The 72,089-nt window shown below is 37.2% G+C and overlaps 3 protein-coding genes across 7 annotated transcripts in view; 1 reads left to right on the top strand and 2 right to left on the bottom strand.

The window, feature by feature from the left end:
• Positions 1–628, top strand: part of LOC140887388 (kinesin-like protein KIN-14R) — a 6,570-nt gene extending 5,942 nt beyond the window's left edge. Inside the window, exon 19 of the mRNA XM_073294608.1 lies at positions 1–628. This exon is cut by the window's left edge and continues 297 nt beyond it. Coding sequence (XP_073150709.1) covers positions 1–174 — 174 coding nt within the window. The 3' untranslated portion in view covers positions 175–628.
• Positions 629–1,525: 897 nt separating this feature from the next.
• Positions 1,526–6,418, bottom strand: LOC140887377 (telomere repeat-binding factor 4). The gene is made up of 6 exons (XM_073294597.1): positions 6,167–6,418; positions 4,944–5,155; positions 4,719–4,803; positions 3,156–3,239; positions 2,105–2,378; positions 1,526–1,930 (listed from the first exon to the last, which is right to left on the bottom strand). Exons 1-6 carry the CDS (start codon positions 6,314–6,316, stop codon positions 1,899–1,901), a joined length of 837 nt encoding a protein of 278 aa, XP_073150698.1. The 5' UTR covers positions 6,317–6,418; the 3' UTR covers positions 1,526–1,898.
• Positions 6,419–21,562: 15,144 nt separating this feature from the next.
• On the bottom strand, positions 21,563–24,680 carry LOC140892762 (membrane-anchored ubiquitin-fold protein 3-like). Of its 5 annotated transcripts, none has more exons than XM_073301746.1 (6): positions 24,460–24,680; positions 23,663–24,020; positions 23,239–23,464; positions 22,675–22,928; positions 22,204–22,371; positions 21,563–21,687 (listed from the first exon to the last, which is right to left on the bottom strand). In XM_073301746.1, exons 4-6 carry the CDS (start codon positions 22,844–22,846, stop codon positions 21,659–21,661), a joined length of 369 nt encoding a protein of 122 aa, XP_073157847.1. In that variant the 5' UTR covers positions 22,847–22,928; positions 23,239–23,464; positions 23,663–24,020; positions 24,460–24,680; the 3' UTR covers positions 21,563–21,658. The 5 variants fall into 5 exon arrangements, with proteins under 5 accessions (XP_073157847.1, XP_073157848.1, XP_073157849.1 ...); XM_073301747.1 differs by having other exon boundaries at positions 23,239–23,353; XM_073301748.1 differs by having other exon boundaries at positions 23,239–23,324.
• Positions 24,681–72,089: the final 47,409 nt, after the last annotated feature.

The raw sequence follows: 72,089 nt of genomic DNA, 5'->3' as shown, positions 1-72,089 counted from the left end.
GTTGTTGACAGCAAAGGGAGGCATTCGGATCCACCCAAACAATTTGCCAGGGTTTCAAGAATGAGCAAGCCAATTGCCCCTGCACAAAGGCCATTGGTTCGAAAGGTAACTAGCAGAGATCCAGTTCAAGAGATTAAGGAAAGGGATAGCAAGAAAAGGATGTGGTCTAGATGATATAAAATGAATGAAGAGACAACTGATATTTTAGCTACAATTGGCTTGAAACTTTAGGAATATCGTTGTGGTGTGGTTTTTAGTTCTCCCACTGTTTACGTATAGGATTTATTACATCATGCTTTGAAGAGGAGGTAGTGTGTTTTTGGAGGGCCCAAATTCAACATTTGTTGGGATTTTTCTTCATTGGGGCGTGTAATATGTGTTGGAGATTATTGGAAATACATTCTATTGTATTTTTTTCCCTTGGATAGAGTAGGATTTTATTAGATCAATTAGGAATTTCCATTACTAGTTTTCCTTAAATTTGTATTTGGACAAGCATGCATATATGTATTAAAGTTAATGAAAAATCAAGCTAGAAAGTTTGTGTGTTTCTTATTTAAGTTACCTGAGTTGGCTAGTGAAAATCCAAGCAAGAAAGTTTGTAGGTGTTTCTTATTTCAGTTAACTGAGTTGGCTAGTGGTGTTCACGTTGAGGCTTTTCAAAGAAGCTAGTCGCCTTCATATATTTCTGGTGCGTCAGTGAGAACAAAAGGGTCTGAAAATAAGTTGTGCAAATGAACTTTTTGTGCGTTCGTAAGAAGCTAAGGTCTAAGATACTTGCTCCTGTGGCTGTGAGTGATGATCAAGGAAGATACAAGGAGGATTCACTCGGAAAAATAAGCTAATTGGAAGGTCTCACACATTAATTTTATGAGACGAAACGAACCATAAAAAATATTATTTTTTATTGCTAATTATATTACTTTCCATTAAAATATGGACCGAACTCGTCTCACAAATATATCCATGACCATGAGATCTTCATGCATTCTATTTCACGGTTCATTTCAACCTACATATACAGGTATTAACCTCATGATAGATCTAAGAGTTTTCATTTATCAATACATGTGGGGTCCACTAAAAATAATGAATCCCACATTTATTGATAAATGTACACCGTTAAATCTACCTCAAGGCAGTGCCTGTATAGGTAGGATCTAACTTATCATATTTCACCTATTGGGAAATATATTCCCCGACATATATAAGTCAATATCTAATTCGACGCCATACTCATGGACCCATGGTTATCTTCCTTTTTCACAAGCAGAGATCGAGTAAATTTCAACCATGTTTTGGATGAGAAATGATTCGATAATTTAGATTTCAAATCCAAATCCACTTGTTCGAACTTCGAATCCTTAAATCTGAAATTCTTTTAAACAATTTTAAAATTGCTTTTAAAATCAAAACGAAATATTTTAAATTTATATTATTTCAGACCAATTCCTGATCCATCTTTTAAAATCTACTCTTAAAATGGAATGCTTCCATCCAAATGGGAACAATCTGGGTGTACACGTATAACAAGTTAAATGGAATGCTTCCATCCAAATGGCATAATTTACAATCCAAAATTATTTGATGATAAAGTTGTATCAAGTTAAAACTTAACCTTCTGTTCATGTAATGTCACTCACTTCAAATTTTTTTTTTTTACTTACAGTATTATTAACATATCTAAGAATCCAATTGAGTTATACAAAGTTGGTTCATTCTCTGAATCAGAACCAGCATTTTCTTACCTTTCAAGTTCACCTTACAATATGCTAACACCCTTGGCGAACTTAGCTCCTATTTACTCCAGCTCCAGAACATATCGCAGCTAAGTAACAGATCGATCTACAAATTTCTTCATAGAAGTATAGTTTCTTTGGTGAGATGCAATGCAGATGCTACGCAATCAGCAAAAGCTCACCATGCAAACCTGCCAAAGTGTAAAACACAAATCAATTCCAAATTTCTTTGATGATGTCTAGACTGTTGTGCGTATAAAATATTTCAATCGCGTCATCACCACCATATGTAATATTTGATACTGTCCAAGATAGATAATAGCAAGAAAGAGAAAGATAAAAGAAAGATGAGTTTGAAGGAATACATTGATCAAGACAATCTGTGGCAAACTGCAGGAGGGCTTCCATATCTTCAGCCATCATTGCTACCCTTTCTGCCTCCTTCGCGGCTTCAGCAGCTACAAATGATTTATTTTCAGCCTCTGCAATTCTGAAAGCAGTGGACCTCGCTGCATCTTCAACTGTATCCCCTAGTAATCCAATGCTCTGAATCTGTCTAGGGTGTGAGTCTTTCAGTCCCACGGTGGGTGTTCTCATGTCTGGTAGTGCATCTCTTTTCATTCTGTAACAATTCTGAACCTGCATTTGGAACATAGAAGATTAGACAGATGCAAGCATGATTTAATGTTTTTCACATAAAACTTGGGTTTTTGAAAGGAAAAAAAACACTCAGAATGCTTCCATGACATTCCTGGTTCTGGATATATCGATCTATTTTCAAATAGCAAGGCATGATGTTGAGTAATTAGATCTGTGGCATCATTTACAATTTAAGCGTTTAACAAAGAAAGTGGAAATCCAACCAAGAGCAAGGAAATCTAGCAATAATTTGAATAGTTAAGCCAGAATTGAGAATGGATTATCAGAAAAGAGAACAAGATATAAAACAGCTCGGCTTTATCATTTTTACCTCGGTTTCCTTTCAATAATTTTGCAAAGGTAATCAACATACTAAAGTACGGGTGTCTAAATGCTATATAATCGAGCGAGCCGTTTATTTAGCACAATTTTCCAAAGTAACAATTCAAGAACTATGTCCAAACCAGTTATGGAAACTGCAACCAAGTCAAATAATCTGATATATTAAAAATGACGTTTGCAGTCCTCATAGAGAAGAACATGGTATAAAATCTCGTTTAACCAGTAACTTAATCATTAAAACAAGCAATGAATCATTTAACCACCACCAATAATTAAAAGGCAGAATTCAATTCGAAACAATCTCCAGAAGAAATACATAAAAAATGTAGACCCAATCATGCATACAGAACACAAGTTCTATACAAGATAGGGATAAGTACGAAAAAGGAACGACTATGACCTGCATTGCATTGTAGAATCGAGAAAAAATTTCACCTTTTCAAGTTTGTCTTGAAGAACAAGCCTCCTTAATCTAGAACTCAGAACCCGTTTGAAATTTTGTGGAACCTCTTGCCTTTGCTGAATGAATCACTCAAAACAGAAAAATCTTAAGTCTTTTGGACACGAAATATAAGTAAGGAGTATAATAATGTTAAACACAATGCAAAAGACACTGTAGCATTTGACAATGAGTTGCTAAATATCAATATACCACCAATATACCACAACATATCTTGTTCATGCGCACAATCAGTATGATCAAGCTACCAAAAGTATCCAAATTAAAAAGCCTTTTTTCTTCTGATTCACAAATAAGCTATGAAACACCAAAAATTTTTAAATTCATACGGCCAGGCCAAGTCATCTTCCAGATATAATATAAAAACAGAGAGTGCAGTTGAGGTATGCTGCATCAGTTGAAAGACTTGAAATTCGAAAACACGTAAACTTTATGTCACAACACACAGTTTCATTATTATTTTATAAAGATTAGAAGCAGTCTTCCGAGTTCTAATCAGTTTAGAATCAAGGTTTTCCATCAAGACTGTTATAAATCACAAGTCATAAAAAAATGGAAAGTTATCCTATGTGAAATTTAATCTTATGAAAGACTTCTGCGGAGAGCATCACATATGGTTAGCTGGCAGACAAAAAAACATATCAGAGAAACTCCTACAAGATGCTATATTTAGATAGTTAGCATGGGGATCATGATAAAGTTTGCATCAAAAATAATCCACAGGGATTTAAAAGGAAGTGTAGGAAAAACACAGATACACTAGAGAAGAAATACGTGCAGCTGTTATGATTCCTGATGAAGCCACCAAAATCATAAATAATTCAAAATATAAACATCAAGAACACCATCCCTCAAAAGATGAAGCTAAAAACTACAGCTCAACTGCAACCTTATTTATGGTAAGGACATGTCATTATCAAGTAAATACTCGTGTTGTGGTGTATTATATGTGTTTTACTTCTAGAAATAACTGTGGCTGCCAATTCATTTGCATACTGCAGCTTTTAGCACCTTGGATCATCAATGAATGCCACTAATACATCTCTGGATATGTAAAACTATCTTGAGGATACCCTTTTCTTTCTCTAAAGTGATTAGTTCTCAAGAAGTGAGTTCATAATGAACTATTTGGTAGCTACTACCGGAGAGCCATACCTTCTCAATGAAATTCTGTGGCTGCCAATTCATTTGCATACTGCAGCTTCTAACACTTTGAATCATCAATGAATGCCACTAATACATCTCTAGATATGTAAAACTATATTGAGGATACCCTTTTCTTTCTCTAATGTGATAGTTCTCAAAATGCAAATTCATGATGAACTACTTGGTAACTAGTAAGGGAGAGCCATACCTCCTCAATGAAATTCAATTTTCACGTATATTTTTTTTCTAACATTCAACTTTCGTCTTCCCCACCCCGCCCCACCCCAACAAAAATAATAATAATAAACTGCATCACCCCTATCCCCTCTCCAAATTGTGTAAACATCCCTCGAACTTTACAACGACAAATCGCTGATAAGAAATAACCAGACCTCAATGAAATTAGCAATCGTGCTTGAATCTGATCCATTTGGCTCCTTGAGAGTAGACAATGCCTCATATATCATGGCATTGTACCTGAGAAGTGAGAACAAAGTAATAATGTCACATGCCTCAAATAAAAGGGAGGAGGAAGATAATAATATTTACAAATAACAGGCTCAACATGATTTTGATAATACAATATTTAGCATAGCAATATCTGACAAAACACTAACTTGGAGGCACTATTTCCTTCAGATAACGGCTTTGCAGAATCAACCATCGGTACATCCAGTGGTGCATCCTGTGATAATGGAGTGAAAGATGCAGGAGTCTGCGCAACGGGCAATGGAGTAGCCGGAGTGTCAGGATTTGCCTTCACTTTCGGTGTCTTCGATTTATCTCTTAGACCTTGGCCATTTGCAACGCTCAAATTCCTCCACTTATCCTGCATGAGAAAGCCAATATGATAGTCATAATTGTCTAATATTTGGTTTAAAAGTGTGAGGCTTCAAACAAATTATATGACCGGCAATAAAGTAAGCTTTGGCTTATAGTGTATAAATTAGCACGGGACATGTGTATCTTAGGCTACATGGAGTAATAGCAGCCGAAATTTGTAGGGACTACAAGAGGGAGAAGGGGAGGGAGAGAGAATTTATCAATCCAGAAAAACTGATAGACAGTGAGAACTGAGAAGATATTCTAATAAGAACGTCATTCTTATAGCTTCATCTGATGTTCTAGTTTAATATAATCACAAAGAAAATATAATGGTTCGCTGAGCAATACTCTCAAATGCAATTTACCCGTTTCTTTGCTAAAAAATTATAATAACCTTTTCATCATTACAATGGTGTCATAATTACCAACGTAAATCAGTGTAAAGTTCATGGAGCTACTCACTGAAACATACCCACAAAAAAAATTTCAACGTAAAAAGCGGGCCACATAACATATACTAATATAAATACAGTTTTTTCTTCCACTTCTTCAGATACATCACCATACAAATCCACAATAAACTACAATTTTGAGACTTTACTTAACAACCCCAATAAATTCATTACAAGAGTGTCATATTACCAATGTAATCAGTGTAAAGTAAATGGAGGTACTCACTGAAACATACCAACAAAAAAAATTTCAACATAATAAAGCGGGCCAAATATACTAATCTAAACTCAGTTTTTTTCTTTCACTTCTTCATATGCATCACCATACAAATTCACAATAAACTACAATTTTAGACTTTACTTAAGAACCCCTATAAGCTCATTAAAAAAAAAAAGCTACAAGAGTTCAAAATAACTACCATAAACTGGTAAAAAAATGTCCACACGAGCACAAAATACAATTTACAACAATAAATTCAATTGAAAACTTATACTGTTATACAATGGTGACGAATACTCGCACTACGGCGCCACATACATTAATTTAAGTAAATGCTGTGTACCTTGAGATCGATGTTGGAGCGAGCAAACAGGAGGTGGTTGAATTCAGGGTCTCTTTGAATATTCTTCCACTTTCCGGCGCCGTGCTTCGCCACTCCGGCTCGCAGCGCTTCCTCCTCTTCGGAGGTCCATTTCTGCTTGGGATTCCCCATCTCTTCCTGCCTCCGCCGCTCAAATTATATATGGAGTCTGTAATATAGATTCGGCCTGTTGTTCTTGAGGAGTTGCGGCGGCGGCAGTCGTAGATTGGGATATTATCATTATCATTAATAAATGGGTCCCAGGGAAATATTTTGGGGGTGCTTTACAAATATTGTAAAGTTTGGGGACCGCGTTCAGTCATTGTAGGAATAATTTGGGGTTTTTCGAGTCGAGTGAAATAATAGGTACTCATAGGATAATTTCATCCTATTTTTACAGCTACTATCTCAATTATGTATTTAAAGGTAAAAATTTATCAATATTTGTAGGGTTCACTGAAAATATAGTGAAACTCACATGTATTGATGATAGGTCTCAACTCTTAAATCTGCATTGAGACGGTGTCTTTATAGATAGGATCTCAATTAGCGTAATAAGGTACCCATTTCCAATTTTTTATCCGATCAGAATTGAGGTGGAAAATAAGGCGGTGTTGATTCGAGTGGGTCGGATGGGTTCGGGTCAGGTTGACGAAAATATTATTTAAAAATTTCTCAACTCGAATCTGACTCGAACCCGAATCAACCCAAAAATGACCAACCCGAACTCGCTTAAACCGACTATCACGATCACCCTGAACCAACCCGATTTTATTTTTTATTTTTTAACAAAATAATTAAATAAACATTCGAAACACACAATAATAATGTAATATTTAATTTAAACACATAATAGCAAAATCTAAACTTGCATATAATTTAAATTTGAAGTAGGGGTGGAATAGGGTCGGGACCCGTCCCGTAACCCTCCTACCCAACTTAAAACATATAATATTAAAATATTCCGGATATATTCCAAATAATGCTTCAAGGTTTTGGTAAGAAAAAGAAGTGCATCGCGTAATTATTAATAAAATATTCGGATACAATTAGCCAATAAATTTTGTTAAATAGATAGTCAAATTGATCTTTTGTTCTACATATTTGTTCTCATTAGATAATTATAAATATGAATTAATTAAATTATTAATTTATTTTTATTAAAAACACACAATAATAAAATTTCATTTCGTGATTTCACGATTCGATCGTTCCAACAATAAAAATTATGCGAATTAAATCCACATTTAATTGTTATATGGGTTGAAACTGTAGTAACTCAGAACCTATTTTAAGATAATAATAATATGATAAACATGATTAAGGGTTAGTAATTAACCAATTTCGGGGCTTAATTGGACTTCAGAAGCAAAATTTGGGCTTTTGTATTTGGGCCGGATCGGAGGCTCCGACCCGGTTCGGAGGCTCCGAACCCAGCCAGTTCGGGGGCTTTGAATCCCAGCCAGTTCGGAGGCTCCGAACGCCCTCAGCCAGCGATGTTAGATGACTAATCCGCGATTTTTGACAAGTGTCGGGCATGCAGGTTCGGAGGGTCCGAACTCCGGCATATTTTGCCTATAAATAGGGCCATTTGGACGAGAAATTAGATATAAATGAAGTATTCCGAGTGTTCAGTTTATAGTAAGCGTTATACAGAGGGCCCTATCGGTAATAGTGAGATTCTGGAATAACAAAGAAGTTGTTATAGTCATCCAGAGTCAGCGACATCAAAGAGCTTACTACGGACGAAGGTATGGTCCGGGAATCTATTTAAGTTTTGGGAGTACTTATTAGCTTAGTTAAGGCTTATAGAACTTGTGTAGTGATACGGTGAACTTTTGAATATAGGCTTGGAACCTAGGATTCTACTAGACTTGAACTAGCCTAGATGTACGTACACATTAACTGAGATTGTCAGCGAGTATACATGTTTATATGTTGCATTTATTTGGCATTATTATGTGGCATGATGTATGTTTTATCGCTTTATATATTCATATATCATGTGCACATACACGTTGAGTCTATACCTTGTTATACCTGATTATAGAGCCGCTCAGCTCTATATTCGATAGTCTGTCAATGAGAATACCGCGATGGCGGGGACATGTATGTCTGACTACTCTAGTGTACTAGACGAGTGTAGTTGCACCCAGAGGTTGATCCGTGCGGTGGCAGCACTCATGTGGCACCGGTACTGAGCATGACTTTTCAAATGACCATTTACCAGTCATCATGTTGCATGCATCATATATATACGTGTACTCATGTTTATGTACTGGGCGTTAGCGCTCACGTCCTAGTTGTTATCTTGGACACCCTATTCCACGGGGCAGGTCGCAGGATAGACGGAGCTGGTAGTTCGAGGAAGGACTAGGGAGCAGGAGTCTTGAGAAGTTATACAGCAGGATTCAATATAGCTGTATAATGTTTACTTTTAAGCTTTTCGATATGGTTGTATCACTACAATATTAAGTCTGGATTTGTTTTACTAAGCTGATATGTAAATTATGGATTATGTTTCCGCACGTTTTACTCTGTTAAGCATTCTTGCTTTATTAAATTTAATGCATGATATTAGTTGTCAGTTAGGAGGTGATTCATTGCAGGGTCACTACAGAAACATAATAATATTTATCTCCATATATTAATAAAATTATTAATAAAATATATTATTATATTATTTCGGGACGGGTCGGAAATCCCGTCGGGATAAGGTTTTTTTCCCGACTCCTCTTCCGATATTAATCGGGACGGGAAAAATCCCAAAAGTTCGGGTCGGAAAAATGTCAGGTAGGGATTTTTTCGGGACGAGAATGGGATGGGATTCGGGATTGTCGGGATTTCGGAAATTTTTGCCACCCGTAATTTGAAGCTGTAAAAAATTTAAAGTATAATTATTTCAAAAAATAAAAAATTATTTTAAAAAATCAAAATAATTCAAAATAAACATTAAATAACGAAATCTATTATATCAATTTACAATAATTTTTTTTTCAAATATACAACATATAAAAGTATAGCAAATCGTTCTTAATTTTATATAAAAATAATAATAATAATAATAATAAAAGTTTCGGGTCATCTCGGATCAACCCGGGTTGACCCGAACCCAACCCGAACTTGATTAATTTTTTACGGGTTTGCTTTTGGGTCAACCCAAACCCAAAAACCCCCAACCCTTACCCCAAAATTTTTCAGGTCGGCTCATATCATCTTGGTGCATTGGGTTCATTTTGACACCCTTGGCGGATTGGGCCCGAATTACCCTACCTTAATCTTACTAGATTATCATCATTTATGCAATTTATTAGCATGTGATGTGATAAGAGCTGTTAGACGAGTTAATCCATTGAAGGGCGGGTCGACTCATCAAAAATCCATCATTTGATAGGGTGAGGACGAGCTAATTAACTATCTCGACAACGCTGAAAATCTCCAACCCAACCCAAACCAAGGTGGATTTCGGATTAGGCGGACTGGCCCAAAAAAATAAATATTAAAAAACAATTATAATTACTTAAAATTTTCATTTCATAAATAACTATTTATAAAAAATATTAATAAAATTCTTAAATATTGATTTCACACTTATACATTTTATATAAAGTAATTGATACAAAAAATTCACAATTGTTACTAAAAAAAATGTATAATCACTATAAATTCATAATGTACAAATTGTTTTTAAAAAATTAATTTTCCAGACTCGTGGGCCAGTTCGCCTTGATCTACGGCCCGCACGAGCTGGTCCATTTAGGCTTGTCTTTTAAATAGATGGAAAAATTAAACACAACCCACTTAAAGTCTTAAATAATGGGTGTAAGAAGGCCTAACTCGATGAGTCTAACCTAAATTGATGGTTTTAGATGTGATCGCTAACTTTACACAATTTACATATCAGTACATTATATGTAGATACATGGGAAAAAAATTATAGTTACATAATATATTTACAAATTGTATATATTATATTAAAATAATATAAATTTTTCATATTTTTAAATTATTTAGAAATTTTTTATTTTTAAATGTATAATATGTGTATTAGGGATAATAGATTATTTAAAAATTCAAAAGTGTATATAAATATTAAAAAATATTTTCTCAATTCTAAAGTGTTTGGAAAATATATAACAGTATAAGGTATTATAGTTACTAGTGAAAAATGCACACACTTTGCATGTGTAAAATATTTTATATTAAAAAATATTTTTCTCGATTCTAAAGTGTATGGAAAATATAAAACAGTATAAGGTATTATAGTTATAGATGATTTTGAAGTTCTTATGCACGGATTCATTGTCCGCCCTAAAGGCAAACAGGGTGTTGTGCGGTTAATTGATATTAGTATATGGACATTGCACATGTGCTACATTCAACGGGTTTTTTTTTTTTTTGCGTGCAAAAAAAAAATAGTCGTTGGATCCTCCATTCAGATAGTGTTCGAATGGGGCGGCATTGACAAATCCGTGTTGTACATATAATTGGCGTTTAAGTCCAAGTTAATCAATTGATTACGTTCGAGCAAATTATATATAAGTATTGCCAATTGCATACAATCTCTGCGCGCTAAGTGTCAAGTTTTGTCCAACTAATCTGTTGGAAATGTTTGTTTGGGCCCAGTTAATATTTGATAGTTAATTTGAGTTATCTCGTCCAATAAAATGCGAAATTGACTTGAAATTATAATGTAAGTTTGAGTATATACTTTTAAATATTAATTTGTTCAAAATCAATTTAAGGTGAATGAGAAAATTAATTTCAATGTTAGGCAATTAAAGCACGTTAACATATAGTTCATAATGGTTATAAGATTAGTAGAGGGGCTTTCTTCCACATTACTTTGAAAACTCTTCGGTATATTACTTATATAAAGTTTTTTTTTCAAAGCTAGTTATATAAAGTTTTGTGTGGTGCATTATTAGTTGTGTTTAACTCAAGCCATATAAAGCCAACTAAAGGTGAGGCCGGTGTAACACACATCGACTGAAATGGGGTCCGTGCATCAGGCCCGAACCTTTAATGTAATAAATGAAGTGAGTGCCTCAAGCCCAACAAATTTTGGGGCACCAAAATCTTAAAAAAAATCATTAATATGATAGCTAGCCCATTTTAAATAAGCCCATAAATTTTATAAGCCTTCTTTCTTTCCAAAGTCCCAACGGGCCAACATCATGCAATTCTTTATTTTTCACCAAGAACACATCAGAATTCAGAAGCGAGAATAAAAAGCAAACACACACAGAAAATATGGACATTGATGTTGCTATTAGACAGTTGAAGAGTCTTATTTCTTTTCTCCAAGAGTTCAGAGAATCTGGATTTGATCAAGCCTTGGTTGAAGCCGAGCATATTGCAAGTGAAATGGGAATTGAACCAGTTTTCCGAGAAAAGTGCATCATTCGAAGAAAGAGACAATTTGATGAGATCAATAGTGAAGAGGTAGCTCAATCTCCTAAGGAATCTTTTCAAGTTATAATTACTTCTAATTTATAATTGATCAAGCTCTTTCTTCACTTCAAACTCGGTTTGAGAAATTTCAAAAATATGAAGAAACCTTTGGGTTTTTATTTAGTTTCCAGAAACAACAGTACGAGTACGTGAGCATAAAACGCTCAGTACGAGAGTATGAATATACTATATTATATGTGCATGTATGCAAATGTACTAATTACCAAGACTCTCAGGTCAAGAAACAAGCTCATAAACCGGGTCCAGGGTATATAGCATGTTGCGCCGTCGCATCAGGAGGTGTCTCCTATACCCAGTGGATAATGATGACCTGATACTAGTACAAGTGTCCAACCATAACGGTGACCTGACACAAGACATACGTATCCAACCATCCACTACTCGTAGGGTGAGCGCCCTACTACTACTGGATATCTCAAAGATAAAAGATCAATATGCTCATGTATAAAACATGCAGTCATGACAGGTATATGAAGATAAAATCATGTCATATAATCAAATAATCCATGCAAACACATAATATATACATACTCAGTCTGGGTATCTCGAACAGTACTTTCGTACCTCAATTCTACTAGGCAAGCTACACCAGCTCTATGTCCAAGTCTATAGTCTGCACTACAATGCAAAATACTCATGCATCATAATCTTATTCTAAAAGTCTTAACTAAGCTATAGCATACTCCCTATTTACTATAAGGGGCCTGAGCTATATCTTCGTACGTCATCAGCCCACTGATGACGACTGCCGCAGAACTTGGGCACCACTCTGCTGCGACTCCGGAGCACCTTGTCAACACCCCAAACCAGCCAATGAATGACCCAAAAGCCTCAAAACTAAGCTAAAACCGAGAGAAATGGTTTGGAAAGTTGTGAGAAATGAGACCCTCGGAACCCCTATTTATAGGCGGAGATCGGACGCTTCGATCGGGAGTTCGGACTCTTCGATCTCTGCATGCAGACCACGTAACTGCATGCACAGTTCGGATGCTCCGATCTCGACTTCGAAGTCTCCGAACTGCTGCGTGTCTGTTCAGCAATGACACCTCACCAGTTGCATGGCCTAACTGCGTTTGGACGCTCCAAACTCACCGTAGCCTCCGATCCTTAAACTGTGTCTCCGAAGGGTTCGGACCCTCCGATCATGGGTTCGGACCCTCCGAACTGTCCTTGGCCAAAAATCCAAAAATTGTCCAATTTAATCCAAATTAAGTCTCTAATCCATCTTTAACCATTTAATTATTTTAATCTTGTAAAAATAGAACCGGGACATTATAGCATCCATATGATCGCATGACAAGCTTATACATCCAGGAGATTGTGAGATTCCATGGTGTAACATTGAGTATCATTAGTGACTGGGATCCGTGATTTACCTCATGATTTTGGGTAGTTTTCAGCAAGCGTTAGGTACCACTCTGGGTATGAGTACAACATATCATCCTGAGACATATGGATAGTCAGAGAGGACGATACACACTCTCGAGGATATGCTGCGAGCTTCTGTCATGGACTTTGTTTTGTCTTGGCAGGATCATTTTTCGTTGATCGAATTTGCCTACAATAATATTTATCACCGAAGCATCGGTATGGCTCCCTTCAAAACATTGTATGGTCGTCGTTGCCGTACACCTCTTTTTTGGGATGAGGTTGGTGAACGAAAAGTGGAGGGACCAGAATTGGTGCAACAAGTTGTGGACAAGGTAGATTTGATCAAACGAAGGATTAAAGCTACCCAAGACAGACAAGCAAGTTATGTTAACACCCTTCGAAGACCATTGCACTTTGAGCCTGGAGAATATGTTTTTTCTTCAGGTATCACCATTTCTTAAGGTAATGCGTTTTGGCGTGAAAGACAAGTTTTCACCACGATATATTGGACCATTTGAGATACTGAAAATGGTAGGAGATGTGGCTTATCGATTAACTTTACCGCCATATCTATCTGGTATCCATGATATTTTCCACGTATCATTGCTTCGGCAATACATAGCTGACGAGCCACATGTGATACATCGGACTGACGTGCAACTTGAACCTGATTTGTCATACGTGGAATGACCCCTCAAGATTCTTGACAGGAAAGAGAAGGTCCTCAGAAATAAACGCATATCATTGGTAATGGTACAATGGAAACGTAGATGTGTTGAAGAAGCAACTTGGGAACTTGAGAGCCGAATCCGGATAGAACATCCTGAGTTATTTGCTGTGTATTTTGTTGATACGTATGACATGTACAATATATTTTAAGTATACGTATGACATGTACAATATGTTCTTATGAATAAATCTGGATGTTTAGTTCTTTGATTGTTACCCAAACTTAAATTTCGAGGGCGAAATTTCTTAAGTAGGAGAGAATGTAGTAACTCGTACCCTGTTTTAAGTTAATTAAATGATAAACATGATTAAGAGGTTACTAATCACGTGATCAAGATATTAAATGAGATTAAAATATGATTTCTGAACTTTGAAAATATTGGTGAGTTTGGACGGTCCAAACCAGAGATCGCACGATCCGAACTGCACCCAGTTCGGAGGCACTGAAGGTCTTCGGAAGCATGACAAGATCAGACGTTCCGAACCCCAGCAGCCAACTTGGGCTTGATGAGTCATAATGGATTGAAACGTAGCAAGACACATCGGACCATCCGGACGATCCGATGATATGGCACGATGATTGGATATGCGGATGATTGACACGTGGCAGATCGGACGATCCAAAGTTCCAGATCGGACGTTCCGATGATGTGGATCAGTAACTAAGCAAGGCAATTCAACGCGTGTAGATATAGGACAATCCGAACCCGAGTTCGGGTGGTCCAAACTCAATGCGCAGAGACGTGGCAGACATGCACAGTTCGGACGATCCAAACCCTGGATCGGACCATCCGAACTCCCTAGAATTTGGGTCTATAAATAGGGGTCCTCGGGTGATAATTTAGATCACAAATTCCGAGTTTCCCTTCTTTGATCAGTAGTATATTGAGGGCTCGATGATATAATTGAGGTACTGGACTAATAACATCCAGTTAAGAGTATAAATTAGGGTTTCGACATCAGCGGGCTAACGACGGGCGAAGGTATGGTCCGAGAATCCTATTTAATTTATAGGAGTATATGTTAACTTAGTTAAGGCTTGTAGAGCATGATTAATGATACGATATATATTTGACTGTAGGCTTGGAACCTAAACTCTGATAGACTTGATCTACTAATAGAGGTACGTAAGTACTGACTGAGAAATCCAACGAGTATACATGTTTATATGTTGCATTTACGTGGCATGATATATGTTTTAATGATTTTATATTCATATGTCATGTTCACATACACGTTGTGTTGGAACACGCGTTCTCTGATCACACGGATGTGATACCCGGAGCAGCGGAAGTTTAAAATTTTATTTTTTGATATGAAACGATTCCATATCGTGGGTATCAAATCCAAACGATTAAAATCTTGCAAGTAAAAATAAAAAATCACAATTAAATATTTTTACCTCTTCAAGCTAAGGCTTGATTATGGACTCCAACAGATTTAATCTGCTCTTGTTGTAAATCCCGGGAACCGATGACTCGCTCGATCAATATCCGAAATCAGGTCCACGAATAGAAAACAGAAACCCTCTGATTGATTGCACTAGAAATCAATCAGATGTTTATCGTAGAGAATAAACATATTTGATCTGTCAATTCAGAAAGTGACTTTTCAAAAAAATCACAGACTAAATTTTCTCAAAAGGGAGAGAGGATTTTCGAAAAAAACCTCCTTTTATTTTATGTGATTTTCGAAAATACCAAGTAGAAATTAATCTATGTGTTTTCGAAAATCCAAGATGAGAAAAAGTGATATTTTCGAACCCTGCACATGTATTTATATATAATTTCTAGACTGAATTAATTTATAATTGTATTAGGACACTAACTCCTTAGGGCCCACAATCCATAACTTAAGCCCAACAAGCCAAGCCCGTTATTATAGAAATTAATATAAAATTCATTATGACACCGATTGATAAACCGATTTCACCAATGTGCACAGAAACCATTTCTGCACCTTTTAAAGTCAAGATAATTTTTCTGAATCCGAATTCAGTGATTTCCAAAAATGTCCATCCCTATGTCATTTTAGGAAATTCCACTCCCTTTAGTTAAGAAGTCCAACTTCTCTTTCATTAAATTTAACTCTTTAAATTTAACTATCTCAACGGGGTTTAGTAATCCATTACTTGTGTGACCCTCAATGGTTAAGGGATACAGCTAGCCGTGGGATCACAACTCCTTATGACTCGGAACAACGATTTCCGACTTACCCAACGAATCATGGTAAGAGCGTCTAGCAACATCGCCCCATGATTCCCTAGGTATCACTGATAGTGCCTGCAAGAACCAGTAAGTTTTGGTTAGCGTACAGTACAGTCCCTTCATCCATATATCCCGATCGAATCAACAACCATTGGTACATCGAGAGTCGTTCGAGATTCGATAACTATGAAATGCATCTTGAAGATCAAATAGTGACATCGCATGTGCTACTAGGAAACCAAGTAACCTAAATCACATCGAGTACTCTGGCCAGAGATTTGTCACACTAATATCTCCTCAGATCGCATAGGATATCCACACTCGCAAGCGTGTGGTGAATCCTTGACAACAAAGCATCGACTCCTATATGTGTCGTAACTGTACCCAATCCCGACACCTGATGACCCCATAGAGTCGGTAAACGAGTCAAAGTACAGTACTAGCATATAGAGTCTCAATGATGTTTCAAGTAGTAAAGACTAATAGTGTACAACCAAAACCGCGGACTTATCCACTCAAATAATAATAACCACTTGGAAAGTCCGAATAGGATAGTTCGATCATTCATCATATGAATATCCATTTGCATGCTTTGAACATCTCCATGTCCATTACCAATGAAACGTGGTACTTGGCATCACAAATGCTAGTCTCAATCTCGAGCGATCCTTATCCTTATTAGCGGACGGCTCAATTGACTAGGAACTGTTTAGAATATACATTGACTATAAGATGTGTTTCATAATAGTGATCTCTCTTTATTCACTATCTCATCTTACTTACACTATAGTATATTCAAGGTCTTTATCAAAACAACAATAGTATATCACAATATTGAAAGAGTGGGTGCCCAGTGAGCCAACTTGTGGCTAAGGGTTTTGATGACTCTTTGTATAAACAATCTTTTGTTTAATATAATTTACACTTTTATTAATGGCAATGACTTTATCTTTCTTCATATTGTTATATTGTGATATACTATTGTTGTTTTGATAAAGACCTTGAATATACTATAGTGTATGTAAGATGTGGTAGAACATGGGGATGTCTATCATGAAACACATCTTATAGTCACTGTATATTCTAAACTGTTCCTAGTCGATTGAGCCGTCCGATAATAAGGATAAGGATCGCTCGAGTGTGAGACTAGCATTTGCGATGCAGAGTACCACGTTTCATTGGTAGGGAACATAGAGATGTTCGAAGCATGCAAATGGATATTCATATGATGAATGATCGAACTACCCTATCCGGACTTTCCAAGTGGTTATCACTTATCGAGTGGATATAGTCCGCGGTTTTGGTTGTACACCATTAGTCCTTACTACTTGAGACATCATTGAGACTTTATATGCTAGTACTGTGCTTTGACTCGTTTACCGACTCTATTGGGGTCATCAGGTGTCGGGATTGGGTACAGTTACAACACATATAGGAGTCGATGCTTTGTTGTCAAGGATTCACCACATACTTGCGAGTGTGGATATCCTATGCGATTTGAGGAGATATTAGTGTGACGAATCTCTGGCCAGAGTACATGATGTGATTTAAGAAATGGTTTCTTAGTAGCACATGCGATGTCACTATTTGATCTTCAAGATGTATTGCATAGTTATCGAATCTCGAGCGACTCTCGATATACCAATGGTTGTTGATTCGATCGGGATATTTGGATGAAGGGACCGTACTGTACGCTAACCAAAATCTACTGGTTCTTGTAGGAACTATCAGTGATACCTAGGGAATCATGGGGCGATGTTGCTAGGCGCTCATACCATGATTCGATGGGCAAGTCGGAAATTGTTGTTCCGAGTCACAAGGAGTTGTGAGCCCACGGCTAGCTGTATCCCTGAACCATTGAGGGTCACACAGTGTAATGGATTTTTAATCCCAGTTGAGATAGTTAAATTTAAAGAGTTAAATTTAATGAACGAAGAAGTTGGACTTCTTATTTAAGAGTAGAGGAGTAAGATTTCCTAAAATGACATAGGGATGGCCATTTTTGGAAATCACTGAATTCGGATTCAGAAAAATTTATCTTGACTTTAAAAGGTGCAGAAATGGTTTCTGTGCACATTGGTAAAATCGGTTTATCAATCGGAGTCACGATGAATTTTATATTAATTTTTGAACATGCGGGCTTTGCTTGTCGGGCCTGAACTTATGACTAATGGGCCCTAAGCTGTTAGTGGCCTACATTATAAATAAGTTATTGCAGTACAGAAATTACACACAATAGGTCACAATTTTCGAAAACCTAAGTAATTTTCTAACGTGTGTGGCCGCCCCCCTTCCCTCTCTCGGTCAGAAAAATCCAGCCTGTGATTTTGAATTACAGTCTGGTTTAACGAATCAAATTCGTTAATCTCTTCGTAGAAAACTTCTGATAGATTTTCTAGTGCAATCTATCAGAGGGATTAAATCTCTATTCGTGGACCTGATTGAAGAACAGTTCATCCATCGGTTCCAGGGAGATACAACAAGAGCAGAGAAATCTGTTGGTGTCCAAAATCTCGATACGAGATTAAAGGTAAAAATTTTATAATTGTTATTTAAATTTTTACACACACGTAATTTAATCGTAAAGATTTAATACCCAATATGGAATCGTTCCATATAATAAATATTTTTAAACTTCCGCTGCACCGGGTATCAATCTTGTTTGATCTGAAAGCCGCGCACTCCAAACAGTGGTATCAGAGCCAGGTTGCTCAGATCAAGCGATTAAATAAATCGATTGTACAAAAATTTTTTTTTAAGCCTCGGTTTTTGAAACAAAATAAATATTTTAAAATAAAAATATATTTTTTTTTCGGGCAAAAACCCGGGCAGCGATGGTCGCTGCCCCGGGCAGCGCACGGCGCTGCCCTGCGCAGCGCTGGGCGCTGCACAGGGCGGCGCACGACGCTGCCCAGGGCAGCGATCGTCGCTGCCCTAGGGGCAGCCGGGCTGCCCGGCCCGGGAACGTCCCGGGCGGCCCGCGGGAAAAATTATTTTTAATTTTTTAAATTAAATTTTAATATGTTAAAATTCTTTTTTTGGTTCGATCGAAAATTGTTTTGATTGGTCCACGAGGCGTCGAATCGAATTGTTCGAGTCCGAAAATTTTAAAATTGATTTTTGGATAAATTTGAATTTTTGGAAAATTTTAATATTTTATCCTTTAATTGAATTTTGAAATTAATTAATTTTTGGTACAATTGATGATAAGATATGATCTTATGGATATATTGAGTAAAATATGATTTTATGTATAAAATATGATTTTATGTATAAAATTGGATTTTATAGATAAAATATGATTTTATTTGATAAAAAGATAAAATATGATTTTATATGTAAAATAAGATTTTATGTATGAGATATGATTTTATCTTTTTAAATTTAAATTGCCATTGCATGTTATCCAATAAATTAATTTTGAATTAAATGTTATTGGATAAGGATGATCGATTGCCATGACCAATTTTGTAGGTGTATGTTAGGAATTTACATTTGTTTTATTGTTGTTGGTTTTATTAATGGGCCTGGTTTATGGCCCAATATGAATGTCATATGTAATAAAAGTGGGCTTGGTTTATGGCCCGTTCCCACCCCTTAAAAATGTATCCCCTACTTGTCATTGTTATTTATTGTAAATACATTAGATTTAGTGGAAGATCAAGATTTGAAGATGGAGGTGGGCCCAGCAGACAATAAAGACAGAAGAAATGTAAATTGGAAGCAAATGTAATAGGATTGCATTTCATACTGCATATTACCTAGGATTGGACTAAGACTCGTGATTGGCAACCACGGGTCGATTAGAAATGGAATCGATCATCCTATATAATATGTGATATTATAGTTGTATGCATGTTTTAGACAAAATTGTGTGAATCCGACAAGCATACAAAATTTTAAAAATGATGAGACAAATTTTTATAATTAAAAATCCCTCATTTTAAATATGATTTAAAATTGATATCAAGATAAATAAAGGAAATTTAAATTTGTTTAAATGTTCCTACCTTCCATCAACGATCAATGTATGAGATGCTACCCGCGGATACGGTCCGGCTCATATTATTGGGGGGGCCCGTTCGTCGGAAAGCTGTACATTGGATCGACACATGTTGTAAGTTGGGTGGAACTCCCATGGGATCGGCTCATATTATTGGGGGATCCACATGGCGACCGTCCATCACAACTTAATATTGATGGGTCATCTTGACATGTCACAATAATCGGCGTCATATTATTGGGCCCTTATTGGACATGAGGTAAAAACGTGGAGGTTGCTTTGGAAGCAATTGGGCTCTACCTTTTGAAAATTATGGTTGGCTGATATTATTCGGGACTATAAGTTTGTCAATTGGACTCCATGTTCTCACTAAGGAAAACAGTTTTCCGTTTTCACTAGAGGGTAGTGAAATCGTTAAAATAGTGGGAGTGAGATTCATAAAATAAATTTCGCCTATTTTATGTCTTAGTAAATTGCTTAAACAATCACTGATATTTGTCTGTTTCTTTTCAGTATTTCATACAATGAATTCGCGTAATCCACTTTTCTCGATCCTCGAACAAAATAAGTTGACTGGCGCAAACTATACGGAATGGTTCCGTAAGTTGAAGATTGTCTTGACTTCGGAGAAGATGCTCTACGTGTTAGAGAAATCTCCTCCGAAGGAAGCACCAGCTGACGTAAGTCCGGAAGAGTTAGCCAAACTTGATACATGGTGGGACCATGATATCAAGACCAAATGCTATATGCAAGCCTCGATGTCTGATGAACTCCAGAGGCGATTTGAGGACACCGTGAATGCTGCTGACATTCACGTTCAACTCAAGGAACTTTTTGGGGCTCAATCGAGGGCTGAAAGGTTCGCTACTGTAAAGGAGCTAATGACATGTCGCATGCGTGAAGGGACTTCGGTCCGTGATCATGGGGTACGAGTGATTTGGCTCATACAGAAGTTGGTAACCCTTGATTTGGTGTTGGAGCATGAACTCAACGTTGACTTACTACTTCTGTCTCTTCCTTCTTCGTTTGACGGATTTGTGGTAAATTTCAATATGAACAAGATAGAGGCCTCCCTTGAAGAGATGGTCAATATGCTTGTGACATATGAATCCACATTAAAGAAGGATAAACCGGCTTTCTTGGTGGGCTCCTCTTCTTCTGCTAAGAAGGGGCCAAGTACAAAGGGTAAGAAACCACTACAAAAAAAATGGCAAACGACAACGGATATTATCCGTTGTCGTAGGGGTCAAAAACCGTTGTAACTATGAGTGTTGTAAAAATTTTGATCTACGACAATGGTTTTAAAACCGTTGTCGTTTCCTTCAACGACAACGGTTTTACCTTCAACAACAACGGTTTTTATCCGTTGTTGTTTTCTTCAAAGACAACGGATTTTATCCGTTGTAACTATTTGTGTTGTAAGAATTTTGATCTACGACAACGGTTTAAAGAGAAAAGACAACGGATAAAATCCGTTGTCGTTTTTCAAATAAAAAACAAAAAAAAAATTAAAATACAAATTTTCGATATTATAAATAATTCAAAATTTAAAATTTCAAAAATAAAATTTAATATACAATTTCAATATTACAACACACTCAAAATTCTAATTCTAATTCAATGCACACTAGAAAATAGAAAATAAAGCTATATTGAACTAATTTTTATAAATAAACTGGAACTCTCGTTTCATCGTTGATTAACATCCACCGGTGAATCTGAAACAAAAAAAAAAGAGTTTATTATTTCTGTCTTCTATATATCCATAGGAGAAACATAGCCGAACAAACAAAGAATAACAGTAAATACGGAACGAACAAAGATGTCGCAAAGACAAGGGCAACCAGTACTGTGAGCGAGCGAGCAAGCAATGGAAACTTATATACACTTAAACAACACATATACATATCAACACAGTAAGGCGCAAGACAAGAAAAGTTGCATCCAACATTTATAATGCAACATGCTAATATGCTCAGATATAAATATACAAATTTATACAACATTTATAATATTTACGGATAAACACCAATTCAGCTACTAGAATAACATTTCATCGACCACCAAACCATGAAATTAAAAGATGAACATGGAAGATATATGTGTGTGTGCGTGTGTATATATATATATATATATATACATATATATATTAACATACATAGATGCAATAGTGACACAATTATATTTTTTGCATCACAACTTTTGTTATTTAATGGAGGGAACGAAGCACATACCACCAGTCCTCTGTCTGGCTTCAGGAGGTTGCACAATTGCAAGAATTGTAACAACTTGACCGGGAACGATACGTAATCTAGATTCACCAAGTGTCCTTCCGCCCACGAGATAACGCCCAGCATGCATCAATTTTATTTCGTCCACGGAAGTTGGTATGCTCGATTTACCTAAAAGAAACATAAATTTCGAACTTAGCTGGAGCAGTCAAATACAAGTGCCAAGCTCGAAAACAAACTGAAAGCCAAGAAAAGTTTTAGATATTGTTTAGCACAGTGCACACAACACAAGCCATATATCATATTTCCATGACACATCGATCTGTTACAAGTTCATTCACTTTCTTCGGCGTAAGAAATTTTATACGCCACGTAACACTGTTAGCACATAACTAGACACTACAGCATGAGTACTACGATTGTTTTTTGTTGCAAGAAAGAATTCACAGAAACTTAGAGCAGAAGAATCACAACCTTGAGGCCACTCTGCCAGAAGCCTTTCTTTTATAGTATCAATGGTAGTTGAAAGTGGGTAGACCCCATGACATATATCCGTTCCATCAAAAATTCTGAACCTAATTTGTTGAGTTTGCGGCGGTTGCGGTTCCGTTTGCGGTTGCGGTTGTGGTTTTGGTTTTCCAGCCATAGTAGCACTCCCTTGATATAATTTCCAAATGCCAATGCGACGACTGATCTTCCAGTAAAGAAATCGAACTTACAAAACGTACCTGCCAACAAGAACTTCAGATTGATGGCATTGTTTTATACAACACACACAGATATAAATATACAAATTTATACAACATTTATACAACATTTATAATGCAACATGCGAACAGCAACAAGAAAGTTACAAAGACATATATATTTTTTTTTTTCAAAACACAAAAACATATATTAAATTTGTTTACTAGATAAATCAAACGAATAAGCAATAAAGTTTCTTTAAACTGGATGAAGATCTAAGCTCTAAAAATAATGCAACATGCTAATATGCTCAGATACAGAGGAAACTATATAATAACTAGTTGCACTCACTGGACTCGGAAGACAAAGTTTAGCTGCTCAAAAAATGTTTGTAAGACCCTGTCCATTGCCCCGAGGAAATCCTGTGGTATATGTCTCTAAAGGAACGAGATAAAATACTAAGAAGCTGCAAAAGGTAATAAGAAAAATTATAATATACACAACATATTGAACATAGCCAGCATGGGTATGGATGCCACTGATGGCTACATTGTTCTCGTTATAGAGACCTTCGTACCTGGAATAGCAAAAATGAACATCTTTCACATCAAATAGCACAAAATTAACGAAACTACTATTACACCCCATAAAAAACTACATAGCAAGGTTATAACCCTTTTCAAAATATGCTAGTGATCTCATCTTCACCACGACTTGGGTTCCGCTATATATAGCAAACATAGAAGAGACCAGTTGTTTAAGAAGAAATAACTACCTCGTCTTCAATCTCTCGAGGACTTTTATTGTCACTAGTTGGGATTCCATACAAGCATCAAGATTTACAAAAGCAATCATGTTCCCCTGTGGCTCTGCCACAATAAAAGCACGAGCTCACAACCTGAAGTGAACACCAGATGCAGTCTTGTCCATGTTAGCATATCCCATCACGTTAACATCAGCTGCTGGTCTAGTTATGTCATAGCTTCCAAGCCTGAGTAAATAGCTAGAAACAGATTCTACGGATATCCCATTCTCTACCAAGAGTAAAAACAATACTGGCAACAAAATCAGTCCCGTCATGGTAAGTCAAACAAGAGCACTGATTCGCTTGCTCAATAGCTTCTCAGCATTTCCTGACCACAGACGAAACAATTGAAACATGAACATAAACACAGGCTAGAAGGTACCGAGGTGGCAAAATATTTGTATTCGCAGCACAACCTGGAACACAATATCAATAAACCAAGAAGAAAGAATAAGAGAACACAAAACCCAAATTTTACGGCATCTTTCCTAATCAGTATCGAAAATACTCAAATTAGTTCGTCAATAATCTATGCAGCAGAAAAGACAAAATTTATTCGGTTTCACCATCACGATTAAGCAAGCAGCAACCTGAAATTATCGGACAAAAACAATCATTTCGAGACGTGCACGCTCCACTTAAATGATTTTTAACCCTTTTCTCCACATTCATTGAAAGCCCAAACAACAATAAATCTAGACCTCAACATCTACTAAAATACCACGAAGCTTGAGAACGAAGCAAGAGAAGAAAGCAACGAAACTTACACAGTGATAGTTGCGACACTGAAGTTCCGATCCAAGCATTAAACTCATGATTAAAGTCACGATTGGCATTGCTAAGGCTTGGGCTAGATGCAAGGAGGTCGGACGACCATTTTCCAACGACCAATTGGCGCCGGAGGTGAGCTGGGTTGAAGGGGGCGACGGGAGGTGAGCTGGGTTGAAGGGGGAGACGGGTTTGGCTAGGGATTGGGGGTTTATTTCGTTTCTTCACTTAAGCCTGAATTCGTGTGGTATATAGGTTATTATATGTATTATATTGTGTATAATTTTTAAAATAATAAAAATAAATAAAAAAATAACAACCACAACGGATTATAAAACGTGTTGTCTTAAACCTCAAAAAAAACGCACATAGACAACGGTTTTTAAAAACCGTTGTTGTTTTTCATTAAAAAAAGGGCCAACCACAACGGTTTTCGTAAAACCCGTTGTCAAAGGTCAAAATACAACAGTTTGTGTATAAAACCGTTGTCTTTTTAGTGTGGTTAATTAGGATATTTGTTGTAGTGAACGTTCTGCCCCACCCAAGAAAGTCGAACCCGAGAAGAAGTACAAGACAAAGGCTTCAAACATGGAAAAATCCAAGGATGTTTGCCATTACTGCAAGAAGCCCGGTCATTGGAAGCGTAACTGCAAGGAATATCTAGAGCAGTTGCGAACTGCAAAGGGTATGTTCTATATTGAAATAAATGTTTCACTTAATACTACTTCTTGGGTATTGGATACCGGATGTGGATCTCACATTTGCAATGATTTGCAGGTGATGACAAGAAGTCGCAGGCTTAGGATGGGTGAGACCCAGCTGAGGCTCGGAAATGGTTCCAGAGTTGAAGCAAAAGCCGTGGGAGATGTTTATTTAATTTTGCAGAACGGTTTTAAGTTACTTTTAAGAGATGTTTTATTTGTTCCGGATTTAATTAAAAACATTATTTTTGTTTCTATGCTTAATAGAGATGGTTATTCTTGCAATTTTGTGAATGGGATTTGCAATATTTACAAGAATGAATGTTTAATTGGAAATGGACAACTTGAAAACGATCTATACAACTTAAAACTAAAAGACGTTCCAATAAATTATGTTGATAAACCGGCAACAACAAACAAAAGGAAAATCGATAGCCAAAACCCGGCAAACCTTTGGCACGCTAGGCTAGGTCATATTTCCTCAAGGAGGATGAACAAGCTAGTGGGAGAGGTCATGTTTGATATGTCTGATATTAACTCTCTACCTACTTGTGAATCCTGCCTAAAAGGAAAAATGACTAAATCTCCTTTTAAGGGGAAACCTGAGCGTAGTCAAAATCTGTTGGATTTGATCCATACAGATGTTTGTGGTCCATTTAGAGTTGGGACTCAATATGGCCACACCTACTTCATTACCTTTACTGATGATTATTCAAGGTATGGGTATTTATATTTAATGAAATATAAGTCAGAAGCATTTGAAAAGTTCAAAGAATTCAAGGCTGAAGTAGAAAACAAGCTAGGTAAAAGTATTAAAGCACTTCGATCGGATCGAGGTGGAGAATACTTGAGCACCGAGTTTTTGGACTATCTGAAAGAGAATGAGATTCTCTCTCAGTGGACTCCTCCTATGACACCACAGCTTAATGGTGTATCGGAGCGTCGTAATCGAACTTTGTTGGACATGGTTCGATCCATGATGAGCTTCACTGAGCTTCCACCTTCGTTTTGGGGCTATGCGCTTGAATCGGCGGTATTGTTGTTGAACAACGTCCACACTAAAGCAGTGGACAAAACACCATACGAGTTATGGAATGGCAAAGCTCCTAAGTATTCGTACTTGAGGATTTGGGGATGTCCAGCTTACGTGAAGCGGACAGTGGGAGATAAGTTGGATAGTCGATCCAGCTTATGTTATTTTGTAGGGTATCCGAAGAATTCAATCGGATATTATTTCTATTATCCTGCTGAAACAAAGGTGTTTGTTTCAAGGAATGCCACCTTCTTAGAGAAGGAGTTCTTATTGGATAAGAAAGGCGAGATGATGGAACTCGAAGAAATTCGAGAAGAACCCGAAATACAAAATAACGATCCTACACCTCAGGAACCATTGCTGGACACGCCTATACCTAGAAGATCCGAGAGGACTTCTAGACCTCCTATTCGATATGGTCTTCTTCTTGAAGGGGATCAAGATGAACCCGATGTTGGATGTGATCCAAGAAACTTCAAAGAAGCAATTTCTGATGCGGATTCAAATTTATGGCTTGAAGCTATGCAGTCGGAAATAGATTCGATGCATACAAACCAAGTTTGGTCTTTAGTAGATCCTCCCGATGGAATTGTTCCAATAGGGTGTAAATGGATCTACAAGAGAAAGCTTGGGCCTGATGGTAAGGTATTGACCTACAAGGCGCGATTGGTGGCAAAAGGTTATGCTCAAAGACAAGGAGTTGACTATGATGAAACTTTTTCACCAGTTGCAATGTTCAAGTCCATAAGAATCCTTATTGCCATAGCTGCTTGGTATGACTATGAGATATGGCAAATGGATGTGAAGACTGCTTTTCTTAATGGAGACATTAAGGAAGAAATCTATATGAAGCAGCCTGAGGGGTTCACATCCATGGGAAGCGAGCATAAGGTATGCAAGCTTCAAAGATCAATTTATGGTCTAAAACAAGCATCAAGAAGTTGGAACCAGAAATTTGATGAAACAATAAAGGATTTTGGTTTCATCAAGAATCCGGAGGAACCATGCGTGTACAAGAAAGTAGTTAAGGATGCTGTGACATTTTTAGTACTTTATGTTGATGACATCCTACTCATTGGGAATGATGTAGGGATGTTGCAGTCAACAAAGATATGGTTATCAGGTAGATTTTCGATGAAGGATTTGGGTGAGGCATCCTATATTCTTGGGATACAGATCTATAGAGATAGATCTAAGAGAATGATAGGACTCACTCAATCAACCTACATCGACACCATATTGAAACGGTTTTCAATGGATGGGTCCAAGAGAGGACATCTACCCATGTGTCATGGAGTTTCTCTATCCAAGTCTATGTGTCCCAAGACTGATGAAGAGATAGAGAAAATGACACATGTACCATATGCGTCAGCCATAGGTAGTATCATGTATGGGATGATATTTACCAGACCGGATGTAGCATTTGCTCTGAGTGTCACGAGCAGATATCAAGCTAATCCCGGTCAAATGCATTGGAAAGCCGTGAAGGACATTCTTAAGTACTTACGAAGGACTAAGAATATGTTCATGGTATATGGAGGAAGAGAACTAAAATTGGAAGGCTATACCGACTCTAGCTTCCAAAGTGACGTGGATGACTCGAAGTCAACCTCTGGATTTGTGTTCATGCTCAATGGCGGTGCTGTCTCTTAGAAGAGTTCCAAGCAGGACACCACAGCGGATTCCACCACTGAAGCTGAATACATTGCAGCATCAGCTGCTGCTAAAGAGGCCGTTTGGATGAGAAATTTCGTCCAAGAGTTGGGCGTCATTCCTGAAGTTGTTGGTCCAGTCCCGGTGTACTGTGACAACACGGGTGTCGTTGCTCAGGCAAAGGAACCAAGGTCTCATCAAAGATCCAAACACGTACTGAGGAAATACCACATCATCCGGGAGATTGTGGAAAGAGGAGACATTACTGTCGAAAGAGTGGCCTCTGCAGACAATATCGCTGATCCACTTACTAAGCCCTTGCCAGGACCATTATTTGACAAACATCGCGAAGCAATGGGTCTACGTAGTATGACTAGTTGGCTATAGGGCAAGTGGGAGATTGAAAGAGTGGGTGCCCAGTGAGCCAACTTGTGGCTAAGGGCTTTGATGACTCTTTGTATAAACAATCTTTTGTTTAATATAATTTACACTTTTATTAATGGCAATGACTTTATCTTTCTTCATATTGTTATATTGTGATATACTATTGTTGTTTTGATAAAGACCTTGAATATACTATAGTGTATGTAAGATGTGGTAGAACATGGGATGTCTATCATGAAACACATCTTATAGTCACTGTATATTCTAAACTGTTCCTAGTCGATTGAGCCGTCCGATAATAAGGATAAGGATCGCTCGAGTGTGAGACTAGCATTTGCGATGCAGAGTACCACGTTTCATTGGTAGGGAACATAGAGATGTTCGAAGCATTCAAATGGATATTCATATGATGAATGATCGAACTACCCTATCCGGACTTTCCAAGTGGTTATCACTTATCGAGTGGATATAGTCCGCGGTTTTGGTTGTACACCATTAGTCCTTACTACTTGAGACATCATTGAGACTCTATATGCTAGTACTGTGCTTTGACTCGTTTACCGACTCTATTGGGGTCATCAGGTGTCGGGATTGGGTACAGTTACAACACATATAGGAGTCGATGCTTTGTTGTCAAGGATTCACCACATACTTGCGAGTGTGGATATCCTATGCGATTTGAGGAGATATTAGTGTGACGAATCTCTGGCCAGAGTACATGATGTGATTTAAGAAATGGTTTCTTAGTAGCACATGCGATGTCACTATTTGATCTTCAAGATGTATTGCATAGTTATCGAATCTCGAGCGACTCTCGATATACCAATGGTTGTTGATTCGATCGGGATATTTGGATGAAGGGACCGTACTGTACGCTAACCAAAATCTACTGGTTCTTGTAGGCACTATCAGTGATACCTAGGGAATCATGGGGCGATGTTGCTAGGCGCTCATACCATGATTCGATGGGCAAGTCGGAAATTGTTGTTCCGAGTCACAAGGAGTTGTGAGCCCATGGCTAGCTGTATCCCTGAACCATTGAGGGTCACACAGTGTAATGGATTTTTAATCCCCGTTGAGATAGTTAAATTTAAAGAGTTAAATTTAATGAACGAAGAAGTTGGACTTCTTATTTAAGAGTAGAGGAGTAAGATTTCCTAAAATGACATAGGGATGGCCATTTTTGGAAATCACTGAATTCGGATTCAGAAAAATTTATCTTGACTTTAAAAGGTGCAGAAATGGTTTCTGTGCACATTGGTAAAATCGGTTTATCAATCGGAGTCACGATGAATTTTATATTAATTTTTGAACATGCGGGCTTTGCTTGTCGGGCCTGAACTTATGACTAATGGGCCCTAAGCTGTTAGTGGCCTACATTATAAATAAGTTATTGCAGTACAGAAATTACACACAATAGGTCACAATTTTCGAAAACCTAAGTAATTTTCTAACGTGTGTGGCCGCCCCCCTTCCCTCTCTCGGTCAGAAAAATCCAGCCTGTGATTTTGAATTACAGTCTGGTTTAACGAATCAAATTCGTTAATCTCTTCGTAGAAAACTTCTGATAGATTTTCTAGTGCAATCTATCAGAGGGATTAAATCTCTATTCGTGGACCTGATTGAAGAACAGTTCATCCATCGGTTCCAGGGAGATACAACAAGAGCAGAGAAATCTGTTGGTGTCCAAAATCTCGATACGAGATTAAAGGTAAAAATTTTATAATTGTTATTTAAATTTTTACACACACGTAATTTAATCGTAAAGATTTGATACCCAATATGGAATCGTTCCATATAATAAATATTTTTAAACTTCCGCTGCACCGGGTATCAATCTTGTTTGATCTGAAAGCCGCGCACTCCAAACAAATATACAATATGAAGAAAGATAAAGAAAATGCCATTAATGAATGTAAATTATATTAAATAAAGATTTTTTATACATAGAGTCATAAAAGCCCTTAGCCACAAGTTGGCTAACCGGGCACCCACTCTTTCAATCTCTCACTTGCCCTAAAACCAACTAGTCTTACTACGTAATCTCATTGCTTCGTGATATTTGTCAAACAATGGTCCTGGCAAGGGCTTAGTAAGTGGATCAGCGATATTGTCTGTAGAGGCCACTCTCTCGACAGTGATGTCTCCTCTTTCCACAATCTCTCGGATGATGTGGTATTTTCTCAGTACGTGTTTGGATCTTTGATGAGACCTTGGTTCCTTTGCCTGAGCAACGGCACTGATAAGTGTATTTTATACACTTAATTTATATATGATTTTAATTGTTAATTGCTTGTTTCGAACAGATTTATGTTGTGTTGTGTTGTTTTTGTGCTTGCAGAGAATTATTGAATTTATTTGGAAAAGTGATGAAAAATGAGAATTTGTGAAGAAAATAGAGAAAGTTGGAAGAGAAAGAGAAAATAAGAATAAAAGGAAAAGAAAAGAACGATCAGACAAAAGAAGAGAAAGAATAGTGTTGGGCTTTCTTATTGGGCTTAAAAGTCAGCGCTTAATTTAGCGCTAATGAGGAGAAGAGGAAAGCTATCGCGCTTGGTTTTTGTTGAAGCGAGAGAATTGAAGTCGAGATTAAGGCGCGCCCGTGCCGTTCCTAGAGCGCCCGCTCCGATCGTGAGTTGAAAATTTTATTATCTTGGGCAAGTATTCTATGGGCTTTTTGGATGGGCTTTTTCACACGATATAAAAAGAATTGAATCAGACTTGAAGGAGGGGAGAGCCGCCACAATCACACAAAATATCAGAGTTTGATCGGGAACTTGTGAAGATTTTTGGAGGATTTTCTGGAGCTTATCTGAAGAACAAAGACGGAGTTTGATCGACCGGACACGGCGTCGACGACGGATTTGTTTCTTTTATCTTTATTTATTTAATTCTGAATATATGTTTGGATTTTTGAACATGTTTTGGTTTATTCATAATTTTATTATGAACTAAATTTTTATAGTCTAGAGGTCATATGAAACCTGGTGTAGACGCTTTTATGAATTTTTGATTTTATTGAATTGAGTTTCTTCTAGATTAATTGTTTTTTCTAGAATTGATTGTCTTTTCAATTATCTGATCAATAATTGATTTGTTATATTTATTTGAAATCATTGCTCGAAAGAGGGGATTTTGAATAGGACATTAGAAACTGCACTGTTAATTATTTATACAGCTCGGGAGAGTGTATGATTTTAACAGAGCTTTTAAAAAGAACATTGTTTTGTGATAGATCACTGCGATAAATTCTTAATAGGAATATTGGAATTGAATTGTAGTTGATAAACATTATTTGTTGCTCGGAAGAGGGAAATAATATACGCAAGTGTTCTTGGTTATTAATTGATTGGAATTCATGAAGATTAATCATTTAGGATTGACTGTTGTTGAAACCAGGTGAAATCTATACCTCTAGACCAATTTTATCTGATTGATTATATCTTGCAAGTTGTGTGTGTGCTATCAAAATTATCCTGATTATTTTTATTTATTGCAAATTTCTCAAATATTGATTTTTTAGATAAAGTTTAGACTATTTTAATTACAAGCACTAAATATTTTCATTTTTACTCCCTGTGGGATCGATATCTGAATTATTCACTATATTAAAACTTGACACTCGTACGCTTGCGAGGAATTTTCACAACAGGCACCAGTGTTGTCGCAGTACACCGGAACTGGACCAACAGCTTCAGGAATTATGCCCAACTCTTGGACGAAGTTCCTCATCCAAACGGCCTCTTTAGCAGCAGCTGATGCTGCAATGTATTCTGCCTCAGTGGTGGAATCCGATGTGGTGTCCTGCTTGGAACTCTTCCAAGAGACAGCACCGCCATTGAGCATGAATACAAATCCAGAGGTTGACTTCGAGTCATCCACATTGCTTTGGAAGCTAGAGTCGGTATAGCCTTCCAATTTCAATTCTCTTCCTCCATAAACCATGAATACATTCTTAGTCCTTCTTAAGTACTTAAGAATATCCTTCACGCCTTTCCAATGCATTTGACCGGGGTTGGCCTGATATCTGCTCGTGACACTCAGAGCAAAGGCTACATCCGGTCTGGTAGATATCATCCCATACATAATACTACCTATGGCTGACGCATATGGTATGTGTGTCATTTTATCTATCTCTTCGTCATTCTTGGGACACATAGACTTGGATAGAGAAACTCCATGACACATAGGTAGATGTCCTCTCTTGGACTCATCCATTGAAAACCTTTTCAATATAGTGTCGATGTAGGTTGCTTGAGTGAGTCCTATCATTCTTTTAGATCTATCTCTATAGATCTGTATCCCTAGAATATAGGAGGCCTCACCCAAATCCTTCATCGAGAATCTACCTGATAACCATATCTTTGTTGACTGCAACATCCCTACGTCATTTCCAATGAGTAGGATGTCATCAACATAAAGCACTAAGAACGTCACCGCATCCTTAACTACTTTCTTGTACACGCACGGTTCCTCCGGGTTTTTGATAAAACCAAAGTCCTTTATTGTTTCATCAAATTTCTGGTTCCAACTTCTTGTTGCTTGTTTGAGACCATATATTGATCTCTGAAGCTTGCATACCTTATGCTTGCTTTCCATAGATGTGAATCCCTCGGGCTGCATCATATAGATCTCTTCCTTAATGTTTCCATTAAGGAATGCAGTCTTCACATCCATTTGTCATATCTCATAGTCATACCAAGCTGCTATGGCAATAAGGATTCTTATGGACTTGAACATTGCAACTGGTGAAAAGGTTTCATCAAAGTCAACTCCTTGTCTTTGAGTATAACCTTTTGCGACCAATCGTGCCTTGTAGGTCAATACCTTACCATCAGGCCCAAGTTTTCTCTTGTAGATCCATTTACACCCTATTAGAACAATTCCATCGGGAGGATCTTCTAAAGACCAAACTTGGTTTGTATGCATCGAGTCTATTTCCGACTGCATAGCATCAAGCCATAAATTCGAATCCGCATTAGAAATTGCTTCCTTGAAGTTTCTTGGATCACATCCAATGTCGGGTTCACTTTGATCCCCTTCAAGAAGAAGACCATATCGTATAGGAGGTCTAGAAGTCCTCTCGGATCTTCTAGGAATAGGCGTGTCAATCAATGGTTCCTGAGGTGTAGGATCGTTATTTTGTATCTCGGGTTCTTCTCGAATTTCTTCGAGTTCCATCATCTTGCCTTTCTTATCAAGTAAGAACTCTTTCTCCATGAAGGTGGCATTCCTCGAAACAAACACTTTTGTTTCATTAGGATGATAGAAATAATATCCGATTTAATTCTTCGGATATCCTACAAAATAACATAAGGTGGAACGACTATCCAACTTATCTCCCACTGTCTGCTTCACGTAAGCAGGACATCCCCAAATTCTTAAGTACGAATACTTAGGAGCTTTGCCATTCCATAACTCGTATGGAGTTTTATCCACTGCTCTAGTGTGGACATTGTTCAACAACAATACCGTCGTTTCAAGCGCATAGCCCCAAAACGAAGGTGAGATCTCAGTGAAGCACATCATGGATCGAACCATGTCCAACAAAGTTCGATTTCGACGCTCCGAAACACCATTGAGTTGAGGTGTCATAGGAGGAGTCCACTGAGAGAGAATCCCATTCTTTTTTAGATAGTCCAAAAACTCGGTACTTAAGTATTCTCCACCTCGATCTGATCAAAGTGCTTTAATACTTTTTCCTAGTTTGTTCTCTACTTCAGCCTTGAATTCTTTGAACTTTTCAAATGCTTCAGACTTATATTTCATCAAATATAAATACCCATACCTAGAAAAATCATCAGTAAAGGTAATGAAGTAGGTGTGTTCAAATTTAGTACCAATACTAAATGGACCACAAAAATCTGTATGGATCAAATCCAACAGATTTTGACTACGCTCAGGTTTTCCTTTAAAAGGAGATTTAGTCATTTTTCCTTTTAGGCAGGACTCACAAGTAGGTAGAGAGTTAATATCAGACATATCAAACATGCCCTCTCCCACTAACTTGTTCATCCTCCTTGAGGAAATGTGACCTAGCCTAGCATGTCAAAGGTTTGCTGGGTTTTGACTATCGTTTTTCCCTTTATTTGTTGTTACCGGTTTATCAACATAATTAATTGGAACGTCTTTTAATTTTAAGTTATATAGATCGTTTTCAAGTTGTCCATTTCCAATTAAACATTCATTCTTGTAAATATTGCAAATCTCATTCACAAAATTGCAAGAAAAACTATCTCTATCAAGCATAGAAACAGAAATAATGTTTTTAATCAAATCTGACACAAATAAAACATCTCTTAAAAGTAACTTAAAATCGTTCTGCAAAACTAAATAAACGTCTCCCACTGCATTGTCTTCAACTCTGGAACCATTTCCGAGCCTCAGCTGGGTCTCACCCATCCTAAACTTACGACTTCTTGTCATCACCTGCAAATCATTGCAAATGTGAGATCCACATCCGGTATCCAATATCCAAGAAGTAGTATTAAGTGAAACACTTATTTCAATGTACAACGTACCCTTTGCAGTTCGCAACTGCTCGAGGTATTTCTTGCAGTTACGTTTTCAATGACCGGGTTTCTTGTAGTGATGGCAAACATCTCCAGATATGTTCACGTTTGAAGCTTTTATCTTGCCCTTCTTCTTTGGTACAATTTTCTTGGGTGGGGCAGAACGTTTCTTACCCTTTCCACTTGGCCCCTTCTTGGAGTAAGAAGAGGAGCCAACCAAGAGTACCGGTTTTTCCTTCTTTAATGTGGCCTCATAAGACACAAGCATATTGACCATCTCTTCAAGGGTGGCCTCTATCTTGTTCATATTGAAGTTCACCACAAATCCGTCAAACGAGGAAGGAAGTGAAAGAAGCAATAAGTCCATATTCAATTCATGCTCCAATGTCAAATCGAGTGTTACCAACTTCTCAATTAGCCCAATCATGTGTACCCCATGCTCACGGACAGAAGTCCCATCTCGCATGCGGCATGTCATGAGCTCTTTGACGGTGTCATACCTTTCCGACCTTGACTGAGCTCCAAAAAGTTCCTTGAGGTGCATGTGTATGTCAGCAGCATTCACGACATCCTCAAATCACCTCTGGAGTTCATCAGACATTGAAGCTTGCATATAGCATTTAGCCTTGATATCATGGTCCCACCATTGATCAAGTTTTGCCAATTCTTCCGGACTTATATTAGCCGGTGCTTCCTTTGGAGGATTCTTTTCTAACACGTAGAAAATTTTATCCGAGTTTAGAACAATCTTTAATTTACGGAACCATTCCGTATAGTTTGCGCCAGCCAATTTGTTTTGTTCAAGAATTGAGTATAGTGGATTGCGCGAATTCATTGTAATGAAATACTGAAAAGAAACAGACAATAATTAGTGATTGTTTAATTAATTTACTAAGACATAAAATATGACGAGATTTAATTTTATGAATTTCAGTCCCACTATTTTAACGATTTCACTACCCTCTAGTGAAAATGGAAAACTTGTTTCCTTAGTGGGAACATGGAGTCCAATTGACAAACTATAGTCCCGAATAATATCAGCCAACCATAATTTTCAAAAGGTAGAGCCCAATTGCTTCCAAAGCAATCCCCATGTTTTTTTTACCTCATGTCCAATAAGGGACCAATAATATGACGTCGTTTATTATGACATGTCAAGATAACCCATCAATATTAAGTTGTGATGGACGGTCGCCATCCCCAATAATATGAGCCAATCCCATGGGAGTTCCACCCAACTTACAACATGTGTCGATCCAATATACAACTTTCCGACGAACGGCCCCCCCAATAATATGAGCTGGACCGTGCCCGCGGGTAGCATCTCATACATTGATCGTTGATGGAAGGTAGAAACATTTAAAAAATATTTAAATTTCCTTTATTTATCTTGATATCAATTTTAAATCATATTTAAAATGAGGGATTTTTAATTTTGAAAACTGTCTCATCATTTAGTATTTGTATGCTTGCGGGATTCATACAATTTAGTCTAAACATGCATACAACAATAATATCATATATTATTTAAAGGATGATCGACCCCAATAACTAATCGACCCGTGGTTTCCAATCACGAGTCTAAGTCCAATCCTAGGTGATATGCAGGTATGCAATGCAATCCTATTACATTGAGCTTTCAATTTACATTTCTTCGGTCTTTATTGTCTGTTGGGCCCACCATTGTCTTCAAATCTTTATCTCCCACTAAGTCTAATAAATTTACAATAAATTTCGATGACAAGTAGGGGATACATATTTAAGGGTGGAAACGGACCATAAACCAGGCCCACTTTTTATTACAAATGACAATTCAAATTGGGCCATAAACCAATCCCATTAATAAAGCCCAACAACAATAAAACCAAATGTAAACAACCTAACATACACCTACAATATTAGTCATGGAAATCGATCATCCTTTTATCCAATAATTAATTCAATAATTAAATAATTGGATAACATGCAATGACATCATAATTAAAAAGATAAAATCAAATTTTATCTTATCCTTTCATAAGATCATATCTTATCATCAATTGTACCAAAATAATTAATTTTATAAAATCTAATTTAACGGATAAAATTTATAAATTTTTAAAAAATTCAAATTTATCCAAAAATCAATTTTAAAAATTTCGGACTCAAACAATTTGACCCGACGCCTCGTGGACCAATCAAAAACAATTTTCGATCGGACCAAAAACTAAAATTTCAAAAATTTCAAATTCTTAAAAAATTAAAATTTTAATTTTTTTCGGACTGCCCGGGACATTCCCGGGCAGCCCAGCCTCCACGTGGGACAGGGCTGCCCACGTGGAGGTGGGCAGCGATCAAATCGCTGCCCTGGGTAGCTCCGTGCGCTGCCCTTGGGCAGCGACAATCGCTACCAATGGGCAGTGCCGTGCGCTGCCCCTGGGCAGCGATCAAATCGCTTCCCTGGGCAGCGACGATCGCTGCCCGTGATGCCCTGTTTCCTTCAAAATTTTAATTTAAAAATTTGTTTTGTTTTCAAAAAACCGAGGCTAAAAATTTTGTGCAATCGATTAATTTTAATCGTTTGATCAAAGAACAACCTGTCTCTGACGCCACTGTTGGAACACGCGTTCTCTGATCACACGGATGTGACACCTGGAGCAGCAAAAGTTTAAAATTTTATTTTTCGATATGGAACGATTCCATATTGTGGGTATCAAATCCAAACGATTAAAATCTTGCAAGTAAAAATAAAAAATCACAATTAAATATTTTTACCTCTTCAAGCTAAGGCTTGATTATGGACTCCAACAGATTTAATCTGCTCTTGTTGTAAATCCCGGGAACCGATGACTCGCTCGATCAATCTCCGGAATCAAGTCCACGAATAGAAAACAGAAACCCTCTGATTGATTGCACTAGAAATCAATCAGATGTTTATCGTAGAGAATAAACAGATTTGATCTGTCAATTCAGAAAGTGACTTTTCAAAAAAATCACAGACTGAATTTTCTCAAAAGGGAGAGAGGATTTTCGAAAAAAAACCCTCCTTTTATTTTATGTGATTTTCGAAAATACCAAGTAGAAATTAATCTATGTGTTTTCGAAAATCCAAGATGAGAAAAAGTGATATTTTCGAACCCTACACATGTATTTATATATAATTTCTAGACTGGATTAAGTTATAATTGTATTAGGACACTAATTCCTTAGGGCCCACAATCCATAACTTAAGCCCAACAAGCCAAACCCGTTATTATAGAAATTAATATAAAATTCATCATGACTCCGATTGATAAACCGATTTCACCAATGTGCACAAAAACCATTTCTGCACCTTTTAAAGTCAAGATAATTTTTCTGAATCCAAATTCAGTGATTTCAAAAAATGTCCATCCCTATGTCATTTTAGGAAATTCCACTCCCTTTAGTTAAGAAGTCCAACTTCTCTTTCATTAAATTTAACTCTTTAAATTTAACTATCTCAACGGGGTTTAGTAATCCATTACTTGTGTGACCCTCAATGGTTCAGGGATACAGCTGGCCGTGGGCTCACAACTCCTTGTGACTCGGAACAACGATTTCCGACTTACCCAACGAATCATGGTAAGAGCGTCTAGCAACATCGCCCCATGATTCCCTAGGTATCACTGATAGTGCCTGCAAGAACCAGTAAGTTTTGGTTAGCGTACAGTACAGTCTCTTCATCCATATATCCCGATCGAATCAACAACCATTGGTACATCAAGAGTCGTTCGAGATTCGATAACTATGAAACGCATCTTGAAGATCAAATAGTGACATCGCATGTGCTACTAGGAAACCAAGTAACCTAAATCACATCGAGTACTCTGGCCAGAAATTTGTCACACTAATATCTCCTCATATCGCATAGGATATCCACACTCGCAAGCGTGTGGTGAATCCTTGACAACAAAGCATCGACTCCTATATGTGTCGTAACTGTACCCAATCCCGACACCTGATGACCCCATAGAGCCGGTAAATGAGTCAAAGTATAGTACTATCATATAGAGTCTCAATGATGTTTCAAGTAGTAAGGAATAATGGTGTACAAACAAAACCGTGGACTTATCCACTCAAATAATAATAACCACTTGGAAAGTCCGAATAGGGTAGTTCGATCATTCATCATATGAATATCCATTTGCATGCTTTGAACATCTCCATGTCCATTACCAGTGAAACGTGGTACTTGGCATCACAAATGCTAGTCTCAATCTCGAGCGATCCTTATCCTTATTAGCAGACGACTCAATTGACTAGGAACTGTTTAGAATATACAGTGACTATAAGATGTGTTTTATAATAGTGATATATCTTTATTCACTATCTCATCTTACTTACACTATAGTATATTCAAGGTCTTTATCAAAACAACTATAGTATATTACAATATAACAATATGAAGAAAGATAAAGAAAATGCCATTAATGAATGTAAATTATATTAAACAAAGATTGTTTATACATAGAGTAATAAAAGTCCTTAGCCACAAGTTGGCTAACCGGGCACCCACTCTTTCACGTTGAGCCTGTTCTTTTGAGATAGCCATGATAGTAGAGCCGCTCAGCTCTACACATGTTTATATTATCTGACACCGGGAGTTGCCGAGTGAGCGGAGACTGATACTACGGTGATCTAGACGAGTGTGGATGTACCCCGTGGTTTGACTCCCAGCTGGTACTGCACTCAAGGCGCCTAGTCCGAGCATGACTTGATAAATGACCGATTACCCAGTCATCATACTTGCGTGCATCATATATGTATGTTTACTCATATTTACGTACTGAGCATTAGTCGCTCACGTCCTGGTTACATTTTGGACACCCCATTTGTGAGGACCTCGGTTCTAATCGAAAGTAAATCATACAATAAACCAAGACAATAATAATCACTAAAGATTTTTTTTAAAGGAACAATTTTCGCTCGACAATTAAAAGTCTAAACATGCTTTCAAATATACAAGTAGTTCAAAAAGCTATTCAACTTCTAAACCGACGCCTCACTTTTATTATTCAATCCCGGGCCATTCATGCCTTCTCTGACTAGCTCCTGCCCCACCTATTACCATGCACACATACAAAGCAAAGCAACAGCCGGATAACTCCGGTGAGAATAAAATCCCAGTATAAACAACGTAAACATGCAATATCAAATAATATATCAATATCATGATATAATGACAACATATTCAATGCTAATAAGAATGAAATGCATGTCTTTAAAACATGGATATCAACTCTGATAAACGAAGGAATTTCTGTTATTCTTTTGGGATCCCGAGGATGAATCACGTAATCAACTCACCGACTCTCCCCGATCGAGGTGGTATTACGTATCTCCATCCTCTAGACTTTGGTGCGATTATAAGGAGTATGCTGACACTAGGTAAACTTTTACAACCTAGGTCACTCGCTTATAGCCCCCAAAACGTCTAAAACAACTGGGCCATCTGCCCTCTGAAATCAAGAGTATAGGCTTAATATGAATGCATATGATGCAAATGCAATTGAACCAAATCAAAATCATACATATGTTTTCTTAGACATCAAAATATCATAGATGTCGTCTCATTCAACTCGTATTTTCAAACTCATGAATATAATATTGAAAATCAATGAAGTAATTCAAATAAGCAACCTCATGTTTTTTAAATCGAATATATGCATCACTTACTTCAAACAATTTCAGATAGACAGACTCATGTATTTCAAATAATCTCAAAAATCAATTAATCATCTAAATTCTCATTCAATATCAAATAATCAAATAAATATGCAAGTATGTGATTTTAACGGGAACTCGAGAATCTCAAACTCGCTCGAGTATTCATTCCCTTTGAAATCAACATCAGCTCATACCTCAATTTTCCAAGTCTGGAAAAGCTCAAATCCCAAGATTGTTGATTTCTGCCTCTAATATCTTCAACTGTCTTCCGATCTGCAAAAAATCAAATAATATACAAAAGTCAACCTTGGTCAACTTTGGTCAAACTTTGACCGATAAATTTGCAAACTTTATTGCGTTCTCACCGCTTCACGGATTTGAATCTCGACTCGAAACTTGGATATTTGGATCTATCACGTCGAGACGATAAAAAATGGGTAACACGTCGATGGACGGTGGTTCGTCGGAGAAGACTGCGGCGACACGGCGGTCCGGCGGCGGCGATGCAAAACTTCTCCAAAAATTATGAAATTTTCCAGATATGTAGAGCTCGACGATACGATTCCAACCATCTAAGTCACGCCCGAACGGAGGTCCGACGCGCCGTAGATCGGAGAAAAACAAGGCGGCGACGATAAACTTTCCGGGCTCCGATCTAGGGGTGTCAATTCGGGTGGGTCGGGTGGGTTCGGTTCGGGTTGACGAAAATAATTCTAAAAATTTCTTCAATCCGAACCCGATCCGAACCCGAATTAACCCGAAAATTTCCACCCCGAACCCGACTAACCCGACTAATCCGATCAAACCGAACCAACCCGAATTTTTTTTTATTTTTTAACAAAATTATTAAATAAAAATTCAAAAAACACAATAATAATAATAATATTTAATTTAAAACACATAATAACAAAATCTAAATTTATATATAATTTAAATTTGAACTTTTAGTTATAAAAAATTTAAAGTATACTTAATACAAAAAATAAAAAAATATTTTAAAAAATAAAAATTGTACAAAATAAATATTAAATTAAGAAAATATATTATATCAATATATAATAATTTTTTTCAAACATACAACGTATAAAAATGTAGTAAATCTATCTTAATTTTATATAAAAATAATAATAATTAAAAGTTTCGGGTTATTTCGGGTCAACCCGGGTTAGCTTTCATGTCAATCCGATTCGACCCAAACCCAAAAACCCCCAACCCTAACCTGATATTTTTTCGGGTTGGGTCGTGTTAGGTTGACGGGTTGGGTTGAGTTTTGACACCCCTACTTCGATCTACACCATTTCTGCACCAAAATGCTCCCATGAGCTAAGAAAATGCTCCCCACAACTCAAAGAATCGATTACTAGTTTTAGAACCAACAAAAACGAGCTCGAATCGCGAAATTTCAAACGAACAAGAAGATGAATAGTACCTTCGCAAATTCCGACTGTTCTTAGTCAATTTCTCGGCGATCCAACCGTTGGATCTTTGATTTCTTGGTACCAATAGACTCGTCTCGATCTTGGCAACAAAGTGACTGGTCTGATTTTTGATCGGAGCTCCAACGAACGGCCGGCGACGGAAAACGTGAGATGTGCTACAGTACCGGTCAGGAATTCGAAAATTGGGAAATAATTCTTTACTCTATATTTTATTTTTTGATGTTTTTGTGTGTGTTTTTCTATTTATAGTAATCCGATATTTTCGGGTCTCGGACTAATTATTTGATACCCAAATGGTAAAATTAGTCTCCAATCTAATATTTTTCTAATACATACACCCAACATCAATTAATACCATTTCTGAAAAATTATTGACTTTGACCAGTCAATTGGACTCAAAATTTTCCAAATTAAATACTAAATCCAATTTAGACTCTGACCAGTCCACTCGGTCAAATATTCTTTCAAATTAATTTATCTGGCATAAATAATTATTTTTATTTTAATATGTCAATAATTATTCCAAAATGCCAAATATTCCAGATTTTTAAAAATCATCAAACTCATTGATTAATTGACACATGTATTTTGTAAATACACTCTATAATCTCATTAGCAATAATAATTATTTCATCAACTCAATAATTATCTCAATTGCTAATTAATTCGGTAATTAATTTTTCGGGGCGTTACACCATTCGACGGGTAGGTCTGAAGCTGGACGGAGCGAGTGGATCGAGGCAGGGCTAGCTGCAAGTTCAGGAGGCTTTAAGAGTTTTTACTACAGTCTGTATATATTTTTGGGAGTAAACATTTGGTGTGGTTTTACAGGTTGTATCCTGCCGATTTTCTTGTAATTATGGGATTTAGTTTCAACGCAATAAACTCTGCTTAAGTTTGAATTATTTCCGTTATTTTATATATTAAGCTACTTGCATGCTTAAAACTGCTAGTTAGTAGGTGATCCATGCGGGTCACTACACATACCGCCCTGCTTCATATTCAGGAGCTCAATGGTTTTGGGTTGGTGGAGTGCAGGAGAAAAATACAACTTCAGAATGTGGCACGTAATTCTGCCCAAGTAGCTGCACCACGCTCGAGCAACATGGGTGCAGATGTAGACTTCCACAATTTGCGAGCGTGTCTCTCCAACAAGAATTTGACATTCTCCATACGCTAATCCTCGGTACAATGGAACACGGAAACAAATATTTATCTGCTCTAACCAGTTCTCTGCATCCTCAGGAGTCTCGCCTCCAACCAACGCTTTTGTACCAATTTGAAAAAACTTGTGCATATCAAAGCAACGGCGTCCATCATGATGGTGATGGTGTTCTCGATGGTGCTCGCGCTCGTCACCGTCACCCCAACGTCCACCAACGCTCCTGTGACTCTCATCGCCAAGATTTTCCAACTAAAAAAGGTAACAGAAATTAACTCCAAGATTGTTTTCCCAAATCCCAAAATTTCATGTATGCTCTGATATAAAAAATATGGTGACCCGCTCCGGGATTACCTACTAAATATTCTTAAGCATGTAATTAAATCATAAAACACAAATACCATTAAAACAGTAGAAACTTAAACGATACAACAATTCAACCGGAAGAATACAACCGGTACTAAATCCAAGGTAAAAATACTATAATGACCACACCCTCAGCTCGTCGGCCATCGCCGAGCTCAGCTCCGGGTGTGTCTCAAATCATGGCCTTCTCCCCACTTGGCTAGGGGAGTTTTTGCACTCCCCAGGAATCGAACTTGCACCCCAGGAATAAGTACAAATTCTTTCAGATTCCTGGTACCACTTGAGCTAGTACCCACTCGGAGCTAAGCCCGATGATGGCCGACGAGCTGAGGGTATGGTCATTACATAAAAGGGCGCCCTTTTATGTAATGACCACACCCTCAGCTCGTCGGCCATCGTCAAGCTTAGCTCCGGGTGGGTCTCAACTCATGGTGTTCTCCCCACCTGACTAGGGAAGTTTTTGCCCTCCCCAAGAATCGAACTTGCACCCCAGGCATAAGTACAAATTCTTTCAGATTTCTTGTACCACTTGAGCTAGTGACGATGGCCGACGAGCTCAGGGTGTGGTCATTACAAATATAGTTTATACAAAACCATCAAAAATAGTAATGCAAAAACCCTTAACAAAAACTTGATATTGGAAAACGTACAAAACCCATGGAACTGTTGCAATCTCAATGACCGCTACCACCGAGTCCATCCAACCTAAGCCCTTTCATGTGGAATGGGGTGTCCAAACAAAACCGAGGACGTGAGCGATAACAACGCCCAATACGAAAGTATGATTATACACATGTTATGAATGCTAATGCAAATGAATGAGTACCGGAAACCTATCACGGTAATACTTTGCTCATTCAAGTGGCGACATGGTATGTAGCATCTGGGCCGTCGCATCAGGATTTGGCTAACACACCAAGTGAAACTTGTGGATATAGGTGACTTGATCCGATACCATCGGATTCAACCATCCACTCAAGAATACGTGGTTGAGCCCCCACTACGGGTTATATCAAGCTACATGATCAACATGATAATAATGTATACATCATAGTAATCATGACATAATATATGAACATAAAACATGTTATATAAACATGCAAAAATAGAACATGCATACTCAACCAAGATATCTTGGATAGTACGTCAGTACCTCTACTCAAGCAACCTAGCAACTCGGGTTCTCAAGTCCAAGCCTATAAGCAATAATTACCATATCACTCATAGTATACTAAAAGATTTAACTAGACTAATAGCTACTTCCAAAAGCTAATCAGAGTCTAGTCTTATACATGTGTCCTTCGTCATCCTTTGATGGCGATGGCCCCAAACTCTAGACACAACTTTGATACAATCCCGGTAGCGCCTCGCTATCACCCGACCCTTGAACAGACGCTTCAAAGCTCTCAAAAACCAACTAGAAACGAGAGAGAGGAAAGGGGAATTGGTAAATGAAAATGGAAATCTCGGCCCCTATTTATAGACCATGTTCGGAACTTTCGATCCTGAGTTCGGACGTTCCAAACTCACTTCGGAGCTTTCAATTTCATCTTCGGTGCTTCTGAACTCTATCCACCGAATGTGTGTCCTGTGAATAGACAATTCGTTGTGCTTGTAGGTTTCGGGGGTTTGGACCTTCTGATCTACAATTCATAACTTTAGAACTGCTCGGTGCATTCAGTTTACCTCTGAGAGCTTGTATGTGTATGCAAGAATCTTTGAGGAGTCGAATAATTTGAAGTGTCCCAAAGATGGTTATTTATACTCGACGGGTAACAACTCATTTGAATTCAAATCAATGACATTAACTTGTCTTTTCCGCAGACATTCCCTGACAGGATGGTACACTGTCATGTCTATGCTTTTGGTGCTTTGTCTTGTACAAAAAAGTTTATCCATAAGAGTTTAGTTGATTCAGTTTAGCTCGCTCAGACTCTTGATCATTTTAGGCATTAGTTAAGCTAATGGCAACTGATTCAGTTTAGCTCCGTAAACTGAATCCAGTTATCTTCACAATTTCAATTTAGCTCTGCTCAATTTCTTCAATAGCTGAGTGAGACTGATTCTACGTTAACTGTGTGCAGTTTAACTCTTCGCCTTGGATATGCTAAGGTCAATAGTCAACTCAGTTGACCTTTTCAGTTTAGTTCTAGAGAGTTTTGACCAGTTTATGTCTTTTATGTCTGTATCTGGTCACGATCAGTTATCCTAGAATTTTGATCAACTTTGCCAATATTAAAACTTCTTAATTCCCAAAACATTAATTCAAGATTAATAACATCACATTTTCGGACTAAACTCTGAAATATCTCTAATAGAGTTGCGCTATTAAAAAATGAAATCAAATAAAGACCACTAACGTAGCGAAAACTTCTAATAAATGAAAAATCAACGCTTCCAGATCCGGGTTCCATCAATAAAATAACCACGATTCATCTGAAAAATTAAAATTTATTTCGTCAATTTAGGCATGGTCAATAACAATGGACATCCAAAGGAGAAAATGATTTCTGCACTCTTCAAAAAAAATTTAACAGCATTAACTTTGTATTCAATGTCATCTTTTTGGGGAAAATATTAAAGATCAATAGTTCAAGTATAAAAATAGCAAATTAAGATAATAGTATTCATGTTTAGAGGCATGAATTTCAACAATATGATTCAAAAGCAATATACAAACCCTCCTTAGGCACACAATAATAACTCAAATAATTGAGACAATTGGATTATATAAATAATAAACAACAGAACCAAATCGACATGTATGATTAGCTAATATTTAAGCAGAAACTCAAATTATTCACATGAAATTTCACCAAAATCATCCTAATATTTCAGTACAGATTTTAGAAATTTTTTACTCCAAAATCATCATAATATTTCAGCAATTACTTTCAAATTTTTTTGATAAAAGGTAAGTGAAGTCACAAAAAAATCGTGAAGATAAAAAATCAGCCGAGGAGCCTAAAAAATGTTGGAAATACGTGTTCAGATCAATTAAGAATTGATACCCGGTGCAGCGGAAGTTTTAAAATTTTTATTTTTTGATATGGAACGATTCCATATCATGGGTATCAAAACTTTACGATTAAATTATGAAAGTAAAAATAAAATCACAATTAAATTTTTACCTATTCAAGCAACGGCTTGATTATGGAAACCAACAGAATTTAATCTGCTCTTCTTGTATATCCCGGGAACCGATGGCTTCACGATCAATCTCCGGAATAAGGTCTACGAACAGAAAACAGAAACCCACTGATTGATTGCACTAGAAATCAATCAGATGTTTATCGAAGAGAATAAACAGATTTGATCTGTTAATTCGGAATGTAATTTTTCACAAAAATCACAGACCGAATTTTCTCAAAAGGGACAGAGGAATTCGAAAATTCCCTTTGAATATTATGAGTGATTTTCGAAAATTGCAATATGGAATGCTTATGATTTTCGAACACTACTCATATATTTATAGATAATTTCTAGACTAGATTAAGTTATGATTATATTAGGACTCTAACTTCTTAGGGCCCACAATCCATAACTTAAACCCAACAAGCCAAGCCCGTTATTATAGAAATTAATATAAAATTCATCATGACTCCGATTGATAAACCGATTTAACCAATGTGCACAGAAACCATTTCTGCACCTTTTAAAGTCAAGATAATTTTTCTGAATCCGAATTCAGTGATTTCCAAAAATGCCCATCCCTATGTCATTTTAGGAAATTTCACTCCCTTTTAGTTAAGAAGTCCAAATTCTCTTTCATTAAATTTAACTCTTTAAATTTAACTATCTCAACGGGGTTTAGTAATCCATTACTTGTGTGACCCTCAATGGTTCAGGGATACAGCTAGCCGTGGGCTCACAACTCCTTGTGACTCGGAACAACAATTTCCGACTTGCCCAACGAATCATGGTAAGAGCGTCTAGCAACATCGCCCCATGATTCCCTAGGTATCACTGATAGTGCCCGCAGGAACAAGTAGATTTTGGTTAGCGTACAGTACGGTCCCTTCATCCATATATCCCGATCGAATCAACAACCATTGGTGCATCGAGAGTCGTTCAAGATTCGATAACTATGCATTACATCTTGGAGATCAAATAGTGACATCGCATGTGTTACTAGGAAAACCGAGTAACCTAAAACACATCATGTACTCTGGCCAGAGATTCGTCACACTAATATCTCCTCAGATCGCATAGGATATCCACACTCACAAGTATGTGGTGAATCCTTGACAACAAAGCATCGACTCCTATATGTGTCGTAACTGTACCCAATCCCGACACCTGATGACCCCAATAGAGTCGGTAAACGAGTCAAAGTACAGTACTAGCATATAAAGTCTCAATGATGTTTCAAGTAGTAAGGACTAATGGTGTACAACCAAAACCGCGGACTTTATCCACTCGATAAGTGATAACCACTTGGAAAGTCCGAATAGGGTAGTTCGATCATTCATCATATGAATATCCATTTGCATGCTTTGAACATCTCCATGTCCATTACCAATGAAACGTGGTACTTGGCATCACAAATGCTAGTCTCAATCTTGAGCGATCCTTATCCTTATTAGAGGACGGCTCAATTGACTAGGAACTGTTTAGAATATACAGTGACTATAAGATGTGTTTCATAATAGTGATCTCTCTTTATCACTATCTCATCTTACTTACACTATAGTATATTCAAGGTCTTTATCAAAACATCAATAGTATATCACAATATAACAATATGAAGAAAGACAAAGAAAATGCCATTAATGAATGTAAATTATATTAAACAAAGATTGTTTATACATAGAGTCACAAAATCCCTTAGCCACAAGTTGGCTAACCGGGCACCCACTCTTTCAATCTCCCACTTGCCCTAAATCCAACTAGTCACACTACGCAATCCCATTGCTTCGCGATGTTTGTCAAACAATGGTCCTGACAAGGGCTTAGTAAGTGGATCAGCGATATTGTCTATAGAGGCCACTCTCTCGACAGTGATGTCTCCTCTTTCCACAATCTCCCGGATGATGTGGTATTTCCTCAGTACATGTTTGGATCTTTGATGAGACCTTGGTTCCTTTTCCTGAGCAATGGCACCAGTGTTGTCGCAGTATACCGGAACTGGACCAACAGCTTCAGGAATTACGCCCAACTCTTGGACGAAATTCCTCATCCAAACGGACTCTTTAGCAGCAGCTGATGCTGCAATGTATTCTGCCTCAGTGGTGGAATCCGCTGTAGTGTCTTGCTTGGAACTCTTCCATGAGACAGCACCGCCATTGAGCATGAATACAAATCCAGAGGTTGACTTCGAGTCATCCATGTCGCTTTGGAAGCTAGAGTCGGTATAGCCTTCCAATTTCAATTCTCTTCCTCCATAAACCATGAATATATTCTTAGTCCTTCTCAAGTACTTAAGAATATCCTTCACGGCTTTCCAATGCATTTGACCGGGGTTGGCCTGATATCTGCTCGTGACACTCAGAGCAAAGGCTACATTCGGTCTGGTAGATATCATCCCATACATAATACTACCTATGGCTGACGCATATGGTATGTGTGTCATTTTCTCTATCTCTTCGTCAGTCTTGGGACACATAGACTTGGATAGAGAAACTCTATGACACATAGGTAGATGTCCTCTCTTGGACTCATCCATAGAAAACCTTTTCAATATGGTGTCGATGTAGGTTGCTTGAGTGAGTCCTATCATTCTCTTAGATCTATCTCTATAGATCTGTATCACTAGAATATAGGATGCCTCACCCAAATCCTTCATCGAGAATCTACCTGATAACCATATCTTTGTTGACTGCAACATCCCAACGTCATTTCCAATGAGTAGGATGTCATCAACATAAAACACTAAGAATGTCACCGCATCCTTAACTACTTTCTTGTACACGCACGGTTCCTCCGGGTATTTGATGAAACAAAAGTCCTTTATTGTTTAATCAAATTTCTGGTTTCAACTTCTTGATGCTTGTTTGAGACCATAAATTGATCTCTGAAGCTTGCATACCTTATGCTCGCTTCCCATGGATGTGAATCCCTCGGGCTGCATCATATAGATTTCTTCCTTAATGTTTCCATTAAGAAATGCAGTCTTCACATCCATTTGTCATATCTCATAGTCATACCATGCTGCTATGGCAATAAGGATTCTTATGAACTTGAACATTGCGATTGGTGAAAAAGTTTTATCATAGTCAACTCCTTGTCTTTGAGTATAACCTTTTGCTAACAATCGTGCCTTGTAGTTGAGTACCTTGTCATCAGGCCCAAGTTTTCTCTTGTAGATCCATTTACACCCTATTGGAACAATTCCATTGGGAGGATCTACTAAAGACCAAACTTGGTTTGTATGCATCGAGTCTATTTCCAACTGCATAGCATCAAGCCATAAATTCGAATCCGCATCAGAAATTGCTTCCTTGAAGTTTCTTGGATCACATCCAATGTCTGGTTCACTTTGATCCCCTTCAAGAAGAAGACCATATCGAATAGGAGGTCTAGAAGTCCTCGGATCTCCTAGTGTGTAGGCGTGTCCACTGAAGGTTCTTGAAATGTGGGATCGTTATTTTGTATCTCGGGTTCTTCTCGAATTTCTTCGAGTTCCATCATCTTGCCTTTCTTATCTAATAAGAACTCCTTCTCCATGAAGGTGACATTCCTCGAAACAAACACTTTTGTTTCATTAGGATGATATAAATAATATCCGATTGAATTCTTTGGATATCCTACAAAATAACATAAGGTGGATCGACTATCCAACTTATCTCCCACTGTCTGCTTCACGTAAGCAAGACATCCCCAAATCCTCAAGTACGAATACTTAGGAGCTTTGCCATTCCATAACTCGTATGGAGTTTTATTCATTGCTTTGGTGTGAACATTGTTCAACAACAATACCGCCGTTTCAAGCGCATAGCTCCAAAACAAAGGTGGGAGCTCAGTGAAGCTCATCATAGATCGAACCATGTCCAACAAAGTTCGATTGCGACGCTCCAAGACACCATTCAGCTGAGGTGTCATAGGAAGAGTCCACTGAGAGAGAATCTCATTCTCTTTTAGATAGCTCAAAAACTCGGTACTTAAATATTCTCCACCTCGATCCGATCGAAGTGCTTTAATACTTCTACTTTGTTTGTTTTCTACTTCAGCTTTGAATTCTTTGAACTTTTCAAATGATTCATACTTATATTTCATTAAATATAAATACCCATACCTCGAATAATCATCAGTAAAGGTAATGAAGTAGGTGTGTCCAAATTTAGTACCGATACTAAATGGTCCACAGACATCTGTATGGATCAAATTCAACAGGTTTAGACTACGCTTAGGCTTCCCTTTGAAAGGAGATTTAGTCATTTTTCCTTTTAGACATGACTCACAAGTAGGTAGAGAGTTAATATCAGACATATCAAACATGCCCTCTCCCACTAGCTTGTTCATCCTCCTTGAGGAAATATGACCTAGCCTAGCATGCCAAAGGTTTGCCGGGTTTTGACTATCATTTTTCCTTTTATTTGTTGTTACCGGTTTATCAACATAATTATTTGGAATGTCTTTTAATTTTAAGTTGTATAGATCATTTTTAAGTTGTCCATTTCCAATCAAACATTCATTCTTGTAAATATTGCAAATTCCATTCGCAAATTTTCAAGAAATATCTTCTCTATCAAGAATAGAAAAAGAAATAATGTTTTAATTAAATCTTGGTACAAAAAACATCTCTCTCAAAATATAGCTTAAAATTGTTTTTGCAAAATTAAACAAATGTTTCCCATAGATTTTGGATTTAACTCTGGAACCATTCCAGAGCCTTAACTGGGTCTGACCCATCCTAAGCTTACGACTTCTTGTCATCATCTTCAACTCATTGCAAATGTGAGATCTACATCTGGTATCCAATACCCAAGAAATAGTATTAAGTGAAACATTTATAAAATATATCCTTTGTAGTTCGTAACTACTCGATATACATTCTTTGCAGTTGCGCTTCCAGTAACCGGGTTTCTTGCACTGATGGCAAACTTATTTAGACTTGTCCATTTTTGCATGTAACATTTGGTCTTGAGATCATGGTCCTACCATTTCTCTAGTTCGGCCAACCTTTCCGAAGTTACATCAGCCGGGGCTGTTTTCGGAGGAGCCTTTTCGAACACTTAGAAAATCTTTTCCGAGCTCAGGACAATCTTAACTTATGGAACCATTCCGTATAGTTTGCGCCAGAAAGTTTGTTTTGTTCGAGAATTGAAACATGTGGATTACGAAGATTCATCATAATGATATACTGAGATGAAACAGACAATAACCGATGATTGTTTAATTAATTTACTAAGAAATAAAATATGGCGAAATTTATTTTATGAATTTCACTCCCACTATTTTAACAGTTTCACTATCCTCTAGTGAAAACGGGAAACTAGTTTCCTTAGTGGGAACATGGAGTCCAATTGACAAACTATAGTCCCGAATAATATCAGCCAACCATAATTTTCAAAAGGTAGAGACCAATTGCTTCCAAAGCAACCCCCATGTTTTTACCTCATGTCCAATAAGGGCCCAATAATATGACGCCGTTTAATGTGACATGTCAAGATGACCCATCAATATTAAGTTGTGATGGACGGTCTCCATGTGGATCCCCAATAATATGAGCCAATCCCATGGGAGTTCTACCCAACTTACAACATGTGTCGATCCAATGTACAGCTTTTCGACGAACGGGCCCCCCCAATAATATGAGCCGGACCGTGCCTGCGGGTAGCATCTCATACATTGATCGTTGATGGAAGGTAGGAATATTTAAACAATATTTAAATTCCCTTTTGTTTATCTTGATATCAATTTTAAATCATATTTAAAATGAGGGATTTTTAATTTTTGAAAATCTGTCTCATCATGCAATTTATGTATGCTTGCGGGATTCATACAATTTAGTCTAAACATGCATACATCAATAATATCATATATTATTTAAGGATGATCGATCCCATTATCTAATCGACCCGTGGTTGCCAATCACGAGTCTAAGTCCAATCCTAGGTGATATGCAAGTATGCAATGCAATCCTATTACATTGAGCTTCCATTTACATTTCTTCGGTCTTTATCGTCTGCTGGGCCCACCATTGTCTTCAAATCTTTATCTCCCACTAAGTCTAACAAATTTACAATAAATTTCGATGACAAGTAGGGGATACATATTTAAGGGGTGGGAACGGGCCATAAACCAAGCCCACTTTTTATTACAAATGACAATTCAAATTTGGGCTATAAACCAAGCCCATTAATAAAACCCAACAACAATAAAACCAAATGTAAATTACCTAACATACATTTAAAACATTGGTCATGGCAATCGATCATCCTTTTATCCAATAATTAATTCAATAATTAAAACATTGGATAACATGCAATGGCATCATAATTAAAAGATAAAATCATATTTTATCTAATACATTCATAAGATCATATCTTATCATCAATTGTACCAAAATAATTAATTTTATAAAATTTAATTTAACGGATAAGATTTACAAATTTTCCAAAAATTCAAATTTATCCAAAAATCAATTTTAAAAATTTCGGACTCAAACAATTTGATCCGATGCCTCGTGGACCAATCAAAAATAATTTTCGGTTGGACCAAAAACTAAAATTCCAAAATATTAAAATTTTAATTAAAAAATCAATTTTAATTTTTCCCGGACTGCCCGGGACATTCCCGGGCAGCCCCCTCCTCCACGTGGGACAGGGCTGCCCACGTGGAGGCGGGCAGCTTCGTCGCTGCCCCTGGGCAGCGACAATCGCTGTGCTGCCCTTGGGCAGCGATTAAATCGCTGCCCCGATGCCCCTGTTCCGTCAAAATTTTAATTTTTAAAATTCGTTTTGTTTTCAAAAAACCGAGGCCAAATATTTTGTACAATCGATTAATTTAATCGTTTGATCTGTCTGAGAAACCTGGCTTTGATACCACTGTTGGAAATACGTGTTCAGATCAATTAAGAATTGATACCCGATGCAGTGGAAGTTTTAAAATTTTTATTTTTCGATATGGAACGATTCCATATCATGGGTATCAAAACTTTACGATTAAATTATGCAAGTAAAAATAAAATCACAATTAAATTTTTACCTATTCAAGCAACGTCTTGATTATGGACACCAACAGAATTTAATCTGCTCTTTTTGTATATCCCGGGAACCGATGGCTTCACGATCAATCTCCGGAATAAGGTCCACGAACAAAAAACAGAAACCCTCTGATTGATTGCACTAGAAATCAATCAGATGTTTATCGAAGAGAATAAACAGATTTGATCTGTTAATTCGGAATGTAATTTTTCACAAAAATCACAAACCGAATTTTCTCAAAAGGGACAGAGGAATTCAAAAATTCCCTTTGAATATTATGAGTGATTTTCGAAAATTGCAACATGGAATGCTTATGATTTTCGAACACTACTCATATATTTATAGATAATTTCTAGACTAGATTAAGTTATGATTATATTAGGACTCTAACTCCTTAGGGCCCACAATCCATAACTTAAGCCCAACAAGCCAAGCTTGTTATTATAGAAATTAATATAAAATTCATCATGACTCCGATTGATAAACCGATTTAACAAATGTGCACAGAAACCATTTCTGCACCTTTTAAAGTCAAGATAATTTTTCTGAATCCGAATTCAGTGATTTCCAAAAATGTCTATCCCTAGGTCATTTTAGGAAATTCCACTCCCTTTTAGTAATCCATTACTTGTGTGACCCTCAATGGTTCAGGGATACAGCTATCCGTGGGCTCTCAACTCCTTGTGACTCGGAACAACAATTTTCAACTTTCTCAACGAATCATAGTAAGAGCGTCTAGCAACATCGGCCCATGATTCCCTAGGTATCATTGATAGTGCCTGCAAAAACCAGTAGATTTTGGTTAGCGTATAGTACGGTCCCTTCATCCATATATCTCGATCGAATCAACAACCATTGGTGCATCGAGAGTCGTTCGAGATTCGATAACTATGCATTACATCTTGGAGATCAAATAGTGACATCGCATGTGTTACTAGGAAAACCGAGTAACCTAAAACACATCATGTACTCTGGCCAGAGATTCGTCACACTAATATCTCCTCAGATCGCATAGGATATCCACACTCGCAAGTATGTGGTGAATCCTTGACAACAAAGCATCGACTCCTATATGTGTCGTAACTGTACCCAATCCCGATACCTGATGACCCCAATAGAGTCGGTAAACGAGTCAAAGTACAGTACTAGCATATAGAGTCTCAATGATGGTTCAAGTAGTAAGGACTAATGGTGTACAACCAAAACCGCGGACTTTATCCACTCGATAAGTGATAACCACTTGGAAAGTCCGAATAGGGTAGTTCGATCATTCATCATATGAATATCCATTTGCATGCTTTGAACATCTCCATGTCCATTACCAATGAAACGTGGTACTTGGCATCACAAATGCTAGTCTCAATCTCGAGCGATCCTTATCCTTATTAGCGGACGGCTCAATTGACTAGGAACTGTTTAGAATATACAGTGACTATAAGATGTGTTTCATAATAGTGATCTCTCTTTATTCACTATCTCATCTTACTTACACTATAGTATATTCAAGGTCTTTATCAAAACATCAATAGTATATCACAATATAACAATATGAAGAAAGACAAAAAAAATGTCATTAATGAATGTAAATTATATTAAATAAAGATTGTTTATACATAGTGTCACAAAAGCCCTTAGCCACAAGTTGGCTAACCGGGCACCCACTCTTTCAAAAAAGGCATAAGAACGTTCATATTATTTTAAGCTCGGAATAAACTCATAATCAATCAAATTAGGATGGTGACCACTGCCAACCGCGACTATATTTTTTGTGACTACTAGAAAATCCAGTATTTTTTCTTACATATTTGAGTATCCAAAGGACAATATTAGGTATCTAAAAACTCAAATTAAGTACTTTGTAGGTCAAAGTAAGTAATTAATTGGAATAAACTCATAATCAATAAAATACAGATCGATTGATTTGCTTGTCACAACTAACGTAAATAATCAAACACATAAAATGCATGACTTGTGACCAACAATATGCTCATATTCATGAAAACATAGATCATCTATTTGCTTGACCATATAGCTTGCACACAAATCTCTCGAGACTTATAAGTAAATAGGTAAGTTGAACAACAATAATCTCACATTTATTAATCACATATTAAAACGATAAATGTGAAAAAATATCAGAATCTCAGTATTTTATAAATATAATTTCATACACATTTAAATTGATTTTCCAAATTACTTGAACACAAGGAGAACAATCAACTTACACTACTGAGTTTCATTTTGAATTGCCTTTTTCAACGCCAGGAGGGGGGGGGGGTGATAGATCAGGAAGCTGGATTTGTTTGGGGAGGAGCCGGTGGATTTGGACGTTGAGTGAGGAGGAAATTAATTATTTGTGGGAATGGATTTGGTGGTTGAAGGGAAGGAGATTTATATATTTTTGTAAATAATTGAAAGGGTAAAAACGTAAATTCGGTTTTGTAGGGAGTTAAAATTATATTTTGGGGGTTGCCACTTGTCAGACATCAATTCCCAAATTATATTTTGTAGGGACTGAATTCTAAAGGAAACATTGACAAAGAGATTTTACTCGAATTTATCTTTTTTGAATATATTTAAAAATTAATTATGATTAGAAAATGGGCAAATTATTTTAAAATCTCCAAACCCAAACATTCCTTTCTCTTAACTTCCTACACTCAAATTTCTTTGTTTCAACTCCCTAGTGGTCCCCAAATTTGTCTTAAAAAGTGTTTAGTATTTAATTCTTTATACGTGACATTATTTTACCTATCGAACCAGTTCAGGCAAAGCAGAACTATCGGTTACGCAAGGTTTCCAGCCGATATACTCTGGATTAGGGTCCAACATGCTTTCGTAAGATGAATTAAATTCAAATACCTCTTTGATCATAATATCGTCGGGTCATACCTGCCGAGTTTTATGAAGTGCTCCTCACACTCCAACCACGTAGTTGCAACCGATGGTTTCTGCACAAGCTCCTTCAACGACACCAGCACAGCCTTAATTCGTTTTCTACCTTAAGGTGTATGGTATATAAATTTAATTATATAATATATATGAGCATGAAAGAACGAGAGGCTTCAGAGAAAATTATTCAGACATAATATTATTACATAAATCAACTCCTTTGAAGAGGAGAATACAACTTGTTTAGCTACTCATAGTAGCTTTGTTCTTGAAATACATGAAAAGAAAACTTATTACAATTTAGAAAGAGAAATATTACAATTTATTTGTAAGAAAACTGAAGGGAATGATCGATGTCTTCAGCTTCCTTGAATGCTAGTATTTATACCTGAGGTTCCACTCGTTTCGCCGAGAAACTTCAGGGAATCTTACAGCTGTTTTGTCTTGTCCTTCTATGCCATTATTAATGGCATCTTTAGCTAGTGGATGAGTCACCCGTTATCCACATTTTCCTGTTATGCCATTATTGATGGCATCATTTGTTGGTGGAGGAGTCACATGTCGTCCTTTTTCTTTTGGCTCTATCCTCCTCACATGCCTTCTTTATTGTTGTCTGGGTATCTTCTGCTTTTGCAGTGGTCCCCTAAAAAACGCATCTTTGCTGGTCCCTGTCCACCTTTGCTTGTCTCGGAAAATTCTTTTCGATTCGTTCAGGGTCTGAAGGTTTTTTCGAATTTGGGCTCCTTCTGGTTTGGACACTCTGGGCAGATATTCTCTGACCATCTTCCGATATGAGTCATGTTACAAAATTTTCGGCGAGTCTCTTTACTCCCCGGCAGCTTGTTGTTCCACAAAAAGTTTCTCTTCTTTTCAAAGAGTTCTTCCGCAAAAGCCGTAGTTTTTCCTGTCATTGTGTTTAACAGGAATGATCCATTCATAGAATTTTGATAAAATTTGAACGAAAATTTGACCTTGTCCATATCGATGAGACAAATCCAAATACCCCATGCCTTTCTTGTTGAAATTTCATTTTCTCCAAAAGTAGACACTAATGGTATTTCTTCAGATATATGATCCTTGATGAATCTTTGATTATTCATGTCAGGTCTCCTTAGCTTGATGAAATGAAAGGGCTCATGTGATCCTTTCCCTGTTGATTCTGGAGCTGCACTAAAGAAGTATAATTCGAGCATATCTCCTCTGGACAAATGGTCGTTATTTGCCCATGTTTCTTGGACTGCTTCCTGAATCCATTTTGGTGGCTGTGATATCTCCTGGAAGCTTGGTGAAGTTGTATAAACTGAGGCTAAAGCCCCAAATTCATACCATAGCTTTACATCCTTGGGGTGACATTATTTTTTAGCCAAACCCTTGGATATATCTCTGCTACATCAACCCTGCAAGTGTTAGGGTTAATTTCACTTCTTGTACTTAATTTCTCCCACCTCTGTTGATAAACCTGAAATGGAGAAATAATATTTGGTTTAGTATCAATCTTAGATTTGCCCTTGTCTGTGTTGGGCCTAAGATTGATCTCTTCATCTTTTACCCCAAAGGCGGAGGGTTGACTTGATGAGTTATCCTCATCAATTGTTGCTTCATCTAGATTATCAAAGGCTGATGATAGATTAGCACTTGTTTCTTGAGTTTTAGATTCCTCAACATCTTGTTTCAAAACCAGTGGTTGTATTTCTTGTTCTTGTAAAACCAATGGTTTTAGCATATCTTGTTTATGAGAAACCAATGGTTTCTCTATAGCCTTCACAATTGGCCCTTGAATAGCAGCCCATAGTTGGGTTTGAGTTTGCATACATCCTATAATTCGATTAGATACTTTGATCCGATCAGCTTGTTGTAACCTGCCGGCCATTTCAGCATTAATGGCTAACTGGTTGAACTCGGTTTGAAGCAACCCAAGGTGTTCCCTGAGATGCCTATGCATTTTCATGATGAAATCCACGTCACTGCCTTCTATCTCTTATTAAGAAATCTGCAAGAAAATTTTCATGAGATTTAATAATAACAATATCGAAAATATAATTTTGACATAATTATTGCCATCTTAATAACCTAGCTTTCTCAGGTTTAGATTCAATCTTATTTCTTGGGAAAGCTTTTACCTGGGTGTTATCAAGCTTCAGCGTGAATTTTTTAGGAAGTAAAAATAATGGCCATTTTTCGAAAGCCCTTTTAACTGCATAAAATTCATTCTCGTTGATATGTCATCTGATGGCCTCAGATTCTGAAAAAAGACCGCTACAGTATCTGCATGGTATTTCTCCATCCGGAGTGATCTTGGTAAGGACTGCTGCCCACCATTCGTCACTGGCATCCGTAAATAACACCAGATCATCTTGATATACGGGTATAGATATTTTTGGGAGATTCTTACATATCTCCTTTAATTGGTTTATCCCTTTAGTATGGTCATCGGTCCATATAAACCTAGCATCCTTTTTTAACAAGGGACTGAACACCTTTCTGTACATTGCTAGGTTGTTTATGAACATCCCTGCAAAATTAACTACTCCTAGAAAACTCTGGAGTTGTTTTACATCTTTGAGTTTATCTGGAAAATTCTTTACCTTTTCCACAATATGGGGTTGTAGAATTATTTCAGTTTCATCAATCTCAATACCAAGGAATTCAATTTTCCTTGTTGCTAAGACTGCTTTCTTTTCAGATAAAACCAATCCTTCTTGTTTACAAATTTTAGAGAAAATCTCTAAGTGTTTAATGTGTTCGTTTATGTTTTTTGATGCTATAAGAATATCATCAATATAAACAAACATAAAGTTGAAATAATCTTTAAAAAGTTTTTCTCCATCTTTCTTTGAAATATCTAGGGTGCATTAGCCAATCCCATAGGCATAACTTCCCAAATATAGTGTCCTTATGGAGTAGAGAAGACTGTGAATTTTTTACTACCTTCTTCCATTCGAATCTGATAGTGTAACGCCCCACTGTATCAAGACGGGTCTTTTCAGCGTGCTTATGTCCTCACTCACACGCAGAAAACTTTTCAGGGGGTCACCCATCCTATAATTACCCCAAGTCAAGCACGCTTAACTTTGGAGTTCTTATGTGATGAGCTTCCGAAAAGAAGATGCACCTTCTTGATATGAATAGTACATATGAAATCTTTTAAGCCCTCCTCAACCATGTAGTCCCATACCTACACAGTTTTAGAATCCCTCTCATTCCGGCACGGGATCGGTTCATTCATGTCTCCCTCCGCCTAGAAGCCTACCAGGAGCCGCTCATTGTCCGTGCAACCTCTTGGCACCGGCGATCACTCCCTGCCTCTTCAGCCCCGGGCGTTACATGGCCACCAGCTTCCGCTTGATTCGTCCCCGAACCATACCGTACTAAGAAAGGTCGGCTTTGATACCATTTGTAACGCCCCACTGTATCAAGACGGGTCTTTTCAGCGTGCTTATGTCCTCACTCACACGCACCCTGGAAAACTTCCCAGGGGGTTACCCATCCTATAATTATCCCAAGTCAAGCACGCTTAACTTTGGAGTTCTTATGTGATGAGCTTCCGAAAAGAAGATGCACCTTCTTGATATGAATAGTACATATGAAATCTTTTAAGTCCTCCTCAACCATGTAGTCCCATACCTACACAGTCTTAGAATCCCTCTCATTTCGGCACGGGATCGGTTCATTCATGTCTCCCTCCGCCTAGAAGCCTACCAGGAGCCGCTCATTGTCCGTGCAACCTCTTGGCACCGGCGATCACTCCCTGCCTCTTCAGCCCCGGGCGTCACAGATAGAATCCAGACTTACAATCAAACTTCGAGAACACTTTAGCATTTCGTACACAGCTAATTAGATGTTCTCTACTGGGTATGAAGTACCCATCAAACTCCAGGATTTTATTAATTCCTTGGTAATTAATAACTAACCTGGGTTTCCCTCTTTTTATTTCACCATGATTTCTGACAAAAAAACCTGGGCTGCTATATGGTGAAACTTCTTCTTTGATTAAACTAATGTCCAAATGTTCCTTGATAATCATCCTCATATCCCTTTGATCTGTTATGTTCATCGGAATAGGCTTATATCTAACGAATTCATACTCTTTGCCTTCTTTTAGAGTAAGGCTGAATTTGAGTTGATTTCTATCCCACTATGCCAAAGGATACTCATTATAACTTTCTTTGAGCTTATTTTTAACATCTTCTATGGAGACCTTGTTTTCCAACTCTATATCTTTGTGATTTAGAGAAACCTTGAGAAATTCCATATCCTCTGTTTGGAGTTCTTGTTTTGTTGCTATTTTTAACATTGTTTCTCCGAACCTCCTTGAATCTTTCATTATTGGGTGAAAAAGTTGTCCTTTATCACCATGCTGGCTGCGAAATATTATCGGCAATTGTCGATAAAAAGCAACCTTGAGTCTTTGAACGATAATTTTATGATCACAAATTGTAGTGAATATAAGTTTTCTTAACTCATTGTCTTGTGTGTATTTCTTAAATATTTTTAAGAAGTTATTTTCTAACAGGATATCAGCTCATGTATCATGGAAATAGATTGGTGGTATCTTTACCTTGTACCAAGGTGTTTGACATGCTCCTCCCACAAGGATCTCTGCTTGTTTTATTCTTTTGCAAAGAATTAAAATTCTTCGAGAGAAATCTCATCCAGCAATTTTTGGCAAGTCCTCTTCACATTCTTCAGGGAAGACTCCTCTTTTTGCTGTACAAATTCTTGCTCTAGAGTCAATATAAGCTCCAAAGTATTCAACCTTATATTGTTCGTATAACATCCCAATTGGAATGTAGATGGAGAAAGGAGTTGTTGTCATTTTACTTAAAGGGATTACTAAATGGCCCTGCCATTTTTAGTAAACTGCATTGTAACTCAGTAATCCGATTAAGACAATTTAGCCTTAATACTTCTAAGGCCTCAGTAGGTAGAGTATTGTTACTCTTTTCTACTTCTTCAATGCGTCCTAGTAAATCATGCTCATGATTTACTAATTTCAAAAGTTGCTTCTTTCTCTGTTTGTGAACAGAGTTTTCAAATCTGATTAAGGGATTGTCCCTTATCCAATTCTCTTGGTTTTCCATCTCGTAGAATTCTTATTGAATCCTCCAAGTATTTTCTTTTGCCATGAACCTATTAATTTTTCAAGGTGTTTCCATGGTTTATGATCTTCTAGGAATTCTAAGCCAAGAACTAATTGATCTAATTCTTTTCCCGGGATTCCCGAAATTTGAACTTCCAATTCACCTACCTTTATTAATCCTTGGTAAGTCCCTTTTACCTGCTGTTCTAAATAGTAAATCGAGTTACAAGGAAATTGGTTCATGTGACTTGTAATATCGAATACTATTTTGACTTCTTTCCATCCTTCTGGAGATCTAAGTTATCCTATTATAGAAAACTCCTTTTCTTTGGGTGGAATTCCCTGAATAGGGGATTTTTCCCACCTACGACTTGTCATTCGGTCTCCTTGGAAAGATAACCTTCGGGGTTCTATTTTAAGGTCTCTGTATAGAACCGGTCTGTCTTGAATTTGAATTTCTGTTTCCTGAATTAAAGGAAACTCGATTCTTTCCGGGTATATTTCTTGAGCAACTTTTCCAACGATCTCAGGAATTTCAATAAACTCATTTCTAATAAATAATTCAGAATGGTGATTATTAGAAAGAGCATATAAAATTTGATATGTAATAGAATATGACCTATTACCTTCCTTCATTAGTCTTTTTTCCTTGAAGTTTTGATGCAACGTCAAGGCTTGACTAAAGTCTCCGTCAGCTAAATTGTAGGCTATTCTTGGATAAATAACTCCTACAATTTTTCCTGCACAAAGATTTCCTGAGATAGTACCCAGGACATCATCTTGAATATTCCCCATTATTTTATCGCATACTACGATATCTATGGGTGAATCTATTCCTTCTTTAAAAATTGCCTTAATAATTATTTGGATTGCTCCAATATGAATCCAAGACATCTTTCTTGCTACCTCACTTTTCAGCTTTTGCAATTCCTCTCTTATTTCTTCAAAAGGAATTAACTGCATCTCTATTTGATTACTTGTTAACTCCATAGGGATGGCCATTTTCCTTCTGGATACTTTGTAAATCAAATGATGTCTTCTTTGTCTAAGCCCTAGGTTGCCTAAGACTCTTTCTACTTGTCCTGCCGAAAATCCTTGGCACTTCTGTAACGTTGGATTTTCTCTCATAATCCTTTGGACCATATTATGAGATATCATGGTTTGACTAAAAAACCCAGCCAAACTCTAATTTGCTTCATGTCGAAACATTTATTATTTATTCTGATTTTGATTCTGATTCATCATCAGATTCTTCTTGGCTAAACAATATCTCTTCTTCGTATATGCTTTCATTTGAGAGGATATCCTCAAATTGATATACTTGGACTAGATCTTGAAAGAAGACCGCATCATCCATATCCAGCGTTTCTTCAAAGAGTTTAACTCCTTTTTTCTCGTTTTCTGGACAGTTTGTAGATATATGGCCTCTAGCTCCACATGTCCAGCAGTTGCAATCCTTGAAACTTTCACTTGTTCTTGTATGAGTTCTTCTGAAAGTTCTTCTAGATGGTGTTCTTCCCCTGATTTGTGATGAGTTTGTTGCTAGGGATGTTCTTGGTCCACTTCTTTTTCCCGATCTATAAGATCGAGCCTTTTGTTTGGACCAAAATGTTCTTGGTTTCCAAGAACTTTTATTCTTTTATTATAGGGATTATTTCTGAATTTCTTCCTTTTAAATCCCTGTGATCTATTTTCAATGATTGTTGGAAGATCATTTTCTCTACAACATAAAGGTGTACGTTTATCTATACCCCTTATTTTCTCGTAGTTCTTCTGTAATGCTGTCATATGACACCATTCTGCTAATTTTCCTTTCAAAAAGGAGGCACGTCTTGCCAATGTGTCTGGATTACCTGAAACGTAATATTTTATCGACATTTCTCTCCACGGACTTGGCATTTTTGCGAAAATAGCTGAATAGCTATGTTTTATTCGACTCCCGAACTCCATCTGTATTTGGTGAATAACATAATGTATTTATCAATGTTGTGAAAATTCCTCGCAAGCGTACGAGTGTCAAGTTTTAATATAGTGAATAATTCATATATCGATCCCACAGAGAGTAAAATGAAAATATTTAGTACTTGTAATTAGAATAGTCCAAACTTTATCTAGAAAATCAAACTTTGAGAATTTTGCAATAAAAATAAAATAATTAAGAGATTTAAAAGCACGCACACAACTTTCAGATTAAAAAGGGTTCAGAGAAAAATGGTCTAGAGGTATAGATTTCACCTGGTTTCAACAACAATCAATCCTAATTAATTAATCTTCATGAATTCCAATCGATTAATAGCCAAGAACACTTACGTATATTATTTTCCTCTCCCGAGCAACAAATAATGTTTATCAACTACAATTAAATTCCAATATTCCTATTAAGAATTTATCGCAGTGATCTATCACAAAACAATGTTCTCTTTAAAAGCTCTGTTAAAGTTATAAGCTCTCTCAAGTCAGATAAACAATTAACAGTGTAATTTCTAATGTCCTATTCAAAATCTCCTCTCCCGAGTGCCAGATTTCAAATAAATATAACAAATCAATTATTGATCAGATAATTGAAAAGACAATCAATTCTAGAAAAAACAATTAATCTTGAAGAAATTCAATTCAATAAAATCAAAAATTCATGAAAGTGTCTACACCAGGTTACATCCGACCTCTAGACTATAAAAATTAGTTCATAATAAAATTCTGAAAACAATAAATCATAAATCCAAACATATTCAGAATTAAATAAATAAAGATAAAATAAACAAATCCGTCGTCGACGCCGTGTTCGGTCGATCAAACTCCGTCTTCGTTCTTCAAGTTAAGCTTCAGAAATCTTCTCCAGAAATCTTCCAAAAGTTTTCGATCCAAACCTTTCTCTGATATGTCTAATAGTTGTGGCGGCTCTCCTTCTTTCTCAAGTCTGACAAAAATCCTTTTATAGCGTGCACAAAAGCCCACAAAATCAAGCCCATAAAAATTTCCCGATTTAATAAAATTCAAAACACAGCGACGGGGCGGGCGCTCAAGTGAAGGCGCGGGCGCGCCTTGATCTCGAAATCTCAATTCTCTCAGAAACATAGCAGTAGCGCGTTAGCACATCTTGGAGCGCTAACAACAAGCGCTGAACCTTGGCCCAAATAAGAAAGGCCCAACACTATTCCTTCTCTTCTTTTGTCTGATCGTTCTTTTCTTTTCCTTTTTCTTCTTCCCTTTTATTCTTTTAATTCTTTTCTCTCAAATCTCATTTTTCTCATTTTTCCTCCTTTTCCACATAAATTCCATAATTTCCTACAAACACAAAAACAACAAAATACCCACATAAATCTGCTCGAAACAAATAATTAATAATTAAAAGCATATATAAATTAAGTGTATAAAATACACTTATCAAATATCCCCAAACTTAGACTTTTGCTAGTCCCGAGCAAAACTATTAAATTCCAAAAAACTCATTCTATCAAACCCACAAGAATAGCCAAGAAATATTATGGAGCAATGGCATCAACAATGATTTCAAAAATATCAAATCCAATCATGTCACACCCAACTAACACTTGAAAGTTTCAATCGTAACAAAATAACTGCATAAACTCACAATCTCCGCAACTCAAGTTCAAAACACCATTCTCCAAATTCAATTCAAACATTCATAGATCATGAGGACTTTTTCAAGGTATCATAGGATCAAATAAAGGATATTTATTAAAACACTCACAATTAGGTAAATGCAACGAATGATAGTGTGTGCGTGTTTAGATCAAAATTCATAATCATTAAAAGCATCAATCAATAATCCATAGGCTAAATTCTCGCAACTCTTCTCCATTAGTATATTGGGCAACTGAGACTCGGTCAATAGGACTTAATAAGCTTATAATGTCAGGCCTGGCTCATGGCTACAAATGAAGGATAAGAATTCAAAAATAAGGAGTAATTTATAATTTTTTGCTCAATTACGACTTCAATTCCTTTTTCATTCACAATTTCACGCTTTTTTTTTTCAATTCACTTCATTGATTTTCAACTTTTTCACTTTCTCTTCTACAACTCTTCATTCACACTTTTTTCTTTCTCTTCTACTACCTCTTTTTATTTTTTTTCTTTTCAATTCACCACCACACCATTCCATTTTTCACAAATATCAACTAGAAGCATATAACAATTTAACATTCAACTTACTCCCTTAAAGGTAGGAATTAGTGTTTAGGCTAATTAGGTAGTCAATGTAGGACCTTGAAATAATGACGAATGGGGGTTTATCACACGTTTACACGCATGCCATTCGATTTTCAATAAAGCTCAAGCACGGTACTAGGGATACCATTCATTACAGGGTAGCTTGAAAGGCTCAAACGAATTCAGAAAAATCGCCTAGTTCATCCCTAATCACAGTTTTTGCCCGTATTTCGCCTCGAAGAATGTTCGAACTAGTTCTAGACAAGTCTCAATCCACAATTAATTCATACAAATATCAATCAGTGCAGAAAAGATAATCATCAGCAGTAAATGATGATTTTCACAAAACATTCAGATTTTCTTGTACCTCAATATACTCATAAACGTGTAGGCTCAAATAGGCAACTAAGGATAAATTTTTCAATGAAAATTAGGCCCAAAAATTCCAAACAATGCCTCAATCATATCTATGTCTGTATGTCTCAAAAATCAGATTCAAGCATTAATCACAGAGTATATAGGAAATTGTTCATCCAATTGGTTCCATTTTTTCAAAAATATTTGTCAGATAGGTAGACAATCATGGATTTCAGTTATAGCACAAAAATATTTTTCGTTGGCCATGCATCCATTTCTTTCTCAACTCAATTCAACTCAACTAAACAAAAACAACAATTAAAATTTTATCTATAAAGCACACAATAAAATTCAACTACTCAACTATCAACCAAACAACTAAATCAAACATTGATTCACCCCCCCCCCCCCCCAAACTTAATGTAATCATTGTCCCTAATGATTAAAAACAATAAAAAGAACAAGGGACTCATACCTTCGACACCGAGCATCAGGACTCGGCGTCATCATCATCATCTCCATGGAAAGAAGGTGCAGCAGCAGCAGTATCATCAGAAGACCACTGCGGAGGAGGTGGATAAGGCACAACAGTGGGCGGATAATTCTGGGCGAGAGCGGCAGTGAAGTCATGCATATATGTCATATGTGCTCGCATCATCTTCCACTGCTTCTTCATCTGAGTAAGCACGGCCGTAGAATCATCACGAGTAGAATACTCAGTGGCCGGATGCGTCGGTAGTGACATAGGTCCTTCCAAATGGGAAGGTGCTGGCTCAAAGTGTGGTAGTGGCTCAGAGGGCTGCGGTGGTTCAACTGCCTGTTCAGAAGTACTGGCTGCTTTCTTCTTCTTGTCCCATCTCAGTGCACCAGTAATTCTTATAGGACCTCGAATTGGAAGAATCTACTCTGTATCATCCCACACAACACCAGCTAACCGGCAAAGTTGAGTAATCAAAGACGAGTGGGGTAAACTGATAGTCGAGGAACCCCTAACTGCAGCAATAATAGACTCCTGAATCACCCTCCCAGCATCAACAGATTTTCCAGTGACAATGCAGTACACAAGACCAGCTCTAACCTTAGTCACATCGGATGTATGTCCAGATGGCAAAATTCTGGCAGCCACAAACTCATGCCAATTATTCGCTTCTCTTCTAAGAAAGATGGATGGAAATGTAACAGCTTCATCCTTTGCATTCCTCTTCCATTCCGCCCCATCATGACACAAAGTCTGAATTACAATATTCTCTGGATATGACTCATTCTTAAATACCTCATACTCACCATCTGAAATGTCCAAATCCGGCATTTCATAGAGACTGTTAATTGTACTCTTATCAAAAGACACCAATTTTCCTTGAACTCGAACTTTTAGATTCACGTCTTTGACCATCAAATTTGCATAAAACTCATGAATCAAAGATATAACAGCATCTGGTGGACTCCTAACAAATGTCTCCCAACCTCTTCTCTTAGCTTCAATTAATGCCGGCGCACTATGCTCTCTCAAACTCATTCCTCTTTCTTTGTGCATCCCTCTCTCCATTACATCAAAACAATACTCCTCTGCTGTGGCATTCCAAAATCTGTGTCTATCATATGAACCAGCAGAGGACGAAGAAATTGCACCATTTCCTTTGGTTTTCGGTGGCATTGTAACTCAATAATTCAACTCAAATCAAATGCCTCAAACAATGCACTAAACTCCAAACAATTCCAGCAACGTTCAAATACAACCCAAGCAATTCAACAAACACTTGGTAGGCACGAATAAAATGATATAGAAATTCACTGCATCAAACGTACTCTACACCACAGCTCAGACAACCCAATAGCCTCAAATCACAACATTTATCACGGATCAAATGTAATAGATAAAATTTCAGCTTTTGTACCATTCAAGAAGAACATTTTCCAAATTCTCCAAATTCCCCTTTTTTGACAAGCGTAGATGGAGCAAGACGAATTCTGAGAATCTCTGCCTTGTAATCAAGATCAAAAACCTTGAGATGATGATATTTTGTTGAGTGGAAGATTTACGATGATCGTGCCAGTATGTGACATTTAAAGATGGACTCGAACGAGGGATCGTGATTTCTAAAGTCTGGAAGGAGCAGACTCTGGAGTGGACTTTTAAATTTCTGAAGCATTGCGCGATAGCGCCTAATCATGCGCTATTCACTCGCGCGATAGCGCTTGATGTGGCGCTGTAAAGAAGCGCGATAGCGCTTGATGTGGCGCTGTTCTTGACTTAGTGAAACGAAGGGGAGGCGCGTGCGCTCGAGAGCAATGGCGCGGCCGCGCCTTTAATTCGCAAACAACTCCAATTTCGTCCAGGTAAGGCGCGGGCGCTCCGATAAATGGGGCGGGCGCGCCGTCTGCTCGACTTTGAGATTTCTAAAGCTTGAAAAATTTTGAAAATTAAGAAAAATTAAGCTCAAAAAAAAATGAAAATAAAAAAAAACTTAAAACAATTAAATAAAAAAATTAAATAAACTGAAAATAAAAGCAAATAAAATAAAAGAAAAATGCTTGGGTTGCCTCCCAAGTAGCGCTTGGTTTAAAGTCATCAGCCCGACTTTCACCGGTGTTAGATCTTCCCCTTCTCTTTCACTCGCCAAATAAATTCCACGAACCGCCTTTTAAATTTTGCTTTTTTCGTGGCCTTCTTTGGTGGTTTTGGCGCTCTCTCGTTCAATAAATCAACCGCAATGTCGGCTTTTGAACGACCTTCCAACTTTATAACCGGCTCTATCAAGCATAATTTTTCAATAGGGGTGTTAGATGACTTCATGAATATATTAAAAATTACACTCTCACCGTCCACACCCATCGACAATGCAAAAATTACACTCTCACCGTCCACACCCATCGACAATGCACCTCTCTTTACCTCTATCTTGGCATCGGCAGTGGCCAAGAAAGGTCTCCCCAATATCAGGGGCATGTTTGCATCCTCCTCTATATCTAACACAACAAAATCCGCTGGAAAAATAAATTTATCTACTTTTACCAAAACATCTTCAATGATTCCAAGCGGATATGTGATAGATCGATCAGCCAACTGCAACGCGATCATGGTGGGCTTCACCTCACCAAGTCCTAAGCTTCTGAAAACAGACAAAGGCATGAGATTAATGCTAGCTCCTAAATCGTAAAGTGCATTATTAAAATAAGAAGAGCCAATAGTGCAAGGAATAGTAAAACTCCCTGGATCCTTAAGCTTTTGTGGCATCTTCTTTTGGAGCACCGCACTGCACTCTTCCGTTAAATTCACTACCTCGTTCTCTAGCAGCCTCCTCTTCTTGGACATCACCTCCTTGATGAACTTCGCATAATTCGGCATTTGCTCCAAAGCTTCAGCAAAGGAAATGTTGATGTGAATCTTCTTAAAAATCTCCAAGAACTTGGAAAATTGCTCGTCCAATGCTTTCTTCTTGAACCTTTGCGGGTATGGAAGTGAAGGCTTGTACATCGGTTTTGGCTCAGATTCAAGCTCCTTCTCTTTCTCCTCAACTTTTTCCTCAAGTTTTTTATCCGCAACAGTAGGAATTTGGACTCCAATGTCTTTGGCACTCCGCACTTCTATGGAATTGCACTGCTCCTTGGGATTTACCTCAGTATTACTAGGGAACTGGCCGCGGTTGTTGTCCTTCAGTACGTTCGCCAACTGCCCTATGCTGGTTTTCATGGATTGCAACACAGCACCCATGTTGGCCATGTGTGTCTCCAAGCTGTCAAGGCGAGACTCAGTTCTTGCCATCCTCTTACCTGATTCATGCACAAAGGTACTAACCACATCCTCCAAAGACAACTTACCATCACCCTTATTAGTATTGTTAGCATGAGAAAAATCTTCATGATTTCGGAAGCTAGGATGGTAAGTATTAGGGACAGGATTACCTCTGAAAGCTCCATAACCTCTTTGATTGATGTACTGGGCTTGTTCATGATAGTGAGATTCATCCATAGCACTCCGCACACCTGCTGGTTCTGCAACACTCACTTTATTCAATGCAGCTACCTGTGTAGTCAGTGCCGATAATTGAGCAGTGATGGACGTGAGAGGATCCACTGCATACACTTCAGCTGGCTTTTTGACTCCCATACGCTCAGATGGCCATTGAAAGCTATTGACCGTCATCTGCTCTAACATATCATAAGCCTGAACATGATCCTTCGCAAATATAGTACCTCCAGCAGCAGAATCGACATTCATCCTTGTAGGCGCATTCAGTCCGTTGTAAAACCACTCGATCTGTTCCCAATCTGCAAAATTGTGGTTAGGACAACGTCTTAATAATTCTTTATACCTTTCCCATGCCTCGTATAACTGTTCAATGTCCATCTGCCGGAAGGTGCTGATCTCGATCTTCAGTTGGGTGGTTTTGGCAGGAGGAAAATATTTTGCAAGAAATTTTTCTGCCATCCCCTCCCAAGTAGTGATGCTTCCAAGTGGCAGTGATTGCAACCAACTTCTGGCTTGATCCCTGAGAGAAAACGGAAACAAGCGTAAACGAATAATATCCTCATGAACACCGTTAAATTTTACCGTATCAGTAATTTCTAAAAAATTCCTGAGATGCAAGTGAGGATCAGCTGTGACACTCCCATTAAATTGGTTCGATTGAACCATGTTGATCAAGGCCGGCTTTAGCTCAAAATTATTTGCATTGATAGTTCCACGAGCGATTCCAGAATAGTGAGCCTGGATCGTCGGCCGAAAGTGATCTCTAATTGGCACCAAGGGAGCTTGATTCACATTCTCTTCAGCCATTTTATTAATTTCTTCTCTTCTCTCTCTTCTCAAAGCACGTGCAGTGCGCTCGATCTCCGGATCAAACAGTAGAGAATTAGCACTTTGAGATCGTCGCATAAACTGCAATTAAAAGATAAGAAGAAATTAATTAGTAACTTAAAAAATAAAATAAAAAACTCTAAATTAAAATCTAGACTAATTGGTAACAAGACTAAAAAATAATCAAAATTTACTCCCCGGCAATGACGCCAAAAACTTATTGTGAAAATTCCTCGCAAGCGTACGAGTGTCAAGTTTTAATATAGTGAATAATTCAGATATCGATCCCACAGAGAGTAAAATAAAAATATTTAGTACTTGTAATTAGAATAGTCCAAACTTTATCTAGAAAATCAAACTTTGAGAATTTTGCAATAAAAATAAAATAATTAAGAGATTTAAAAGCACGCACACAACTTTCAGATTAAAAATCAATCAGAGAAAAATGGTCTAGAGGTATAGATTTCACCTGGTTTCAACAACAATCAATCCTAATTAATTAATCTTCATGAATTCCAATCGATTAATAGCCAAGAACACTTACGTATATTATTTCCCTCTCCCGAGCAACAAATAATGTTTATCAACTACAATTAAATTCCAATATTCCTATTAAGAATTTATCGCAGTGATCTATCACAAAACAATGTTCTCTTTAAAAGCTCTGTTAAATTTATAAGCTCTCTCAAGTCAGATAAACAATTAACAGTGTAATTTCTAATGTCCTATTCAAAATCTCCTTTCCCGAGTGCCAGATTTCAAATAAATATAACAAATTAATTATTGATCAGATAATTGAAAAGACAATCAATTCTAGAAAAAACAATTAATCTAGAAGAAATTCAATTCAATAAAATCAAAAATTCATGAAAGTGTCTACACCAGGTTACATCCGACCTCTAGACTATAAAAATTAGTTCATAATAAAATTCTGAAAACAATAAATCATAAATCCAAACATATTCAGAATTAAATAAATAAAGATAAAAGAAACAAATCCGTCGTCGACGCCGTGTCCGGTCGATCAAACTCCGTCTTCGTTCTTCAAGTTAAGCTTCAGAAATCTTCTCCAGAAATCTTCCAAAAGTTTTCGATCCAAACCTTTCTCTGATATGTCTAATAGTTGTGGCGGCTCTCCTTCTTTCTCAAGTCTGACAAAAATCCTTTTATAGCGTGCACAAAAGCCCACAAAATCAAGCCCATAAAAATTTCCCGATTTAATAAAATTCCAAAAATACAACGACGGGGCGGGCGCTCAAGTGAA

Source organism: Henckelia pumila, chromosome 3, assembly GCF_033568475.1.
Source record: "Henckelia pumila isolate YLH828 chromosome 3, ASM3356847v2, whole genome shotgun sequence".
NCBI classification, from domain to species: domain Eukaryota; kingdom Viridiplantae; phylum Streptophyta; class Magnoliopsida; order Lamiales; family Gesneriaceae; genus Henckelia; species Henckelia pumila.
The sequence above is the reverse complement of the archived record's forward strand: the minus strand, read 5'-3'. Positions and strand labels throughout refer to the sequence as shown.

Bases quoted from the DNA above. Each gene is read 5' to 3' on its own strand.
- LOC140892762 (XM_073301745.1), bottom strand. From the start codon at position 22,846: ATGGCTGGAAAACCAAAACCACAACCGCAACCGCAAACGGAACCGCAA. The intron at 22,372-22,674 runs GTTGTGATTCTT...TGTTTCTTTTAG, and splicing joins TCTGGCAGAGTGGCCTCAAG to GTAAATCGAGCATACCAACT. The intron at 21,688-22,203 runs GTATGTGCTTCG...TTTTTGTTTCAG, and splicing joins AGCCAGACAGAGGACTGGTG to ATTCACCGGTGGATGTTAAT.
- LOC140887377 (XM_073294597.1), bottom strand. From the start codon at position 6,316: ATGGGGAATCCCAAGCAGAAATGGACCTCCGAAGAGGAGGAAGCGCTG. The intron at 5,156-6,166 runs GTACACAGCATT...TTTCTCATGCAG, and splicing joins GCTCCAACATCGATCTCAAG to GATAAGTGGAGGAATTTGAG. The intron at 1,931-2,104 runs GTATTCCTTCAA...ACACTTTGGCAG, and splicing joins CACAGATTGTCTTGATCAAT to GTTTGCATGGTGAGCTTTTG.